Genomic DNA, 69,117 nt, shown 5'->3' on the forward strand with positions numbered 1-69,117 from the left:
CCACCTTCTCTTCAGGGTCATAAACTTGTACAACCTGCCCAATAAGCACCTGGATTGAAACCCTGATTAGCATGACCCACATTGAACCGACATTTAAGTTATCCGTGCTTTTTGATGAGCCTCCTGCACAACCGCACCACCTCTCCCTTTTGTGGATGCTGGCAGGAGCACATCCTAGGCTCCTGCTCTTGAACAGAATCCTCCATCCTTGGCCCCCTTAAATACTTTTACAGCCCCAAGTTCTTGACATCCTTCCTCTAGCCGCTTGCCATGCGGGCCCGACATAGAAGGGAAGAAGCAGCAGCAACCAACCAATTCCTTGTACTGATCCAGGCTGGCTCAGTCTGAGAAAACCTGGTGGAAAAGGGGGAAGCACAAGCACATAGGAGGAGAAGAGTCAATGGGGCAGAACACAGGCTAGGGGGTGCAAAGCAGGTGGAGCTAGGCCTGAACCATGAAATTCCCCTTGCTGAGCAGGGGTGTTTGGCCTGTGGGAGGAAGGGCTCTTGGTTCAGCCCATTTCCGGCTGAGACTAGCTGTGGGTTGGCGGCTGGGGACGTTTATCAATGGCTGCTGGGTAATGTAGTCACCAGGCCACCTGTCCAATAGCAGCACGCGGCATCAGCCTCTCTCCCCCTTTCCCCCCTTCGAGGGATCACGAATGGAAGTGGCTCCCAGATGCCTGCTGGGTAATGTAGTCCTCAGGCCACCAGCCCACGTGGCCTTCACAGCCACCCTGCCAGGCAGTGCTGAAAGGCGGCAGTGCGCGCGGGTCCCCGGGGGGAGGATGCTGTTACATGCCTGAATTACAGCTCCCAGAATGCAATGGGGAAGGGGGGGGGGCTCTAGCCTGAGACTTGCCGGCATCCGCAGCCGCACACAGACAGAAAGCTGAGCTGAGGCGTGGTGGTAGGGGCCATGGGAGGTGGTACATGCAGCGCGAGGGAGGAGGGTTAAAGGGTCAAGTAGGGATACAGCAGGTATTAGCCTAGAGCTGGCGTGGGGGTTAAATTCAGAGAGGCGATGGAAGGGAAAAAGCCAGAAGTGAGCCAACAGCTGGATCGATTCCCCTGCTGGCATTAGGGTATATTAGAGCCTTTAACAACCTGTCCTGCACTGTTCTCTCCCTAGCTTTTCTAGCCTGCTTCTCTGAGAGAATCTGACACACCCAGACGGCAGAGGGCTGCTGGAGGCAGATGGGATCGTGGTGGCAATTCCTTCTCCTCTCCATCCCAGTGTCGCTGCCTGGAGACTTGGATTACCTGGAAGGAAATGGGGGCTGGTAAGTAGACAACCCATGCACACAAATATTTTCTCAGTCTCTTCTGGGATCTAAAGCATCAGATCCGGTCCACATTCCCCCAATGGACCTGCTGCCATGCAGAATGCTATGTTGACTTCTGAGAAGTGGTCAGGGAAACCTTCAGTGCCGAAAGAACAAGGTTCCTGCTTATCACAATGTCAATACTTTGCCACTCTCTCCACTCTGATCTTCACTGTATTCTGCTTGTCTCCTGACAGCTGGAGAGTTATATATTACCTTGAGGTTTATATCCTGAAAGGAGGATGTTGTTGATTGCTTAGCATTTTGTAAGCAGGCCATTGATCACCTTTTCCCCCAGGCATGGTGTTGGCTTGTGTCAGGAGAAGTAGCTCTGCCTAGATGGCTCAGCTAGAGGCAGAGTTACCTAGGGAGTAGAGTGAAGTACTAAGGATCGGGAAACCTGGGCTATGGTCTCGGTTCTGCCACTGATTCGCACTATAACCACTTATCCTTTCCATGCCTCAGTTTCTCAAATTGTTGAGTCATGATAATGGGATTTCCCTGCCTCCTGGGGGTTGTGAGGATCAATTCATGAATGTGAAGTGGCTGGCAGCAAGGCACTGGAGAAACTCAAAGCATTATTGAGTGTATAATGCCGAGTGCTCTTGTGGAGATGCCAAAAGCAGAGAGAAGATTAGATTTAGAAATAAAAGGGGGAAATCTGGCCAGCGCTTAACGAAATGGGGAATGATGGCTTTTTGCAATGGCTTATGTGGGGAAGGATTTCTCCACATCCCCCACCCCACACTCAATGTGCAGCGGCACTAAAGCAAACAGAATGTTGGGAATCATTAGGAAAGGGAGATAATAAGACAGAAAATATCATATTGCTTCTATATAAAGCCATGGTACGCCCACACCTTGAATATTGTGTGCAGATGTCGTTGCCTCAGCTCAAAAAAGATATATTGGAATTGGAAAAGGTACAGAAAAGGGCAACCAAAATGATTAGGGGTATGGAACGGCTTCCGTATGAGGAGAGATTAATAAGACTGGACTTTTCAGCTTGGAAAAGAGCCGACTAAGGGGGGATATGATAGAGGTCTATAAAATCATGACTGGTGTAGAGAAAGTAAGTAAGTGTTATTTACTCCTTCTCATAACACAAGCACTAGGGGCACCAAATGAAATTAATAGGCAGCAGGTTTAAAACGAACACAAAGCATTTCTTTACACAACACAGAGTCAACCTGTGGAACTCCTTGCCAGATGTTGTGAAGGCCAAGACTATAATAGGGTTTACAAAAGAACTAGATAGGTTCATGAAAGATAGGTCCATCAATAGCTATAAGCCAGGACGGACAGGGATGGTGTCCCTAGCCTCTGTTTGCCAGAAGCTGGGAATGGGCAACAGGGGATGGATCACTTGATGATTACCTGTTGTGTTCATTCCCTCTAAAGCACCTGGCATTGGCCAGTGTTGGAAGACAGGATACTGGGCTAGATGGACCATTGGTCTGACCCAGTATGGCCATTCTTATATTCTTGTATATTAGGTGAGGCTCTTGAACTTTCTCCTTCTCCCCGACCATGTAGCTTGGTTTAGTTTGAACAGATCTAAGATTGAAAAGGCCCATAAGAACACAGTCCATCCCTGCACATTGGCAGTATCTAATGCCCTAGACACAGTGTGCATTGGGGTGGAACCGTTGCTACCTCTGTTCTTAGCCTAGTTCTTAGCCAGTTGATTGAAGGAGCAGATGCTTGGAGAGTCAGCAACCTCCCATGAACGGACTCAGACCAGGCATTCCCTGGCAGAGAGCAGACCTAGCTTGGAGTTGCCAGAGAGAGAGAACTGGACTTACTGCCTTGTTACTTATCACAATGGGCCAGTGGGCCAATCAGTGCCCCTCCTGCCATCTGCAAGGGGCTGACTAGAATATTTTGTTCCTCCCTTAAAGTGACAGATTCCCCAGGCTTCTTTCCATTGCTACTGCAACCCTTGGCACTGACCCCGATGTTGGAGTTAGTGTCTCTGGGTTAGAGGGGAAGGGAGCTGGCAGTGACCAGGTCTGATCTCCCCCTGCGTGGGTTGCTGATCCTTCCAGGGCTGATGTCACTTGCTGGGAAATGCTCAGGCTGGCAGTGATTGATGCCGAGGGCTTTGTCCCTTTCCCCATCCCAGGTTTACGAACAAGTACTTGGCTCTGATGGAAGAAGACCACTGCACTGTGGAGAGGAGAAACGCTTCCCTGACCTACTCCCAGTTCATAGACCAGTAGGTGTGCTGCTTGTTTTGCTTTCTGAGGCTCGAGCAGCCCCTTTCCTGTACCCAGCACTGAATGCAACCAGCATGGCTATTACGGGAGGAGGGAGGGGGATTCTCTGGGGTCTTCCCATCGACATGACTCCACAGGGTCCTAGCTATGCACAGGTCATTGTGGAAATCTCATGGCACCCAAAGGGGTGCTGGATACCTTGGGACCAGTTAGGAGATGGAGTTCTCTGTCAGCAGGCAACTTGCAGATCAGTGACCATACAACAGAATCTAATCAGCGCTTTCCGCCTGCTGCTAGGAAGAGAAGTGACTCCCATAGCGAGTCCCACAAGCCCAGCTTCTCCATTAGCCCCCTGCTGACCCAGCAACGTGCCAGCACAGAGCATGCATCCCCACTCTGCCTGCACAGCTCTCTCTCCTCGTCCCTGGAGGTCCCATGACCTAGATCTGCCCTTGAGATGGTCTGTGAATGTGGCTGTCCTCAGCTTGCCCACCCACTGCCACTGACGGTGCAAAGAATTTGAGTCTGAGCACTGAACAGCTCAGCCCATGTATCGGTGACATCAGTCTATTGCAGAGGTGGTAACAGCTGAGTTTCTCTACAGCTAACACTAGTACTGTTAACCAGGGGCTCTGATGGGAGTGAACTGGGTATGTAGAATGTGCCAGGTCCCAAGGAGCCAGGAAAGTGTTAATTTCCCTCTGTGTTTTCCAGATATGCCTTTTCCAGGCCTGTTATTATCCAGGGGATCACGGACAACTCGGTAAGTGCTATATGCTCCCAGCTGTGATGTGCCCCTCCAGCCTGAGCCATCTCATTGTATGTAGGGACACAGCCCCTTGAAGTGTCTCCAGCCTTTCCCCCGGACCAGGCTTAGTAGCCATGTTTGCCCTCCTGGCAGCCAGCCACATGCTCCGTATTCTGGCTGGGAGTAACTTCTGCCAAAAGTGGGGATTGACAATAGGGGATGCCATGATTTTTATTGATACTGACACTCCCTTCTCAGTCGCATGGCTGCAGGGTGATGGGAAGCAATGAGAGAGTTGAGCTGGGGGGTGTTTCTGAGTAGAGACCATCAGAGTAACCTAGGGAATCCATTTGGGAGGGGAGTTCCCCCCACCCCCATGATGGATTCTGGAGCAACCCCCCACCTTCCCCGGATCCATTCTTAAGCAGGAAGCTCCATCCCACGGTGGCAACTGGACCAGCCCCAGGGCATCTCTGCGTTGGTCTGTGTCCAACTGGATTTGGGAACAAGAAGGGCCGTTCTCTTTCGCTGGCAGCTCAAAAGCCAGATCTAGAGAGAGGAGGGCTGTCCTGTCCTGTCGCTGTGCGGGCCTCCCAGCCTGGCCTAGCACCCCAGGCCACGTTCCAAACACCTCTGCCTTCCCAGGGCCCTTGTCACCTCTGCTCTGTGCTTGCAGGAATTCCAGGCGCTCTGCACGAGGAACAAGCTGCTGGCAGAGTTCGGGGACCGCCTGGTGCGTCTCAGCACTGCCAACACCTACTCCTACCATAAAGGTGCGGGGCTGGGCTCCAGGGCACATGCGCTGAGCTGCTCTCTCACGGGGCTGGCTGTACGGTCGGGGGCTGCTCCCGACAGACGTGGGGTGCAAAGAGGGGACAGACAATGCCTGTCTGCTTAGCCTCAACCAATGCCTCCCTGCTGCCATGGCTGGTTGGTGACAGAAGATCTTGCCTGAGGCCCTGGATTTCATTGTCCAGGGAACACAATAAGCCAGCCTTGCTCCTTTGCCTCCTCCCTCTTCCTGGCCAAAACCCCATTCTCTGTTCTTGGGCAAGTCGCTGGCTTTCGCTGTGCCTCTGTTTCTCCAGCTGTGAACTGGACACAATAGCACTTAGTCCCAGAGCTCTAGCATTGCACTTGGCCCAGGGCGGGGAGGGTTTCAACGTTGCTCATTGGCAGGACAACAGGGACTTCCAGGCTGTGGCTCCGCAGGGGGAATGAGCTGGAGGAGGGTGGAGTGTTAGAGCCCCCTCGGCCCTGGCTGGGAAGGTAGGTCACACACCTTGGGGAAGGGCAGCCGTGAACTCTCTCCTCCCTCGCAGTGGACGTGCCATTCCAGGAGTACGTGGAGCACCTGCTGGAGCCTCAGGACCTGGCCTCCCTGGGCAGTGGTGAGTAGAGGGCTCTCCAGGCACCCTCTGTAGTGCTCTGCCTCGGATTCAACTGTGTGGCTGAGAAATCCAGTTCTGGGTGGATTCCTAGGGGCCGCCTCCTGGTCGGGGTTGTGCTTCCCTCCCCAGCCTACATGCCCAGACAGACCAGAGCTCGTGCTCTCCGGGGTTACCGATGGCTCTTTCTCCCCTCACCAGACACACTCTATTTCTTTGGAGACAATAACTTCACCGAGTGGGGCTCCCTCTTCCAGAAATACACGCCGCCTCCGTTCCGCATTCCAGGCACCAGCGGGGCCTACAGCTTTGGGATCGCCGGTCAGTACCACCCTGGGAAGAGATGAGGGCAGGGGGAAGGAATGGGCTGCAGGGGAATCCTTCCCAGGCTTAGGTGGACACATCAGCCAAGAAGCAGTGGCCTAATCAGGCATGGTCCGTCTGATCCCATCTCTGGTCCATTTGCCCACAGGCTCCGGTTCTGGGGTTCCCTTTCACTGGCACGGCCCGGGTTACTCGGAGGTTATCTTCGGCAGGAAGGTGAGAGCTGGGTGGGGAGTGGATTGATTTACGGACCCTGTAAAACCCAGCTGTTTCCTGTCCCCGGCCCCACTGTGGAGCAGAGCACTCTCCTAGCAAAGTGGGGATTTGATCCAGGCAGCGGAGCATAGACTATGCCAGGCCAGAGAGGACCCATGAGCCCCTTGGCCTAGGGTGCTGTCTGCTGCAAGTGGCTTAGTCCTGAGGCTTTGGAGGAATGGGAAATTTCCCCATAATGCACCTGGCCACTTATACACACTGAGGGCCAGCGGAGGAGGTTCCTTGGTGGCCCCTGTGGCAAAAGGGTGTGTACAGTCCTGGACCCCACTGTGCTAGGTACTGTATGTGCACACAATAAGACAACAGCCCATACCCCAGAGACCTTCCACTCAGGCAGTGAGGTTCCTGTTCAGGTGTGACCCTCATGGGGGCATCTGGAAGAGCCCTAGCACTTCCCCTTAGCCAGGCCACCCCCACATCCTTTCCAAGAGGGGAGGGAAGAAGGGGAACTGCTGGGCTTTGGGGGTAGGGAAGAGGGGTGCACCCATGAGTAGGGAGGAAGGGGGAGCCCACCCTGCAGGGAAGTAGAGATTTTTCAAGTCTGCAGTGAAAGGGGACCCCATGCTAGGCAGAGCGGGGTGTTTCTTAAGAGTCCCTCTCTTTGCAGCGCTGGTTTCTGTATCCCCCTGAGAAAACCCCCGAGTTCCACCCCAACAAGACAACTCTAGCCTGGCTGGTGGACACTTACCCATTCCTGCCGCCGGAGGAACGCCCTGTAGAGTGCACCATTCACCCTGGCGAGGTCAGTCCTGCACCCCGGGGCCCAGTGAGCCCACCCCCTGCTGCAGCTGTTCAAGGGACCTGTGGAGTGCATCAGCTTGGAACGCCAGGGGCTTTGTGTCCAGAGAGAGCAGAGTGGAGAGATGCTCTGGTGCTGCACAAGGAGCAGGGACCCTGACACCACAGTGTCTGGGATGGGATCTGGGAACCCCAGTACTGAAGCCAGGGTGTCAGAGGACCAGGAATCCCAACACCGGCACCGCTGCACGGTGACCAGGCATGCACACCAGCATAAGCAGCTGTAAGATTCCTGATATTGCTGCTTTCCAGACAGAAGGCAGGCTGTCACGGGAGCAGGTCCTCGGGCTGGGCTGGAGGGGCACCAGTCCCCTGATGAAGGCATTACCGTGGAGGAGGCAGGCTAGGTGTCACGTATAGGACAGGGGAGAAAACCAATGAGAGTTACAGCCAGGCCAGAAGGGGGAGCAGAGCTCAAAAGCCAGCCGGTAAATGTGCCAAGAGAAGTGTTGGATTAAAGCTCAGCAGAGAGAGGAAGGATGGGCTAGTGGGATGGGCACTAGGCCAGGATTTGGGAGATTGGGGTTTGATTTCCTGTGTGAACCTGGGCAAGTCCTGTAGCCTCTCAGGGCAGGGGAAATACATCAGCGATTGCAAGGCGCTCAGATACTGCGGTGATGGGGGGCCGACATATCCATGTCAGGGCTGGCATCGGTTTCTAGCTGGCTGTCTGCCATTACACAAGTCTCAAGCTCTCCAGGCCTCAGCTGGGCAATGCAGACAGCACTTCCTACCCCCTGGGACCGTGGTAGGGCTCACTTGGCAATGCTGAAGGGCTCCAATACTAGGGAGAGGGGTTCCATAAAGAAACCCTGACTGTTATGCCTCATGACCTTGCATTTTTGCCCTCTTTAGTCTCATCTGTCAGAGGGTCTCAAAACACGTTATCTATCAATACATGTGTGCGCACACACAAAAGAATTCAGCCACATGCCCTAGCTTGGGAGGGAGGTCAGTATCAGTAATTCCCTATCACAGGTAGGAAAATGAAGGCTCAGAGAGGGGGGATGGGCCCTGCCCCCAAAGGAGCTGCCACCATGCTGGTGTGTGTGAACAAGTGACGTAGGAGTGACCTGCTGTGTAGCCTGTTCACCACCCTGGCCCCCTTGTGTTTGTGCAGCTCCAAGCCCTTCAGCAGTGCAGCCATTTGGCGCTGTTTGCAGGAGCAGAAATAGCTGTGTTCTCGCCCACCCTGCCAGCAGCACAGCTGTAATGCCATGCGTGGCAAGGAGAAGAGCTGTGGGCCTCGGGACACCAGCTGTCCCCTCTCTAGAATTGCGGTCACAGTCTACAGCCCTGGGGCAGTATTCCCTCATTAAAACTATTCTCGGCTGCCTTTGCGGGCATGTAGATTAGCTGCACTGTAACACAGGATGCAGTCAGCTGTCAGTGTCTCTCTGCTAGGCCACTGAGGGCACCTGTGGCCCTTTGGGTGAGGTACAGCCATTGGTTGGTGCCCACACAAATCTGTCTAAATAAAATGGGATAAAAGTCCAGCCAGAGCCCATGAAGAGCAGCACATCAGCTGCTGGCTCAGTGCTGAGGCATTAGCAAAGCTGTGTGCCAATGAGCTCTCAGCCGGGGCCCGTTTTCAGGGCAAATCAAATGGGTAGACACACCACAGGGGACCAGCAAGGAGCGGTTGCAGCCACATGGTGGCTGGTTATTAGGGGTACCAACTCAGTGGAGATCCCTCGCTCAGGGTTTCAGGCTGCTGCCCAGCACAATAGTAGCACAGTGTCTTCTGTGCAAACTCTATAGTGAAGTCACTAGCAGCCATCACCCTCCAGGTTGTAATAAGAGGGTAGGGGCCACTAACTGTCTTCCACTGAAGCCAATGGGAGTGACTTCTGGGATGATTTTGGCCTAACCTAGCTGTAGAAGCTCACTTATACATGGGAGCAGGCAGCAGCTTTCTGCAGCACAAGTTCTGATGAGCCTTCTCGCAGGGGAGGGCTGAGGCCTGTGTGAACCACTGCTCCAAAGCCATGGAGCACCAGCAATTGAAAGGGGCTTGGGAGTTCCAAACCCTGTCAACAGAGGGTCCTAGTCTGATGCAGGACAAGTGTGAGTAGCAGCATCTAGACAGCACTGGCTACAGGTTGAATGCCACTCCCAGGAGGAAGGGATGGTCAGAAAGGAGTGGGGTGTAAGTGCACAAGCCAGCTGGTGAATGAATAGGGGGCCTGGGCTCATGGTTAAGGCCCAGCATCTGCTCAGAGAAATGACACCCTGCGCACTGCCCTTGCTTTAACTATGACCCAGGGGAGCTGGAGTCCACCTGGACATACAGCACAGCTCCCTCTGACTCAGCCCACCACTGTCCCACCCTTAATCCTCCCCCAGAAATTTGCTATGGAGTAGATAGAGACATGAAGATGTAGGCAAGTGGCCAGTCAGCCTCAGAGAAGCTCTCACTGAAAGCTCAGATCACAGTTGACAGCCCAGGCTGCCACCCGATTTCAGCAGGTAGAGCCCATGCAAGAGGGCAGCTGTATCAAGGCTGCATAGCCAGTGAAGGACCAGGCAAGCAGCTCCCCTGCTTCTGTCTCCTGTGCAGGTGCTGTATTTCCCCGATCGCTGGTGGCACGCCACCCTCAACTTGGACACGAGTGTCTTCATCTCCACCTTCCTGGGGTAGAAGCTCAGGGCTTTGCCTACCTGCCTGCCATTCCTCAGGAGCTGAATTGTTCACTTCCCTCCCACCAAAGCCCTGGGATTCTGCTGGTGAATACTAGCCATCTCTCTCCACTATAACCCTGCAGGCAGAGCTGGACTCTGGCAGTGGGGCTGATCCAGCTCTAATCCATCTAGGATTTATCCTGGTCTACGTGAGCATCCCCACCATCCTGTGATGCAGCAGCTGCTGAGGTTGGGTTGGAGGGGGGAACCTGTCCTCTTTCTCCCATACTGGGTGGGAGCTTCCAGCAGCTGGTGGCATTTTCTGCTGTACTTACAACTCTGCGCTTTCTGTTCCTCAGCCCCATGGGCAGAGCTCCTCCTCTTGCCTGCCTGCTCACCCCACCCCCTTCCTTCACATCCTCTTTGTGTTTCTAACATCTGAGGAACAGAGTCCACGGCAGCTTCTGGCTCAACCCTGGTCTCTAGGCAGGAGTGACATTACTATGTAGGCTCTTCTTTAAATAGACCATTGGTCAGTAGCACAGAACCAGCCACTCCAGCTCTAGAGCTAAACCACCAGGCATGGGGCATAGTCTAGTCTCAGATGTCCTTGTATCTGCCCTTGGTGACCCTCCCTCAGCAGCTCTGCTGAGAACTCATTTCCTGGTGCTCATTCATGGGTGCAGGGAAAAATTGAAGGACCAGTGTCTGTTACCCAGGAATCCCCTGCGGCTGGGGGTGGTTGGGCTGGCTTTCACTTGAATGTTAATGTTCAAGCAGCAAAGGATACTTGAAATAAGAGTTTGGTTATTTATGGGGATTTCCTATTTCAAATCTGGATTAAAATATAACTGCCTTATCTCTGCACTTGTCATGACTGCCTTAGCACTGAATCCTACCACACCATAGCCAGCCTCTGACCAAAGCAGCTGCTGCTTTTCCTGTCATTTACTCTTGGCCCCCAGGGATGGTGGCAAATTCATCCCTGCTCTGCCATGCCCAGGATTATTCCAGGACTAAATCTGGTTTAGGGGTTATTTTCACAGTTGTTGCCCCTCTCCCCCACGATGCAGAGTTTTAGTGCTTTTCAACCAGCACCTTACACACACAATCTGACTACGCTGCAGCTGGGAGATGCGAGTGCTGCATGTGTAGATGGGAGCTAGCTTTGGTCAAGTAATAGCAGTGAAGCCACACCCACCCTGAACCTCCAATACCTAATCAAGCAGCCACTGCCTATGCTGCCACTATCCTTCCTCAAACTAGATCAAATCTAGCTCAGCTATGTCTACACAATCACCCCTCCTGACTGCAGTGCACAGACCCAAATAGCCTTATCCTGGTTCTGCAAGTGGGGAAACTGAGGCGTGGAGTTACAGCTCCAGGGCAAGACTAGAAATAGATTCCTGCCCCAACTCAGAGTTCCTTCCATTGTAATGAACACAGACCACGCTGCCTCCTATAGGTCTTCTTGAGCTAGTCTGCACTAAAGGACAATTCTGCTAAACTGATGCAAGCTAGGGTGTTGCTCAACAGCCCCAGATAGCTCTGCATGGAATTTGGGTCCGTCAGCCAGTATGTAGGTCACAAGTGCAGCTGTCACCTTGCAGGCAAGGCCTGGCTCCGCCCAGCAGTTCTGAAATGGCATGAGGCCCTTGTCCGACTGACTCTGGAAACAGTCAAGATTGAACACTGGTGCCTTGACAACAAATCAACCAACGGTCTCCATGCAGGGCAAAGCACCTGCTTCCCTTCCTCTCTCAGTAATTGCTCTTGAGTTTGGAGAGGAGTTAGCTGAGAGAGGATGGCAAGAAAGATGAATTGGTTAGTTTGTAAAGTGCTAGGGATGAGCTCCATGAATGATTCATGGGACAGAAGGCCAGGCAGGTGCTGACTCCTCCCCCGAGCCTGATGCAAGAATGAAAGGATACTGGATGGAATTAAAAAGACACCCCACTTACCAATAACAGGCAATTCTCTCCTTTGCAGCCTGTCACTAACCTGGAGCACTCTGCCACAGATATCGGCCAGAGAACTCTTAGTATGACTGAAAAAAATCACTGGGCACTTCAAAAGAAAAAATAGCATCTACAGTTACATTAGCTAGGATAAAATGACAAAGGCCACCAGTCTTTCCACTTCAGAACACAGTACAATGATCACCAACTGAGATCAACAGAACAGCAAGGTACACAGGGTACAGAGGAAACCTTGACTCAAAATAGGACAGCGGACTGGCTAAACAAGTGGTTTGCTGAGACTTTGTTATATTCAAGTATCTTGCTATGTATATCGTCCCCTCGCAACAAAAGCTCTGTCTAATATACGTACCAGTGGCTAAGAGAGCAGAGACTTAGGACCCTGTCTTCATAAAGGCCAGTTTTCTTTCCCTCCTCCAGCTCCCTATAAACATCCTGGCAAATACCTGACCAGGTGGGCTAATGAGTTCATCTATAGATTCCTCCAACTGGCAGCAACACTGCTCAGCCACCTCCTCCTTCCTCGTGGGGAGGGACTGAGGCTACACCTTCACTGCCTTCTCCCGTCCTGGGAAGCACAAGAAGCTACAAGCAGTTCTTCTCTTACGATATGCAATGACCCATCCAACAAACAGGCTTTGCTTTGTATCAGTCTGAAAGCCCCTTCCTGGCCCTGAGATTGCACAACAGAGCAAAGATACTAATGCTAGCAGCTTTGCCCCTTCACAGCTCCTATAGTCTGGAACCCTTTGCAGCCACAGAAACGGGAGGAAACACCCCACAAGACATCCTCTAGTTCAACGGAGTAATTGTATCATGCACCAGAGGGTTTCTCCAAGTATCAAAACACAATCAATGTTCTCCCTAGGAAAAATCTGATCATCTGAAGGGGACAGAACTTCAAGCAGCAGCAGAACAGGTTTAGAAATCAACAAAGCAAAAACCAGAGAATGCTCCCTGATAGAGAACAGCCCTGCCCAGGTGATGCAATTGATGAGACATGGCATAGATAACACCAAAAAGAACACTTAGATCCCCCATGGCTGCCTCGCATGTGAAGATTGCGGCTACCCTCATCTTTAACATGGAGGTACAGCCTCTGGAGACTACAGGCCCAGCATCCCATGCTGCATCTTAATGCGAGCAGCCTACCTGCACTCCTTACTAAGAGAAATATAGAGGTGCGCTCCACTTCCGCTCCCCGGTGCCACTGGGGGCTGCTTCTGCCCAGCCTCCACCAGCCTTTTCAAAGGAAAGATCCCTGTAATCATGAAACATTCAGACTATTTAACACTTATTGCTGAAATATTTATTAACGTTGGCAAACTTCCGGAGAGCGAACTCATGAAGCCAGGCAGTCTGCAGGCCAATCAGACATCAAGACTTTCAACAACCAAAACGCTTTAGGCCGACTTTTTTTTTTTAAGGGTTTAATTAAAACAAATATGAACTTTCATCCAAGTGGTTAGCAGGGAACTACTGTCCCTGGGGGTGGAGTGGCCTCCCATGGGTCACGGCTTCCATCCTACAAGACAGTGGTTTCCCAGTACGAGCCCACACGCCAGTCAACGTCTGTATAATATATATTTCATTTCTCTCCCCCAGCAAGTGGCTATTTACAGGAAAACATGAAGAGAACTACACTAGACAGACAGGAGATGTAGGAAGAAAGAAACACAAACTATGTACAGAGGGAGGGAGGGGGGATGCAGCTCAGCATGGAGAGCAGGAGAGCCCTTACGAGCCAGCTCCTCGCTCGTCACAGCCTGGGCCCTCGCTGTAGCCACAGCTCCCACATCTCCCCAGGCGCAGGGCTTGTGCTGTGAGGAAAGGGAGTAGGCAGCTGTTTTTGTGGAGGACGCTCGTTCTTTACAGCCAAGGATCTGAGGTGGGTTCTGAAAAGCAGTGATGCTGGCTAGTACAGAGTGACACTGCTCTTCCAAAAGTGCTTCTGTGGATTGCATCCAGTGCTGGGTCCTCCCTCTCGGCCTGCCTAAGGCAGTCTTGCTTCTGTCTATCATGTTGGGAGGTTACCAGGAGCCCAGGTGAGCAAGGAGCTGGCCCTGCTTAGTCAGTCTAGCCCAGCTGTGGTTTCTGGGACACGAGATGATAATGCACTCTAGTCCAGCACTGCCAATGGATCTCTGGGCATCCAGAGGGGGGAAGAGAGAGACTGAAAGTGAGTAAGGCATGGTGCCAGCCCAGCATGCTCAGAGAGCAGTCCATAGCAGAGCGTGCCTGTGCTGCCACAGCTGGGGCTGCGGTGAGGATCCAGAGGACTGTGCCCACTCAGCCATCAGTACTCTTCTACCCAGCCATTTTCTGATATGAACGCATCTATCACCTCCTTCATAGCAAGGTTTGGGATCAGCTGGTCTTGGGTTAAAGGACTTCGGGTCACAGGATCAAAGTGACCAACACGCTGAAAGGGAAGAGAGACCATAAGAAGGATGGAAATAGAGCACAAACCTCAGTAACCAGCCCCTTACCCTGTTGCTGCAGCTGCACCCTCTAGGCCTGCCAGAGACCTCCCAGCCACTCAGTCACTCTCGGTTCCCTGGGTGTAGCTAGCTCCATCTGCCCCCTTGCTACCTGAGGGATGCTCCCCACAGAAAGGATGCCACAGCTGGACAGTTTAATCTACGTTGTCTTGTCTCTTCCCCTCCTTTCTCCACTTCTTACTTCAGTATGGTACTTACCCTAGCAGAAACATCTCCAGTCACAACCATTTCCATGGCTGTGGGGGGTTTCAGAAAAAGAACCACCACCCCACAGCCGGGAGCAGGCTGGCAATCCCATGGCACAGAGCGCATGCAAAGGAGAGCGCTGAGGTGTAACTCAGCTTACAATTTAACATTGCTCTAGGTGCACAGACCATCTTTATACTGGCCACTGTTGGAAGATGGTACACTGGGCTAGATGGATCTTTGGTATGACCCAGCATGGCCGTTCTTATGTTATAAATAGTTCCAGTGACAAGTATTCAGGGCCCCATCTAAACATAAGACTCGTCCAAATTCCTCCAAAACTGAAGGGGAGGGATAGCTCAGTGCTTTGAGCATTGGCCTGCTAAACCCAGGGTTGTGAGTTCAATCCTTGAGGGGGCCACTTAGGGATCTGGGACAAAATCAGTACTTGGTCTTGCTAGTGAAGGCAGGGGGCTGGACTCAATGACCTTTCAGGGTCCCTTCCAGCTCTATGAGATAGGTATATCTACATTTTTTTTCCCCACCACAGCCCCTCGAAAAAGCCCGAGAGAACAGAGACTTTACAGCATGGCCAGGAGGCCAGATGGCTCAGTCAGGGCTGGAAAACCCTGGCCGTGAGGTGAGATCCAAAGTGGATGGAGCTTCACTGAGAGTGCCCAGCCAGAAGCCCCGCAATTAAAGCAGGGGCCTGGTAGCTTGAACACTTCAGACATTCTCCAAAGGGAATGGCAGGGTAAGGTAACTGGGACTCAACCCATGGAAAACTTCACAGGATGAAGCATTCAATTCCGTAAGTGTGGCTCTTCTCACTGATGCCCCCTCCTTTAAACAAAGATGGGCTGGGGGACAGAATGAAGCTCAAGCTTTAAAAACAAGATACTGCAGTATTTAATATTTGGGTGGTCTCTGAAACCCCACTGCTTTTTCTGCAGGCCCCACCCCTACCCACAGGTAAATTTCTACATTGTTACCAGGGGCTGGGGCGCACTAACACATCACAGTGCTTGCAAGGGCGGCAGCTGCTCTAGGATGGGGGAGGAAGGAAGCAGCACAGAGAAGCACCTGACCACTTAGAGTTTAGTTTTTGTCGCTGTTCCCCAGTACAGTCAGTTTCCAATCTTTGTGTGGGTTTTTCACCCCCCAAAGGGGGTGCAACCCTACACAATCAGCCAGGGGGCCTCGGGTGCAGGCGCAGCATCTGGAACTACATTAACTCATGTTTGGAGACTGATCTGATTTTAAGTTGCTATCTCCTAAAAATCACCCTGGGTTTCTCTCCCTCACATGCGCGTCCACACTCTTCCTTTCCTCCTGCCCTCCCACTCAGATGCCCAACACTCTGGTTCCCCCATTACCTGAAGATGCTCTTCTATATCTTTCCTGTCATAGGTAATCCCACTGGGTGTGATACAGGGCTCTCGCATCAGTTCAAAACTGATCTTCCCACACAGGTAATCGGGGATGTCTCGCTTCTGACTCGAGAGAACAAAAGTTCAGCATTAGGGAGCCATCATACAACAGGCCTATCTCCAGTCTAATGCAGCAAACCAATGAACAGGTGACCCAGGGACAGGACCTCAGCAAGGGTGCAAGCAGCACAGATTCCATCGCCAAGTCAGGCACACGATGGAGATCCTGCACTGCATATCAGAAAACACAGCTGGAGAATATGTGTATGTATGTATGTATGTATGTATGTATGTATGTATGTATGTGTGTGTGTGTGTGTGTGTGTGTGTGTGTGTGTGTGTGTGTGTGTGTTAGGGGCGCGCCTTGGTTTCCTCTCTCTCTCTCAATACCAAGGCCATATTTGCACTCCAACTAGCCATTAAATCCACCCCCAGCTGGAGCTTCTACTATACGGTTTATATTCCATCCAGATAGATGCCTGGCCTTCTCCATGGCTACCACATCCAGGAGAGCAGCTGACTGACAGTGAACAGTTCTCACCCTTTTCCGCTATGAAATGTCCCGTCTCCACCAGCCATTGCTGCTGGAGTCCCAAGCTCATCCTCAAATCTGGGGCTCCATTCCCTCCCATGTGGCATCTGGCCTTCTGGTCCAGCTCTCATTTGAGAGAGATCTGGTATTCACAAGAGTTTTAAATCAGTCCAACAGCAGGGTGGCGGTAGGGAGAACAGGAAGGATGGGATAAGCCACAGTTCTTTGGGACCCCAAGCTAAAGCACCTTATCAGTCATGTTTGATGCCCTCCCTGTGAGCACTCCTTGTCTGGTCACAGCTGCCACACCTGTTTAAGCCCATCCTCACCTTCCTCTTTTCATCCACCTGGGAGAACAGCTCATCCATATCTGCCAGGTACTTGTCCTGAAAGAGAAATAACCCCTTTAATAGGAGGGGGTCAGAGGGCCCTGCAGGACTTTGTTGCCTCTTCAGCATCTCTCAGGCTGCAGAAACTTTGGTACAAACACTGCAGCCACTGATGGGGAATTCCCTCACCCACCCCAACAGCATGGGAGTCATTCGCAGAACCACTTTTACAGAGAACAAATGGGCTCACAGCAAAAGTTGATAAGGGTCTTGGTCTCTCAGGGATCCTGAGGAACAGGATTTGGTGTCTCCCCTTGCCAGCCTCTATCTGCTGATATCAGAGTGTCAGTCACATACAGACAAGAACCTTCTTACTTTAGGAGGCAAGAACAACACCTGTAAGAACACATCTTCCGAGCTGCCGAGTAGTTACTGCTCTACACTGCTGTACAGGAGACTTGGATTTAATGCTCAGACTCACTACCTAGACAACCGGGGCGGCTATGTGTTGGTAGGAGTGTCAGCCATAACAGAGGGAATGGGAATGGTCTTGCATGTCACATCAGTAGTGGCTCATGTGGTTGATAAAGCAGCGGTGTTGACAGCTTCCAAAAACAGTCAGTCTGATTGGGCCAGAAGAACATGGGGACAGGAATAAAGATCTTCATGGCTGCAAAGTGGGCATACAAAAAACCCACTGTCCACTTAATGCACTGTCTGTGGGTGGGGCACAGACTTTAGACAGTAAAAGCAACAACATTCAACTCATCTTTAACACCTGCTGCAGGGCAGTAAGAGCACCAGTAACAGCATGCACTCTGCTCACACAGAACCCCTCCATCATCCCCCACGGCCACCCCACTGATTCTTCTGACTCATCACAGCACCCCTGAAAGTCAGGAAATTGCTACAGCCATGTCCCCTCTAGACACACTCCAATAGGATGCTCCACAACCCCACAAAACTTCTACTACGGTCTATTCCAACAAGCTGCAGCCCTGTGTGATGCTCTTCCTTGGTGCCTAATCCCTACTCAACCGCAATGAACCCAAAGCAGCACTGACTATGCTATGAAGTAACCCCAGCTGGACTGTGTTCATACCCCGCAGATGTGCTCCACAAGCAGGAGCTGTGGCGTGGTGGCCCTGGAGAAGAACTTCCCCTTGGGCTTGCTGCTCACACCAAGTAGGGACACATGCCCAACGCTACCCAGCAGGCCCAAATCCACACTGAGGGGATGAATTAATGAGGTTGCCTCACATGTTTGGCTTCAACGTTAGCCAGCTGGGCACGGCTCCGGCTCTCATCCACGTTCTCCTCTTGTTGTGTCCTTCGGTATTCATCCAGCTCCCTAGGGGAGAACCAAGGGGACAGCTTTCTAACTATATGGATGGGTAAGCACTGGAAGAGGTTATCTAGGGAGGTTGTGGAATCCCTGTCAGTAGAGGTTTTTAAGAACAGATTAGATAAACACCTGTTAGGGATAGTCTAGGTTTACTTAGTCCTGTCTCAGCACTGGAGGCTGCACTTGATGACCTCTCAAGGTCCTTTCCAGCGCTACATTTCTATGATTACAGTCCAGAACAAATGATCAGCAAAGGAACTTGAAATGTCACAATGGAGGAGAAGTAATGTTCAGCTCAGAATGAACACGCTCTTATTTCCCTTTCTTCACCTTCTTGGTGCAAGGATTCTGGCTTTCCGGGAAAGCCAGATAAGCAGAGACTCTCTACCATTTCAATAGTGTGAGCTTCCTTAGGGCAGTGCCTTCTAAGTGCCAGGGTAAGCTCTGGTAGAAGGCCACTATCTTGTCACCAATTTCACAGTACTGGGAAATGTTTACAAAAGCTTATCTTTTCCCCTCCTCCCTTTGCATACGGGAGGGTCAGCCTGTGGGATTCTGCTCCTTTCTGCCTGAGACCAGTGTTGTCTGGGATACAGTCCCTCCCTCCTGCTTGCACAGGCCCAGTGCTCTTCAAGATTCCCCTCATTCCTCCAGGCTGCGGAGAAGGCTTGTCTACGCTGTGCATTAATCCATTGTAAACGGGTGTAAATTCTAGTGCACGCTAGAGTGTCATGCACTAACTGATCCAAGTGGACCCTGCTAGCACACACTATAACTTTCCTACTGCACAATGGACAAATTGGAGAGCAACAAAAATGGTAAAAGGTTTAGAAAACCTGACCTATGAGTAAAGGTTGAAAAAAGTGGGCATGTTTAGTCTTGAGAAAAGAAGAGTGAGGGGGGATTTGATAACAGTCTTCAAATCTACTAAGGGCTGTTACAAAAAGAGAACTGTGAACAATTGTTCTTTGCATCCACTGTATGTAGGACAAGTAGTAATGAGCTTAATATGTAGCAAGGGAGACTTAGAAAGTTTTTCCTAATATCCAACCTAACTATAAGAGTAGTTAAGCACTGAAACAGGCTTTCCAGGGAGGTTGTAGAATCTCCATCATTGGAGGTTTTTAAGAACAGGTTAGCTAAACACCTGTCAGGGATGAACTAGGTCTACTTGGTCCTGCCTCAGGGCAGGGGGCTGGATTTGATGATGTCTCGAGGTCCCTTCCAGTCCTACTTTTCTATGATTCTATGACTAAGGTGCACTAAGGAACTTTAGTGGGCACTAGCAGGGTCCACACAGGTCAGTTAGTGTGTGACTCCCTAGTGGGCACTAGAATTCACACCCCACAAGCGTAGACTAATGCCCAGTGCAGAAAAGCTCAGAGATTTCTATCTGCATTACCTCTCCTTCTCAGCCATGATGAGTTTGGTTAGATAGGAGTGCAACTCATTTTCCTGATTGATCCGTTTCTCTTCAATGTTGTTCCAGCGCTTCTTCTTGGCAATCCGCAGTGCACTTGGAATATCATCCCCAAAATTCAGTCGCTGTTCCTTGGCTAGGTTATAGGCTGGGGAGACAACAGGTGCTCTCAAGGTTGGGGACAGGGTGGAAGAAGCTGATTCTTTGCTAAATCTACCGTAGTTAGGAGGTATATCTAATTAGAGGTGGGATTTGGGTCAGTGGATTATGGCTCCCACCACCTTTGCTTTGGCCAGGAGAGTCTGGTTTTGCCCCTCTCCCTGAAGGAGGGAACAGTGAGAGACAATACCTGTGCCTCTGAGTGCTACATCACTCCCTCCGTGCAAAGCAGCTAATGGGGAATAAATCCGTGGGCCAAGAGCTGCACACAATGACTTGACCCCACTGGACCATCTCCATATAGAAGTTGGTCAAATCACTGATTTCTACGCAGTTTAAGAAGAAACTGACTCCTGTTTAGGCTTCATTCCCATTCAAATATCAGCCTGTTGTCAAGTGCAGAACCAAGATACAGGGAGTGGCAATTAAACTCCTACAGGTTTCCAAATGCTCTCTCTTCCTACAGAGGAATTGGATATGGGCAGTCTGAAGTGACTACACAGAACTAAACACCAGTCTTTTCTAGCTTAAATTCACATTTTGTATTTTGACAAATGGTGATTTGTGCCATATACTGGTGCCTGTTTTGTAAGAGAGGCCCATTCATTTCTCTGCACTGTGGCCCTCATCATGGTGCCTGTTTTGTATTGCTCAATTCTCTGTATGTTAGCAACAGCCCAAAATAGGCCCTGATATCCTGTTAATATAGGAGATCCGGGCCACCTCTATAGGTTGGTGACCGCTTGTGCCAGGCCTGAACATTTAATAGGAAGACACTGCTCACCTCTCTGCAAGTTAGCGATGGCCTCATCATAGTTCTCCATCTCCATCTGGCACTGCCCCAGAAAGAAATGGGCCTTCACTGACTGGCTGTCTAGTTCCAGGGCATGTTTACAATCTGCCAGGGCCTTATCATGTTGCTGCATCTTCAGGTAACACAAGGCTCGGTTGGTGTAGTATACTGCCACTAAGGGGTTCCGGTTCTGGAAGAAAAGTCAGATACATTAAAGGTCTGCCAAGGATAACACAAAGCATATGAGACTTTCATAACTGCACCTGGACGGGAAGGGACAGAAGGGTTCAAGTCTTTCTCCTGCTCTTAGTATCTGTGAAATCTAAATATTACTGGATTGGTCCTCACTGTTCTGGTTATTTGCTCAACATTATAGTAATGGTCACAAGCAGTGCTGAAGCATGCAAGCTCTGGACTGCTGTGCTCTAGTATTTAACCTGCTTGGCCTACTGCACATTACCCTTTACAATATGGAGCCACAATTTAGGTACTAAGATGGAAATTAGCGTTAAAAGCTGTCTATCTGGGCAGGCTACTGAATCCTGGCTCATGTTTCCAGAGGCAGAATTCTGCTTTTCTCTCTCATTTAAGCCTTAACAAGGCCTACCAAGAGGGAGTGTGCCTTTCCTTCACTGGGCCAGAGGAAAGATACACCGTTGAGAGGCTCCACAGACTCCTCATTATCCAGTAGACAAGGTGAGAGTTCTAAGGCCCACAAAGGATAGTTTTGCTCAGAAATCCTGCAAAGTATAATTGGATCCAGAGGTTTGTTTTGTGGGAGAGGCCCGATCCTTGACCTGAATTATTTTAAAATTACATAAATATTTTGCTCATGAAAGTTAGAACAGCACTGACTAGAGCCATTCAGGCAGGAACTGTATGTGCTTCTCCTGCAGAGCTCTGCCAGTGCAATATAATCCTGACCTTATGCAGCCTCTGCTATCCCAAACCCTGGGCCTCCAAATAAACACCAATGCACTTCTTGATCTGCTGCACCATGGACAGTTCTGGTCCTGCCTAACCTCCTCCCAGTTTTGCCAGTTCACCACATTCCTTAACAAATGAGCCCCATGGTATTGTAGCCCTGGACCTCCGCTTACTCTACCAATGCATGACAGTCCTGACCTGCAGCACCTGCTATTCTACTCCTGGGCCTCTGGCACAGCTCCACTGATGCATCTCAACCCTGACCTGCCCCCTCTCCTAGCTATTCAAGTTTTGGATTTCTCCACTCTGCGGTGATTTGATGATGTGGAAAAACATCCACTGGGGACTCTGAAGAGACTAATACACATTTTCACTTGTGAGTGACTCAAGAAAATTTGAACCCAAGTCTCTAAAGACAAAATGCTCTAGCTCTCAGACTACAGCTTGTTCAGTAAGTGGATACAAGTGATGTTAACCAGCATGTCCTTAGAACGAAGTGATCACTCCTGTCTTTCTAAATAGGAGACAACAATGAAGAGTCTAAAGCTGCATAATCTTGTCCCATCAGCTATTTCCCAAAGGAATATTGTATGTTGTTTACAAGTTCATCATCATGGACCCAGCTAACAGGCTTTAGCAGTTACCATGAACCAGCAGCCAGGTTGATATACAAAAACACACTTAAAGAGCAGTACCATGATAGACAAACTAGGAAAACCATGAATGCTACATTGAAACAGGCTAGATGGTGACAGTCACCTAAATCAAGAGTGTATTACAGACAACACAGAGCAGAGGCAATTTGTTGAGGGTGTGTGAGTAAACACAGAATAGACAGACTACACAAACTGGCTTTTGTAATGCTATCTTCCTAATGAAACAGAGGAAATACTTGACTCAGCTAAATACCAGGCGGGGCACAGAGACTATTCCAGACCCAGGAGAAAAGCATCCCAAACAGTAATCTCCTAACATTAGCAGCCCTGAGTGTTCAAAGAAATTTCCTTCAATCTCAAACTGTGCATCTCAGTCTGCAGAGTCAGAGAGAGAAAAAATCCCCTTGTGACAGGCATGATACAAGCAAAAGGGTTTTATTTCCAAGAGGACATATGCTTAGGAACACAAATCCCCAAGAGCCATGGTATGAGCCCTAGATTATGGTTCTGATGGCACACCTGGAATCTGGACCAAATCAAAGGTTCAAGTGCTGCACTAGACAGAGCTCACAAGCACTGCAGTGCAGTGTTATGTAGAATGGGTCCTTTGGACAACATTTTAAACTAAGATCCTTTCTGCCCATAACTAGTAGATACTTAGTAGAAACTAAGGCACTATCAATAAATACTTCAACTATAGGGCTAAAGATCCCATATAGTACTTTGTGGAGAGACTAGGAGATAAACCGTGTCCTGTCCAAACCCTTTCAGCATCATAAATTCCAACATCCCCAGCTGTCTGCCTTTACTGCCATTGCCACTAACAATTCTCAACTCGACTTTTTGTAAAAGATTGATATCCCAAGTCTGAGCAGCCAAGATCAGCACCCCAAGCTGAGCAATAACTGGAATGCTGAAAACATTGTCTGGGCCTAAATCCATAGGGTGACCTGAGTGTGAAATGTTTTTCCAGGCCTCCTGTTCCCAAGGGACTCTTGTTACCAACACAGCACTGAAGGAGGGACCAGGCCTCCAAGGAAGCAGGGACCTTAGCCTGGATTCTTCCCAAAGCAGGGTGGGGTGTGTGTGTATGTTTGTTTTCAAGCAGGAACTGAGTCCTGCAGTATCGCTTTTCCAGGGACACACAATGGATACTGGCCTCAGCTTCAAACAGCTCAGCCCCCAATGTACAAACTGGCCCTCACCCTACACAGCTCAGCTCTACCTCCCCCAGATAGCTCAGTTGTGTCCCCCGCAGTGGGTACGAGCCCCTACCCCAGATAGCTCAGCTCTATGGCTGCCCACCCCCCACAGTGTGTGCCAGCCTCTCCCCCAGATAGCTCTGCTGTCCCCCCTGTAGTGAGTGCCAGACTCTCCCCCCAAACAGCTCAGCTCTGTACCCCCCGCAGTGGGTGCCAGCCTCTCCCCCAGATAGCTCAGCTCTATGTCCCCCCACAGTGGGTGCCAGCCTCTCCCCCCAAACAGTTCAGCTCTGTGTCCCCCCGCCCGCAGTGGGTGCCAGCCTCTCCCCCAGATAGCTCAGCTCTGTACCCCCCGCAGTGGGTGCCAGCCTCTCCCACCAGATAGCTCAGCTCTGTGTCCCCCCACAGTGGGTGCCAGCCTCTCCCCCAGATAGCTCAGCACTGTGTCCCCCCACAGTGGGTGCCAGCCTCTCCCCCAGATAGCTCAGCACTGTGTCCCCCCACAGTGGGTCCCAGCCCCTCCCCCAGATAGCTCAGCACTGTGTCCAGACAGCTCAGCTCTGTGTCCCCGCAGTGGGGGCCTGCCTCTCCCCCAGATAGCTCAGCTCTATGTCCCCCCACAGTGGGTGCCAGCCTCTCCCCCCAACCAGTTCAGCTCTGTGTCCCCCCGCCCGCAGTGGGTGCCAGCCTCTCCCCCAGATAGCTCAGCTCTGTAAGTGGGTGCCAGCCCCGCAGTGGGTGCCAGCCTCTCCCCCAGATAGCTCAGCTCTGTGTCCCCCCACAGTGGGTGCCAGCCTCTCCCCCAGATAGCTCAGCACTGTGTCCCCCCACAGTGGGTGCCAGCCTCTCCCCCAGATAGCTCAGCTCTGTGTCCCCCCACAGTGGGTGCCAGCCTCTCCCCCAGATAGCTCAGCTCTGTGTCCCCCCCAGTGGTGCCCAGCCTCCCTCCCCCCCACAGTGGGTGCCAGCCTCTCCCCCAGATAGCTCAGCACTGTGTCCCCCCACAGTGGGTTCTGGCCTCTCCCCCCAAAAACCTCAGCTCAGCCCCTGCAGTGGGTGCCAGCCCCTCCCCCCAGACAGCTCAGCCCCCGCAGTGGGTGCCAGCCCCTCCCCGCAGACAGCTCAGTTCTATCCCCCTGCCCCCTAGGCCTCAGCTTGGTCCTGTAGGCCGCACGGCTCCCCGGTCCCTCCAGCCCAGCCCACGTTAGGCCGCTAGACCCCCCGCCCCGCGACAGGCCCAGCGCCCCCAGCCCGCACTCACGATGGCCCGGCCGTAGCAGGCGGCCGCCTCGGGGTACTTGCGGCTGACGAAGAGCCGGTTGCCCTGCTCCTTGTGCTCCTGGGCGCTGTGGCTCTTCTCGGGGCTGCCCCCGCCCGGGCCGCCCCCGAGCCCGGCCGCCGCGCTGCCGCGGGGCCCCACACGGCCCCCGCCGCCGGAGCCGCCCCCAGCCCCAGGCCGCCGCTCTCCTTCTCCTCCTTCCCCTTCATGCCGCAGCGCAGCGCAGCGCTCCCGTGCGGGGCCCGGCCGGATCCCTGCGGCCTCGCACTGCGACAGCCCGGCCGGCCCTGCCCGAGCCCGCCTCCGCCCCGCCCGCAGCCAGCGGGACTTCCGGCAGGGCCGGGCCTGGGCCTGCGGGGAGGGCAGGTGAGACGGAGACGGAGACGGAGTCGGCGCTGAGGAGTCCGGTGGGGCTGGGAGAGTGAGGGAGGTCAGGGCTGAGGGGGGTGGAGTGGGAGAGTCAGGAGGATGGAGTGGGGGGAGGTGAGGGCTGAGGGGAATAGAGTGGGGCACGGCGGGCTGAAGGGGGGCTAGGAGGGTCAGGGCTGAGGGGGAAGGAAGGGGGGGCTGAAGGGGTTGGAGTGGGAGACGGGTGGGAGGGTCAGGAGGATGGAGTTGGGGGAGGTCAGGGCTGGGAGAGTTAGGGAGCAGAGGAGGATGGGGTGAGGGGATAGAGTGGGGGTCAGGAGGCTGAAGGGTGGGGCTAGGAGTGTCAGGGCTGAGGGGTCTGTGAGGGTTCAGGGGGCTGGAGTGGGGGCCTGGGAGGGTCAGGGAGCTGAGGGGATTGGAGCTGGGGAGCGAGGAAGCTGAGGAGCTGGGTGGCAGGAGCAGGCCCAGGGTCACTGCAGGGCAGGGGCGGCTCCAGGCCCCAGCACACCAAGCGTGTGCTTGGGGCGGCATGCCGCGGGGGGCGCTCTGCCGGTGGACCTCCTGCAGGCATCCCTGCGGAGGGTCCACTGGTCCCGCGGCTTCGGTGGAGCATCCGCAGGCACGCCTGCGGGAGGTCCACCGGAGCCGCAGGACCGGCGACCGGCAGCGTGCCCCCCACGGCGTGCCACCGTGCTTGGGGCACCAAAATGGCTAGAGCCGCCCCTGCTGCAGGGAAATAAAGATGAGTGCAGCAAGGGGCTACATCGAGCAAGGAGAGCTGCAGCTTCCTGGAGTGCAGGGAGAGCCAGGCTTAGAGGCAGTGACTTGAGGGGGGCCGTAAGGACCAAAGGTGCTAAGAGGTGGAGAGGCCTGCTGGAGAGCATGGTGGGGTGAAGGACAGGGGGTAGGGAGAGAAAAGAGAGAATGTTGACAGGGCAAGTAGAAGGTGAATGAAGCAAGGGTGGGTTTGGAGGTTGTAGGGAGGGGAGATAAGGATCAGCATTTTCTTCCCATAAGGTCTGTGCTCTGTAGTTCCATTAGCATCAAGTCTGTTTGTCCTTCTCTTTTAGATGTTCTTCGTCCTTAGTGTCCTGGAACCCTGAAACATGCCCTTAAGTGGAGGCCTGTATGGTTGTGAAGACCCCACCTACTGGAGGACAGTGTTTGATATCTACTGGGATGTACTCAAAGCCAAAGGAGGCAGGCAGAAAAAACTTGCTGAGCTGGATAAATGGTAAACCCTTAAGCATTTAAGGTGGTTTCTTTTCTGCTGCATTATTCTCTCTAGGAGCACCACCTCATCATCTCTTGAGGAAGCATACAGCTATGAGTCCTATCCATAGCAGCCTCTTTCAGTGTGAAATCCCTGCCAACCGTTCTCCATCAGTAGCAGCTGGGTCTTCAATAGCATGAGCTTCCTCCCAGCCAGTCAGTACCAGCTGCAACTCCAGCAACATGAACATGTAGGTTCAAGAATATATTTTGACTCCTTGTCTGCCAACGGGTCTGTGTTTCAGGTATCAGGAGGAGCTGCCAGTTGCTATTGCAGGAAGGAGAGAAAAATATCTGACACAGGCTGAAGTGGTGAAACTGATGGAATGGAAACTTGCTGTAAGTAGCTTTCCCAAATGAATTGCCATATGTAACATCTCAGCCATATAATCAAAGTGTTTGTGTAGTGGCAGGAGGGGTCTAAGGCTACAGCTACAGCTTAAGTCGACATAAATCATGTTGCTCAAGTGTGTGAATTAGCCATCCCCTTGAACGACATAATTTATGCCAATTTAAGTGCCAGTGTGGAGAGTGCTGTGTCAGTGAGAAAGCTGCTACTGCTACTTGCAGGGGCTGGGTAATTAGACTCATGATCCATAGAATGACTATATTAGAGAGCTTACAGTAGCACAGCTGCATCAGTGCTGCTATAAACTCTAGTGTAGCCATAAGCTTAGAGCCTTGGGGTCTATAACATCATTTTCAATTGCTGGTGGTTTGGAGCTCTGCTGATTATATTGACTTTTTTTTAAACCTGTGTGAAAGAGTTTAATGCTGCCAGCCTTAAGGCCTCTGTAGTTAGCATCTATTTAATGCTGTTATTCATATTTTAAAGGTACTGCAGTCAAGGAAAACAATCCAGCCAACTATTCTGGTCTGTCTGAACCATGCTTGATGCACGACTGGGGGAGGAGCAATAGTGTCTTTATGCTACCTTTGTGGCTCCTTAATTGCGGGGTTATTGTAGCCCTCTCCTGCCCCCCAACACAACTGATAGAAGCCTCAGGCTTGCTGTAAGTTGCAGTCAGCTGCCATAGGCCCAAGGGATTGTCCCAGGTGCAGTTAGGGATCTTAGGGGCATATGGCTTTTCTGCCACATGCAGTTGCCCAGGTTATATCCCTTAAACAGGATCCTACAATGGGATGGCAGAGCCACTACGCCAGGTAGCAGCCTCCTCGCTTTCTGAGGCTGAGGATTTGGCCCTTTATTTAAAAGTTATCCTCTGTTTGCATTTGTAACAACACATTAGAATGTCAGAGCAGGACTATTTTTAAATCCAAGGGATGCTATTTGCATTTCACACAGCTTGGTAGGTTTCCTCTGACTAGCACCACAGAGCTGTGTGTGGGTTTCCACTACAATAGGGGAATTATTATTCAGTCACTTGTTTATGAAACATTAATATTGTACACAACAACTCTTTACAAACATAATCAAATTATCATGGGCTGTTGACTCACAGGAAGAGGGTGGTTAGTCCAAGTGTAATGGACAGGGTGGAAAAGTCAAAGGGAGTACTTAGGAGAGAGGAGGAGTGTAGGGGACAAGGTGCGGGAAGATGTTGGAAACAAAGGTAAGAAACTAATGGCATTGTAATGGAACAGGAGCTTGAAAATGTGGTCAGAGGAGCACATGTTTAGGCTTTGTCTATACTAGGAAAGAGGACAAGAAGATGAAGCCCCTGAAGTGATGTGAGGAGTTGGGGTGATGTGCTCAGAGTGTGGGTGAGGAAGCTTTAAATCCCACCCTCCAGCAAAACAAAAATGTTGCAGGAAATCTTGTGTTTCATAAAATCGTGCACACCCTAGGGTTTTAAAAACAACACCTTTCCCCCCCCTCAAACAGAGCCTCAATTCTGAGCTTCAGCTCACTTGGCATTTTCCTTTTAGAATGTCACATAGCTTTTTCATTTTCTGGACCATGCTTAAGGATAAAGATCCCCACATGGGATGTTTTCTTTCCAATCACAAGACATCTCAACTTGGAGAAGGCCAGGAAGGGCTCTCCCTCTGGATCACTAGTGGCCCACAGACCATAGCTTGCGAAACTCCACTAAAAAGAAATATCCCTGGAAGGACTCATACTTTTCCCATGTGTTGGAAAGGAACTCATGGCCCCACAGTATTGAAGCCCTTATTATAAAGGCCACTTTTAATTGCTGGTCCCCGTAAAGTATAGACCAGAGGTAGGCAACCTATGGCACACTTGCCAAAGGCAGCACACAAGCTGATTTTCAGTGGCACTCACACTGGCTGGGTCTTGGCCACTGGTCCAGGGGGGCTCTGCATTTTAATTTAATTTTAAATGAAGCTTCTTAAACATTTTAAAAACCTTATTTACTTTACATACAACAATAATTTAGTTATATATTTATAGACATAGAAAGAGACCTTCTAAAAACGTTAAAATGTATTACTGGCACACGAAACCTTAAATTAGAGTGAATAAATGAAGACTCTGCACACCACTTCTGAAAGGTTCCCGACCCCTGGTATAGACTTTTTCCTGTAGCAATGAGCTGTACTCACTTGTAGAGAGAAGAAGCTGAGCTCCTCAGGTTGGGATGTCCTTACCATGCTCTCTTCTCTCCTCCTATCTAGCGGGGAAAGTTTCGTCCTCGTCTGCAGCAGCTGGTGGCCACTAACTCCAGTGAAACTGTGGAGAGCTGTACAAGGAAAGCTTTCCAGCTCCTTCCAGACATGGCAGCTGCCATTACTGAGCTGAGCCAGCTAAAGGCTGTGGGACCAGCCACAGCTTCAGGTAAGAAGTTGTGGGAGGGAGGGGATAAATCCAAGAGGGCCAGGGCCTGCCTATACCATTAGGTAAGAAATGGGAAGATTGTTCAGATTTTCCACAGCACTATGTAAATAGCACCACCCAAATGGTGCTAGTTAGAGTGGGATCTGAAATGCTGATCTTTCCTGGATGATAAACACGTCTGGGAGACAGTATTGGCCCTGGAACTGAGCACTGGGGAAAAGAAAGGGGAAGCACCCACATCTGCAACCTGCTCTCAGTTTTTCTCAATCCAGCAAGTAGCCAAACTTGTTTCCAATGGCCAGTTCTTAGAGAGAAGACCTTTGCATATGCTTAGTGCTGTGGCTGGCAAAGGCAGCAAATCAAAGGCATCTGGGCTTGTACGCAATGGTGCCTGCATATGAAGTTGTGGCTAGATCTCTGGCTCAGTGCGTTTCCCCATGTGTTTGTGTAAAGCAGGGGCACATTCACATGTGGGGGGAATTAGAGACTGGCTCAAACTGCAAAATTGTAATCCTTATTTCAGTCCCCCTCCTCCCAAATTCAAGACTGTTAAGACACCCAGGGTTTTGGTTCAATCACATCTCTGCTAGAATACAGGTGCACATACATTTTTGGGTTCAGTTTCCATGATGTGTCCTGGAAGGTGGGATCAGGAGTCTGATTCCAGGTGTTCTGAGAGCCTGAACAGGGTGGGAGAAGCTGCATGTTTCTCCAAGACACAGGGCCGTCACTGTCATGCAGGCTGCCCCGTGTCTCCTCTTCCTGCTCCCAACCTCTTCCTTTTCTCTGCTCAGCACCTTCCACTCTTTCCACTTAGCAATTCTAGCTGCAGGAGCCCCAGACGCTGCGGCATTTATGGCAGATGAAGCAATGGAGTCCATCCCCGGCCTCACCCCAATTCAGTATACCCTCAAGCATTACATCCTCTACCTGGACAAGATCCAGCTCTGTGTCAAGAAACTAAACAAAGGTAAGGGTAGGTGGGGTCACTGCCCAGACCTCTTACGGGGTAGGGGAAGGAGGATTGCATCTCTCTGCTTTAGTTAAGTGTTTATGGTCTGAATTTTAGAAATTATTTGAACTGCAATGAACCCTTTAGTGCTTACAGTAAGGTTGTCATTATGATACAAGAAAACAGTGGTTAGCACAAATGACTGGGAGTCAGGACCCTGGATTCTATTCTTGTCTCTGCCACTGATTGCATGGCCTTGGCTAAATTACATAGGCCCAGAGCCTCAAAGGCATTTAAGCACTTTAAGAGCCTAACTCCCATTGATGGGAGTTGGGCTCTTAAATACCTTTGCTGATCTGGGCCCTAATTTCTCTGTGCTTCAGCTTCCCCCACCTGTAAAATGAAAGTAACGTTTACTCACCTCTGCCCAGTGCATTGAGATCCTCAGATGAAAATTGCCAAAAGTACAACATTGTTGATATCTGGCATTTTTGCATCAAGTGATTAATTGAAAAGCAAATTAACAATTTCCTGGTTTCTTAGACCTGAACCTTGCAGTCACTGTAGAGCCATTCTCAGCAGCACCTGTATTGAAACAGCTGCTCTGCAAGATTTCCCTTATTAACCTTTCCTTGCCTTCTGTGCCCACCATGAATTTGGATTGCCTTTTCATTCTCCCTTTAATTTTTGCTTGAAGTTGTGGCCAGCTCCATCTCCCTTCCCTGCTCCCCTGGTCTGTGTCTTCCTTCTGGGTTTCCAAAGGTCTCAGTGTGGCAATGATTTTGTCCACTAAGTTTGCTTGCCCTGCTGTACTGTAGAACCATAGCAGCAGTAGGGCAATTGTAGACCAGGATTGCAGAGATGTTCTCCTGCCCCAGCCTACGTGCACATCCACAAAACAGCAGCAGCTTTTGATCTTCCCCTCCCTCCTAGTCTGGTATGACTGACATTCTCCACTCAGAGGCTCAGAACTGGAATAGCAGGAGGGATGTTTGCAAGGCCAAAGTGAGGTGTATTGCCAAAGTTGTGTGGGAGCCTAGGAGAGATGCTGCAGATCTGGATCAATGTGCATTGCCAGAGCTGTGTGAAGAAAGTCTGTCTCATTCTAATCTGTACTATCAGCCTTTCACTTTACTGGGCCACATATCTTACCAAAAATTCATTTGGGAGATGTAGATTGATTCCTACCCTGTCTCTCCTTCATCTGGTTCTTCTACTGATGCAGAGTTTAATTGCTCCCTTCTGATCTTTTCTAGTGGATACAGAGAAAGCATGGACTCCTCATCGTGTGGAGATGTGTCTCTGGGCCTGGGCTGTGGCACAGAAATTGTGTCCTTCACTGCTGCAGACTCTGAGTGCAGGGGGAGAGAAGGCAGATGATGAGGCGGATGAGGATGTTAGACCCACAAAAAAATGGAAAGCCAGGTGAAAACATCATCGGCCAGGAACCTAACAAGCATCACACAGTGTTTGCCTCCTGTTATCTGATGCACAGTTTGACTAAATACTAAAGCTGGACTCCTTGGGGAATCTAAATATTACCCTTTTTGGGGAGTCATTCAGGGAATGGGTCAAATTGATCAGGTGTGGGAAGAAATAAAGGGGAGCTCTTCTGTTTGAATCACTCCCCCTTTGGAACCAAAGCTGATCTTTCAAAAGGAGCCCTCTGCTTGGTGTGTGCAGTGATTTTTACAATAATTCCTTAATAAACTTTTGATGGTTTTCATAGTACCACATAGTTGGGGTTTGCTTGGTTGCCAATAGGATAATGATGTGACAACAGGAAGTGCCCGCTCTCATACTGTATCTGTTGTCCCATCTCACCTACCTCCTAAACATGAATGGATCTTCCAGGATGCCATCCTGGCCCCAGATCTGGCTTCCTGGACCATTTACCTCCATCTCCAGTAATCCCATTGATTGAAGATTCCTCCAACTGGAATTGTATCATCAGAGTTCTTCCATCACAATAGCTGCATGTCATGATCATTAAAAGAGCTGGTGATCTGCTCAGCCCTGTACATTAGTCAGAGATCATGAAAGTGTCTGCTCTGGAGAGCTTATGCTCTGTGTGACCGACAAAATGCATTGAGACATCCAGAGAGGAAGTCTCCATGGGTTTTATTTCCCCCTTCCTTCTATTCCTCTCCCTAGTCTATTCAATTTTTCCATGGGTACACCCTACAAAAGAAGGGTGTCTTTAGTAGGGACTTGAAAGGGGACTGGAGACCTGACAGATGGGGATCAGGAGATCATTCCAGGCATAGGAGGCATCACAAAAGAAGGCAAAAAAGAAAGGAGCAGAAAAAGGAAATGGATGAGGCTAGCACTGTTGGCGTAATTGGCATGACTGCACTTTCCAGGCGCTGAAGTGTATTGGCAGTGTACTGGAATAAAGATGCTACAGTTCAGGCCCTTGGTACATTGGCAAAGCTGTGGGGACTCCAGGATTGGGAAAGCCCAGAGGAAGGGGGGTGGTGCAGTGCAAGCGTGAGGGGTGGGGAAGGGAGTCCCCAAGACTAGGATATGAAGGGTTGCTGCTGCAGATAAGGAGTGAGGTGCAATATCCGGTTTATGTGCATCTCCCCCTTCCTGGCACATCTGTGGACGACTCTTGGGGCGATCCATGTCTTGTACCCCATTCAAGTGGATGAAACAAAGATGAAGGTTGTATGTGGTCAAACTACCTTTCAGTGGCTCAAGAGAGCATGAATACCAACCTCAGGGAAGCCTGTTAAGAACCAGGGCACAAACCCAAAATTGGTTGAGAGTTCTATTTAGATTTCACCACCAATCATCAAGTGTAAATTCATCATGCATTGTAACTACCTTGTCACAGAGAGTCCCGTTGGGTACTCCAATCTGTCAGCCAGGTAAGCCCACCTTTGTGATAGATGCTCCCTTACACCAAGGATCACAGCAATATTCAGGTTACTTCAAGTCCCAAAGGACAAGTCACTTACTCCCAGGTCAATTGCACTGTAGATCTCACACTAAAGACAATGCTTGTAGCAAGTCCTATAATAAACTACCTAAATTTATATAGGAAACATAAATAAGAATTATTTACAAGTTTAAAGCAAATGAACATACACACACAAATAAGTTCCAATCTTACGTTTCAAAATGTAATAGATGCTTCTGTAATAAACAAGCTCTATATGCCCATTCGGGCTAACCCTGGCTAAGTACTGGGGTTCTCTTACTGATGCCTAGAAAACCTTGCCTTCAAAGTCCAAGCAGCATAGAGATAGAGTTCCTTCTTGTTAGGGGGGTTTCTTCCCACTCCTCCTTGCACTTTGAGGGGAACTCAGCTGATGGTGGGAATTCACTTGCATGATTCATCTTCATGGGGCAGGGAGGAGGGGGAGAAGAGAGCAGGCAACAGAGTCTTTTGTCCTCTACTGTTCCACAATAATTTGTTTGGTGTTGATGGGTCTTCTCTTTTGGGCAGGACATTTGGTTAGAGACCAGCATTTCACACTAGTTAATGTCTCACACCTGACTGGTGATTTACACAGAGGCACTCACAATGCAAACTTTCAAATATTATCTTACAATAAGTGACAGCTGTTATAAGGAGATTGATGCCTGCAGCAGCTCACAAGCATTCCATAAAGTTTAAACACAGTCTTTGAAGTCTAATACCTATTTTAACAATACTAACATACAGGTGAGCCAGACTGATTCCAGCTATGTGTTTATAATGTTTAGTTGAGACATAGGGACCTTGGCATGAGCTGGCACCTGATCTCCCAGCATCCCATGTGCAACCTATTCCATCAGCTATTTGGTGTATCCTTTGGGTTACTAAATAATATCACTAAAGTTACAGCCCTTTATATTTTCAAATTACTACCAATATTAAATTCATTCTGGGATGGCCCTGTGTATTATGAGGTACTATGGACTTAGACTATGCAGTAAGGCACTGATGACTTGCATGTCTGAGCAGCATGGAATTTGGAGGCAGACTAGTAATTATTTTGTGATCTGCCATCACTGGCACATCATTCAGCAGTTTTACTGGGTCGTTTAAAAATAAGTGTACAACAAATTGAAAATATCTGAGGGCTATTTGCATTGTAAGAGAAACACCCCAACCCATGGCTCTGCAGGAGCCTTCTTGGACTGTGTAGTTAGCCAGCTGGAACTAGATACTTGGTGTGACAGAACCCAGATAAAGCTGTTGAAGCCTCTTTGAGAGAGGAACAGAGGCTTGGAGAAGGAAGGTGCTACCATCTGTGCCTCTTAAGCTGCACAGGAACAGGGATCTACAGTTGCAGAGTTGAGAGCTGTGCCGTGGCAGCTCCTTGGATACACAGGCATGGAAAAGGCAGACAGTGGCAGGCAGAGAGGTGGAGCTGGAGTACTGCAGGAAAACAGGAATGCAACATCAATAGATTGGGGTGACATCTCAGTAAAAAGGGAAATCATGCAGCCCCTCGCACAACTGCATGGCTGAATTATACGCAGGGCTCAGTTTAGCCTTCCTGGGATGCAGCTTAAGTTATTACTCTTTTAGAGATGGAAAAACTGAGGCACAGAAAGGTGACGTGAGTTGTCCAAAGCAGCTGGGGTTAGAACACAGGATTTCCTATTACCTGAGCCTTGCTCAGTCTAGACAGTGCCTATACATTTCCCCTAAGATGTTTTTTGCTGCTGGAGCCCAAGTTACGGAAACTGTGTAATCAAGGGACCTGTCTCCTGCTGCCAGAGGACAGCTGCTGCATTAGCAGACTCTGCAGAATCCAAACTGCCTCACATCCAATAATGAATGAGTTTATTAGACAGTCAGCGACACTAGCTGACCTGCCCTGGAGTGGGAAGGGAATAGAGGCAAATGGGAAATAGTTATTTTGGATTTGGAGGGTCAAAGAGCAGAGTCAGGAACCAAAAGTCATCAAGAAAGCAAAGCTCAAGATAGAAAATAAGACTGTGTCCCCAGCCAAGCAGTGATGAGGCAGCCTTGAGGGCAACAGATAGCACTCAGTCCAGCTCCTTGTCAGCTCCCAGAGGCTAATGGCTGCAATGTGCATGGCATGGAATCCTTTGTATCTCTGGAGACGAAAGTGCCTTTCTGAGAAGTGCCTGGCATGCATGGCATGGTTCAGAAAACTTGCTGCAGTGATCAGGATTTGCTATCAGTCAGGATCATTTCAGCTGCCTGGAATTTTCTGCTCTAGCAATTTTCCTTTGGGCTTTTGCCCCTCCCACTTGTTTCCACATTTCCTTTTTTTCTGGCAGCTCAACTGGGTCTAGATTCCTTTCATTCAAGATGCAAAGTGACTGGCTGGATAGCTGGGAGGATCTTCTTGGCCCAGTGAGAGCCTGAGCTTCCTCCTTTTAAAGTCAATTGCTGCAAACCTTCCATTGACTTGGTGTTTAAAAATCAAAGTATAAAAGAGTATGGCTACATTATGGTGACTAAACCAGCATAGCTATGGTGCCATAGCTATGGATAACCCTGTAGTGTAGACACAGCCTACACTGGCGGAAGGGGTTTTCCTTTACTGTAGGAACACTTCCTCCCTGACTGATGGCTACTAGGTTGACAGAAGAATGCTAGACAGACACCTCGCTATGTCTACACAGGGTTAAGTTGGCATATCGACATCATTCCGACCTGTGGATTTTTCACACCCGTGAGCGTTGTAGGTATGTACCTATATTTTTAAGTGTAGACCAGGAATAAGCGATGGTCAAAGACCTCTAGGTCTGTTGTATAGAACATAGACAGGGACTCAGAGTCCTCAGCACAAGGGGGCCAAGTGCAGCCTGACATGAATGTGTGCATATCCCATAAGCCTTCAGGCCAGTTGTTCAATAATTGGGTACGAGCCAGTGCTAACAGGTAATTTACATCAACTGGTATCTCACATCTGAATTTGGCCCACTGAGCCTGAGTGTATGAGAGTGGTAGGCCTGGTCTACGCTTAAAAATTAGATTGACCTAGGTATGTCACTCAAGACTGAAAAATTTCACACCTTGGCCATCATCGTTAGGTCGATCTAGCCATGGTGTAGCCATGGCTAGGTCAGAGGAATTCTTCCGTTGACCTAGCTACCACCTCTTGTCGAGATGGATTAACTACATCAATGGAAAAAACCTGTCCGTCGATGTATGAAGGGTCTACACTATAATTGCAACACTGCAGTGCTGCTGTGCCACTATACAGGCTGTAGTGTAAGCATGCCCTTAAGTTACTCACTAGAGTATGCCTACATTACAGTCACACAGCTGCAGCCCAGCAGCTATGCTGCTGTCGTGTAGATGCTTCCTGCATAGATGAGTTTTTCTATTGGTGTAGGTAATCCACTTCTCCCAGAGGCTGTGGCTAGGTCTGTGGAAGAGTTCTTCTGTTGACCTGGCTGCCACTACACCAGAGTTTAGGTCGCCCTAACTATGTTGCATGAAATTTTTCACAGCCCTGAGCGATGTAGCTAGGTCAACCTAAGTTTAAGGGGACAGAGATGCATGGTGGAAGAAAAGCATCTGGGGGCGGGAGGGAGAGAAAATAAGGTGGTGTAGGTTAAAGATAATTTACACTTTCTCATGACTCCTCAGACAATAATTCATACTGACAGACTGCCGTACACATAAGTAAGTGGGTCTAAGGAAGTTCTTTTCCATCTTTCCCATTTTATCTGCATTTGGCTCAAGTGTATCCAAAAATGCAATGACCCAGGTCTAGCCATCAAAGTTTTATAGTAAAACCTGTTGTGCTAGCGACCTACAGATACTCATTTGGTGAATTACCGTAGAAAGCTTTCAGCACTGTTTATGACTTCCTGTCCTTGTCTATCTGTATCCTTGTTATCCGTCTCTATGGGTAGGTTTACACTAACCTTCTGGGTCGACGCGGTGAGTTCGACTTCTCGGAGTTCGAACTATTGTGTCTGATCTAGACGCGATAGTTCGAACTCCGGAAGCGCTGCGGTCGACTCTGGTACTCCACCACTGCAAACGGCGGTGGCGGAGTCGACGGGGGAGCTGCGGAGTTCGACCCCGCCACGTCTGGACGGGTGAGTAGGTCGAACTAGGGTACTTCGAATTCAGCTACGCTATTCACGTAGCTGAATTTGCGTACCCTAGTTCGACCCCCCCCCTTCTTGGTGTAGACCAGGCCTAACTCATCCACAAAGCCAGTGCTAAAGAGATGTCTATAGTAGTAATTTAAGGCTAGATTGCACAATCTTTACTTACACTGGGCTAATGTAACTATTTGTTTAAGTGTTCACCAACATGAGTAAGGGTTACACAATCTCACCCTTGATATTTGGCAACCATTTCCCCCACAGATTCCCACTGATCTTTAAAGGTAAGATCTTTTGCAGGGGAGCTCAGAAACACCTAAGAGATCGATCTTCAGATGGTATAAATTGAAGATATCTAACTAATGGCAGTTATTCCTTTGCACCACAGCAGAAGAATCCCAATCTGTGGGGTTTAGGATCTCCAGGAGGTCCTGATACAATAGGTCTCTGAACTGGTGATCCTAATAAAAGTCTTAGCAAGTCAATAGAGCGTTACACCAGCTGAGGATCTGCCCTATCAAATGTCAGAGTGAGCATTCTCCAATTTCTGATCAGCAAAATCAAACCCTCTTACTCAGAAGAATAAATGGCCGCATGCGAACTCATACCAAAAAACAACAAAAAGAGGTGAATTCAAGCCAATTCTGTTATTTCGATGCAAGTTTGTGTTTGGATGAGGCCAGAGATGTGGACTGAAACAACAAGGGGGGCTGATTCCTAAAATGAAGAGCCTTTTCTCTGAAGTGTTTTAGCCAAACAGATGTTCAAACAATTCAGCACTGCCAGCTCTCAGGATAGTTGAAGTTTTTTCTCTAAGCCTCAGCTTCTGACGATTGCATGAGAACGTTGGCTTTCATTTGAACAAAAAACAACACACACTTCTAGCCTTCCTGGTATGGTTTCAGAGGAAAAAACCCTCTGAAATACAAACCCTCGTGGCTCAGATAGCAAAAGATGAACACAGTGAACCCAACATGTATTATTTTCGAAGTCTCAGCTATGTTAAACCAGTCTCAGGATCTTTGATTGCTTGGGCTCAGCAAGTTTACCAACATTAATGCCTAACATCAGGCACCTCCTGAAAAGTGCCCTGATTTTCAGAGCTGCTGAGCAGCTGCAAAGTCCAGTGAAGTCAATGGGAATGGCAGGTGCACTAAACAGGATCTCATTTAGGTGCCTAAATGCACATTAAGAAGGCAAAAAGGGCCACAGTGCCATTAAAAATCTCATGCACACAGCACCTAACTTTGAAAATTTTGACTAGAGGGGTAAACAGCCTGAATAAAAATCACTTCCCTTCTCAGTCAGGTTTGACCTTTTCATTTCTCAAGTATAAACCTACTAGTTCCCTAGTCATCCATATAATCTCCTTTCCCCTGGAGGACTAAGATCTAATTAAAAAAAAACAAGGCCTGAAAAACAAGACGCTCTCCGGTCAACTTCCCTCACTCTTCTCAGAGAGCTGGAGTGCTCTGCCACTACCATCTTTGAGATCTTTATATATCAAAAAAATGAGGGCAAGAAACATACCCGTCCCTTTGCACTTTGCAAGTCACCTTTGGAGGCCATATGAAAATGAACTAACTTTAAAGAGCTGAGCATCACTGCTTTTATACTCCTCCCCCACCCCGCCCATGTTAGTGGATCTCTGTTTATTTCCCCACTGTGGGGTAGGACTTAACATTTATTAATAGTGACTATCCCCTCCTTGCCTGAGGCCTCTGCTGCTCTAGTCTTTCCAGGTCACTTGGCAGGTTGTTTCTGTCCTGCGTGTTGGCCATGATGGGAATCTGCTGAAGGCCACACAGATTGGAAGAAAAGGAGAGTGAAAAATCTTTGCCTGACTTTTGGGGAGTTGGGAACCACAGGATCATCTGCTCCTGAAGGATCAACTAACCAGACACTGGTGGAGCGATATGCCTGGCAAATCGAAGGCATTCCTAAAGTTACATCTACACTAGTCTGTTTTCTGAAATGTGTCCCACTCTAACCAACAGTAGTGCACTTCCACCAGTGATAGAAATGGTGGGACTCCAGGCACTCCCCATTGTGCTAGACACCCCATCATCCAACCCTGCTTGGAGATGAGCATGAGACAGTCTGAGCTTTGAGTGGCCAATACAGATCATAATTATTATAGAATGATGACATATTTAAGCTTTTGTCTAGGAGATATCTGAGAAAGCAGCCACTGAGCAAAGAAATAATTGACAGAGATGAGGCTGCTATTAATAGGCCTTGGTTTTTAAAGAACGGAGAGGAGATGTTTATTCATAACTAGGACACCAGGGAGTGGCTATCTTTTGGGGAAACGCCAAGCAACACATAGGAAACACTTGAGAAATTCTTATTAAGTCCTTGTAGAAGATGAAAAAAACTTCTGGATGCAGATATGTCAATTACATGCACAAACACTAACTGGGGAGCAGCTCCCTCAGTTTGGGGGGGAATCAGAAACCATTAATCACGTTGTAATTAATTGAGGGTATTAGCGGCACAGTGCATGTCAGTCAAGATATCCAACCCTTAAATCACAAAGGCTCTGAGATCTATTGAACTGACAAGTCAAAGGAGATACCTACTGAACCTGTGGAAGGAAGAGATGTGAATTGATTGGCTCACTCAGTCCATCACTGAGATGTGAGACTTCTGCTGTAATTAAAATACACAATCTATTGACTAAGCAGGAGTAGAACAGGCTAGTCTGTTGCTCAGTCTTGAAACTCATTTATTTGGATTTTCTCTCTAGTTTCTTGATCAAGCCAACCTTGGTTTATTTAAGCTAATGGGAATTGTAGAACATCATGGGGAGCAGATACAGCTGGCCATTTCCAGAGGAAGGAAGCTCAGAGGAGGCAGAATGGGGATAGAAGCGCCAGCGTTTTGGATCTGTCACCAGAGCCTCAGTTTGCTACTCCTGCTGGCATTTCTTGTTGTCGGTGATTGGGTGGGTGCCTATGAGTTCTCCCAGCTCAGGAGCACACTCCTAAACAACATACTGTCCTCAAGAACCAGAGAGCCAGTGTCCTCGCTTTGCTTGGAGGTTTTCTGTCACTTCTGAAGGACCAACCCTCAAAAGACAGCTATGCCAACCAATCATCTTGGGGCAGAGTTATTACTGTATCTGAAATCTTACCACTCCTTCCCACTTATTATGGGCCCAACTGTTTGGCATGCCGGTAGTACTGCTTCTCTTCCAATTTCCTGGCACTTAGTTATTTGCAACTATTACATCCACAGAGGAAGGAAGGTCCACTCACGAGGGCACTTGCCTGGGACTCCAGAGACCAAGGTTTAATTACCTGCTCTGCCACAGACCTTGGGTAAGTCACTTAGGCCCAGACTTTTAAAGGTACTGAAATCTGTGGGAGCTAGGTGCCTAAACAACTTTACAAATCCAGCCCTTAGTCTCTCCGTGTTTCAGTTCCCTGTAAAATAAATGTCAAAGTTCAGGGCACACTGCACTCATGTTCTTGCTCCATGGTTCCTCAATGGCTCCCACTCTAGGCTTCTGGCTCCTCAGACATCACCTCTATTGGGCAGAGACCCAAGACTTTTTCCCTCCTGAACAGGGGTTTTCCAGGCTGCACAGTTCCCCGCTTACCACTTTTATATCCCCAGCAAGACAGACTGCCTAGACAGGGCAGTGTCTGCACTTTGCTATCTCCCTTAAGAGACTATAAGCACCATTGCTCATAGTTACAAAGAGCTGGGTGGAATTTATAAGCAAGCACATTTATTCTTAAGGTAAAATCATTACTGAGAAAACATTAAAACCACAGTAATTGTATGCATGCTAAAAAGCTTACCAGACCCAGTCACCCCAACTCCAACCTCAAACTCTGTCATGTGTCAGTCCTTCCAATCCTTCCCCAAGGATTGGGGCCCCTTTTGGACAGAAGGTTCTGTCTATTTGTCAGATCAGAAAGAAGGCCCCAAGTCAGTTAAAAACTCAGGCTATTTACCTACAAGTCCTTTCTTTGTTTGTCTCTGAAGAATGTAGTCTGAACTAGGATATGAAGCCTCCCAGATGGTGGTACCTCTTGGGGGGGGCGGGGCAGGGAAGCAGAGTTAGTTTACAACCAGTCCAATTTGCCTTAATCAATTCACCACCCAATGTTTTTAGTTCCCAGAGGAGCTGTGGTAGCCTCCTGCATGGAGTAGAACACAACCATACATAAACTATTCATTTAAAACAATGGACCCCAAAGATACTGCGTGAGGCTGCAATCTTTGTCACATCTCCTCCATAAAGAAGTTACATTTATGTATTATTGTGGGCTGGGATTGTATGTGATACCATAAGGCCATTCCAGGAAATTGCCATACCTGTCACAAGTCTTCTAGTTCTCTATCTTACAGTAATATTGGGAGGTTATACACATTAGAGAGGGTAAGCTATTGGATAATGGAAGCCAGATAAATTCCTTGGTTGGAAAAGCTAGACAGATATTGTTTCTCTACCCATAAGTCTCTGAACTGGACTCTAGTAAAGCATAGAGAGTTGTGCTGCAATATTCTAAGAATGCTAAATATTGATCTCTTTAATCCAAAGATTAAAATACATAAATCAAGTTATTTGCTGTTTGTACAGCCTTTTCTACTAGCCCCATGCTCCCCTTGACTGGGCGGAGTTAGGAACTTGAATGGATCTGTCCAAGAGAACTGCTGAAATGAGCCACTTGTGAATCATTATCCATTGTGAGCTCATCAGCCATCCCCTGGTGTGAACGCTGTGATTTGCAGTGTGTTATTACACTGTTGCTTGATGGGTCACGTAACAGCTCAGTTTCAAAGACTTTGGGTGCACTTCTCCCCACATCTTTTCATTTACACATTCCCTGTCCATGAACATGAGGACGGCCATACCGGGTCAGACCAAAGGTTCATCCAGCCCAGTGTCCTGTCTGCCGACAATGACCAATGCCAGGTGCCCCAGAGGGAGTGAACCTAACAGGCAATGATCAAGTGATCTCTCTCCTGCCATCCATCTCCACCTTCTGACAAACAGAGGCTAGGGATGCCATTCCTTACCCATCCATGGTCCCAGAAAGTCCTGAGACCTCCTCCTCAGTCTCCTCCTGCCACTGGCCAAGATGACCATCCAGCAGTCCCAGAGGAAGAAGCTGGATGGGCTGGTTCTTTAGAACCCTGGGGGCCCAATTTGTAGCCCTTCAACTGTTCACACATCTCCATGGAGTTCCTTTTGGGCAGCATCCACTAACTCTTGGGACACTTTCTCATGTTGTGAGTGTTGTCTCAGGTTCTCGGCTTGGTATCACCCTCTGGATCCCTTCTTTTAGCCCACTCTGTATTCTTTGCTCCCCCTCATCCCCCATTTCATTGATTTCTGGGCTCTGCAGTCTCTCCTCTCAGGTGAGGGGAGGGGCCTTGTTTTCCTTGTCAGCTTTGCTCACATAGGCTGATTGTAGCTCTGTTGGGTTTTAGAAGCATATGCCACCAGGCAATCATCTTGCAGAACAACTCCCAACCCATATGAACATGCATTAACTGAGATCCTCAATTCTTAATCCTGAAGTATTTCAATACCAGTGCTTCTGTGACAGCTTGTTTCTAAATAGCTGGCTTTTACTAGCCATCCCTGCTATCCTGTACCATGCACAACCAGAATTCTGAGGAGACTTAAGTAACAAATGACGGGTGAATTTGTTTAGATAAGTTAATGAACTCATTCATCTCCATAATAACTTTTCATTTTAGGTCCTTTTCAACTATGCAGTTGCTTCCACCTTTCTAGAGCTGGGTCAGACTCCTTTGTCACCAAGTATGTGTCTTACATAACTAATCTCAACCTAGTTTGGCAGCTGTTGCTGTTCAATTTAAGGCTTTACAATTTTTCATGCTGGAGAACACTGCAGTTTCTTATTGTGCTCTTAATCATTTTCACGCCATGTGAGGAGATTGAGGATCTGGATCGGGTAGAATTGACAAAGATCCAGGACATGATGTTTTTGTACACCTTTGGCGGGGGGGGTCCCATGGGAAAGTTGCTTAAAAATATCTACTTAGAGGGGAGTTGAAGGTGTTGAGTCAAACTTGCCAAAAACCCTTGGCTTGTACCCAAAACCAAAAACACTCTTGTATTTCAACATCTAGTCATGACCTCCTCAAGTGTTCTTGCGGGGGTGGGGGGGTAGACTCACATTAGATACCCATACTTGGATCTGTACCAATCCTGAGCTTGTTTGATTTTATTATAGTGACCATACTATTAATCAGAGCTGGTCTCTACCCTTGGTTTATCATTGTATTCTCTCTAAGGCTAGACTTTGCATTCTAGAAAAGCAGTCAGAAGGTTTGCAGTGTCACACCTTCATTTGAGAAGTGCAGTTTTCATTAGCCCTGCAAATAACCACTGTTCTTTACAATGCAGAGTCCATGTTTCTCAATAACCTTGACCTGGCCATCAGATATACTATCAGTGCCTTGGGTTCCACTTTGTCCATCTGCCCAAATCCACATAACAGCTTTAACACATAGGACTGCAACATGACAATCAATGGTCTCACCTGGTAGCTGGATTCTTGCAAAGAGAACATGATTTTCCCAGGTAACACTCTTGCCAGGATTAGAGTAATCTTGGAATTCATGAATGATCCTATCTAGCTGTTTGCAATCCCCTTCATGTTGCTACTAACACATGCAATAGCTCTTCAAACCTGCTGCATGCAGCAGAGAAACTTCACTCCCTCCAGTGTCTCTGCAACTCCCTTGCTTCCAGAAAAACTTGTAAGCACTGCAACTACCTCCTCCAGTTTCCTGATCCCAGTCACCTGACATAAGGCTGGGTTAGAAAAAGACAATGATCAGAGGCGACTCTGTTATATTCCCTGTTTGTTTGGGGGCTTCACTTTATAGCCTCTTGTGAGTACCCACCATGTTGATTAAGGAGCCAGAAGATGAAGCCAAATACAATTTCCCCAGATGGGGTTTGCAATTAGGGAATTAGTCTCGGCTGAGTTTTCACCCTCCACAATCATTGTGATATTCCTGTGCCTTTGAACAATAATAAACGGCAAGGCCCCTATAGGATAACAAGACTGAACAATAAACAGCTTATTTTAGGACAACCAGCTGCTGGCCCCATCTTTGACTTGCTGATTAGTGACCTTGCCCAACTCACTTGCTCTCTTTCTGACCCCACATTTCCCCATCAGTAAAATGAGGGTAATTAGCCACACCTTTATAATGTGCTTGAAATTGAGGGCAGGAAATGCCATGAGGGTTGGATGTATTCCATAATGATTAGCAGTATAAAGAACTAATTATAAGGCAAGTTCAGTATCTTTTTATTTTTTCCCTCTTCCCAAAGGAAGGGCATGCAGCTGACATGCTGTATAACACTGGCTGGATGTAAAGCATTTGATACAATAAAAAAAATTGGAGATATACCAATCTCCTAGAACTGGAACAGACCTTGAAAGGTCATTGAGTCCAGCTCCCTGCCTTTACTAGCAGGACCAATTTTTGCCCCAGATCCCTAAGTGTCCCCCTCAAGGATTGAACTCACAACATGGGGTTTAGCAAGCCAATGCTCAAACCACTGAGCTATCCCTCCACCCATGACTCATAAAAATCTTATGAGAAAAATCAGTTCAAAGTGGCTGGGATATAAGTGTTGTCACATGCAGGCTGAAAGTCTGTGAACAAAAGGCATGACAAATGGCAATGTGTTGAGTTGAGGGGGGGCGGGAGAAATCAGTAGCTGCAGGGAGCAGGGTAGGCCTGATTTCATTGTTAACGCTCTGGCTGCAGAAGTAAACAGCATGCTAATTAATTTAACAGCTGACAGAATTAGCAGGCGTCACAATGCAAACAGACTGAGAAGTGGGGATGATCATTCAATGGAAGAGGTGCTAGAAATTACAGAATGAGATTCTGGAAAAAGGGGACAGAATCCATTACGGGGAAAAGATAGGAAAGTTGATCAAGGGGAGTGAGACTTTGTGTGCGTGGTGCATTATACCTGTGTGTGGGTGTGGGACACACACATTTACACTGCTGTGAGTTTGGGTGGGTGGATGGACAGCATACTGCTGCAAGTATGTAGGCTGTAGAGCTGGTGCCTACATTGTGTACGCTTCAAAATACATCCTGACAGACAATAACACAGCTAGAGAAGGTGCCTGAGACACCGGAACTCCATCAAACTTCCCAGCAGGCACAGAACACCGGCTCAGAGAGAGCCTTCGGGAAAGATTCTCCAGGGACTCGGAGTCACAGTTCAGGGCAACTTGTGGTTCACTGAGGGCACCTGCACTAGGTTCCGAGCTCCCAGGCATCAACCTCTGGGTAGAGACCTGTATCTCTGTCCCTCCTAACGGAGGGTTTTCCAGGCTGCAGTGTCTTGCCTACACTGATATCCCCAGCAAGCCAGACTACCTAGCCAGACCAATGTCTGCACTTTGCTTTTTCTATGAAGACTACAAACAAGGTAATTGGCAGCAGTTAGGAGTTACTGCACAACTCTCTCCAAGCAGGCACACTTATTCTTCCGGTGAAAGCATTCCCAAGAACACATATAAAAACAACAAAAGTTCTTAAGAAGCAGCAAAGAATCCTGTGGCACCTTATAGACTAACAGACGTTTTGCAGCATGAGCTTTCGTGGGTGAATACCCACTTCTTCGGATGCAAGCAGTGGAAATTTCCAGGGGCAGGTGTATATATAAGCAAGCAAGAAGCAAGCTAGAGATAACGAGGTTAGATCAATCAGGGAGGATGAGGCCCTGTTCCAGCAGCTGAGGTGTGAAAACCAAGGGAGGAGAAACTGGTTCTGTAATTGGCAAGCCATTCACAGTCTTTGTTTAGTCCTGAGCTGATGGTGTTAAATTTGCAGATGAACTGGAGCTCAGCAGTTTCTCTTTGAAGTCTGGTCCTAAAGTTTTTTTGCTGTAGGATGGCCACCTTAAAATCTGCTATTGTGTGGCCAGGAAGGTTGAAGTGTTCTCCTACAGGTTTTTGTATATTGCCATTCCTAATGTCTGACTTGTGTCCATTTATCCTTTTCCTTAGAGACTGTCCAGTTTGGCCGATGTACATAGCAGAAGGGCATTGCTGGCATATGATGGCATATATTACATTGGTGGATGTGCAGGTGAATGAACCGGTGATGGTGTGGCTGATCTGGTTAGGTCCTGTGATGGTGTTGCTGGTGTAGATATGTGGGCAGAGTTGGCATCGAGGTTTGTTGCATGGATTGGTTCCTGAGCTAGAGTTACTATGGTGCGGTGTGCAGTTACTGGTGAGAATATGCTTCAGGTTGGCAGGTTGTCTGTGGGCGAGGACTGGCCTGCCACCCAAGGCCTGTGAAAGTGTGGGATCATTGTCCAGGATGGGTTGTAGATCCCTGATGATGCGTTGGAGGGGCTTTAGCTGGGGACTGTATGTGATGGCCAGTGGAGTCCTGTTGGTTTCTTTCTTGGGTTTGTCTTGCAGTAGGAGGCTTCTGGGTACACGCCTGGCTCTGTTGATCTGTTTCCTTATTTCCTCGTGCGGGTACTGTCGTTTTGAGAATGCTTGGTGGAGATTTTCTAGGTGTTGGTCTTTGTCTGCGGGGTTAGAGCAGATACGGTTGTACCTCAGTGCTTGGCTGTAGACAATGGATCTTGTGGTGTGTCCGGGATGGAAGCTGGAGGCATGAAGGTAGGCATAGCGGTCGGTAGGTTTTCGGTATAGGGTGGTGTTAATGTGACCATCACTTATTAGCACCATGGTGTCTAGGAAGTGGACCTCCCATGTAGATTGGTCCAGGCTGAGGTTGATGGAGGGGTGGAAGCTGTTGAAATCGTGGTGGAATTTTTCCAGAGTCTCCTTCCCATGGGTCCAGATGATGAAGATGTCATCAATGTAGCGTAGGTAGAGAAGGGGTATGAGTGGATGGGAGCTGAGGAAGCGTTGTTCCAGGTCGGCCATAAAAATATTGGCATATTGTGGGGCCATGCGGGTGCCCATAGCGGTGCCACTGATCTGGAGATATATATTGTCATCAAATTTGAAATAGTTGTGTGTGAGGATAAAGGCACAGAGCTCAGCAACCAGTTGTGCTGTGGCATCATCAGGGAAACTGTTCCTGACAGCTTGTATTCCATCAGTGTGTGGGATGTTTGTGTAGAGAGCCTCTACATCCATGGTGGCTAGGATGGTGTTTTCTGGAAGGTCACCAATGCATTGTAGTTTCCTCAGGAAATCAGTAGTGTCACGGAGATAGCTGGGAATGCTGGTGGCGTAGGGTCTGAGCAGAGAGTCCACATAGCCAGACAGTCCTTCAGTGAGAGTTCCAATGCCCGAGATGATCTTCCCTGATTGATCTAACCTCGTTATCTCTAGCTTGCTTCTTGCTTGCTTATATTTACCTGTCCCTGGAAATTTCCACTCTTGCATCCGACGAAGTGGGCATTCACCCACGAAAGCTCATGCTGCAAAAGTTCTTATATGCATGTGAACTCTTTCAGAGGTCACCCATTAGTCATATGGGGCCACAGTAGGCCAAAGTCCTTCCAACACTTCCCAGGCAGGATTGGGGACACCCTGGACAGAAGATTCTGTCCATTTAGTCAGTGGATCAGAAAGAAGGCCCCGAGTCAGCTTAAACTCAGGCTATTTATACAAAAGTCCATTCTTTGCCTTTGGTCTCTGGAGAATCCAGTTTGACCCAGTACAGGGGAGCCTCTCTGGAGTATTACAACCTGAGTTAATTTGTCTAGTTACCCCTCCCCGTTCTTAGTTCCTGGAGGGCTGTGGTTCCCTCCACCCCCAATGGAATCGTATACAAACCTGGCCCACAATGATACATACATTAATACAGTGAGGTCACCCAAAGAGATTGTAGGAACTTGTCATCTCTGTCACCTCTCCCCACTAAAGGAATGGATGTAACTAAGGTGCTTGACCTGCATCCTAGGAGAACCCACAGGTTTATTCCTGGACGGCATGTCATAATTCTGCCATGGACTGGGCAATGCACCACAGCTGCTTCAGTGTCCCTACTTTTGGCTGGAGACACTGCCATCCCCATGCTCTGTGCTGCCTCTGAGTCCCTGGTAAGGGTAGGCAGAGACAGGGGCGGCGAGTTATATGGGCCCAGGCCCCACCAATAATCCAGGAGCTGGGCTCAGCCCCACAAATGTTTGGGCCCCAGGCCGTGTGCTGGGGGTCCCCCCTTTGCAACACCCGGGGCTCTCACTCACCGCAGCGGCTGCAGCAGCTCCCGGGAGGGGCCTCAGGAGCGACTGGACTCCCAGCCCATTGGCTGGGAGCCCCAGCCAATGGGAGCTGCCGGGGGCGGTGCCGGAGCTGCCTGGCCACGCCTCCACAGCAGGGAGGGGGAGCGAGCCACAGGCAGCGGCTGAGCCCTGGGCAGCCATTGTGAGCAGCAGCCAGACACAGACGGTGAGCTGTGGGGGCGGGCAGGCAGGCACACACACGTTGGTGGGGACAAACACACACAGCCAGGGGGTTGGGGGACAGACACACACGGGGGGGGACGGACAGACAGACACAGCCTGTGAGCTGTGGGGGCAGCCAGACACACACACACACAGCCGGGGGGGGTTGGTGGGGACAAACACACACAGCTTGGGGGTTGTGGGACAGACACACACAGCGGGGAGCAGACAGACAGACACAGCCGGGGTGGGGGGGTTGGTGGGGACAAACAGACGGACACAGCCGGGGAGATGTGGGACAGACAGATGGAGTCGTGGGTGGGGAAAGGAGCAGCAATGGGCACCCGGGCTGGTATAAAATACACAGGATGGGGGCTTCCTGAGGACTATAGCAACACCCCGCAGAGCAGACCCAGGTTGCAGCTGGCTCTGCCCATCACAGCCCCCTGCCCCACAGAGACCCACACAACCCTCTGCCCCCTCGAGAGACTCCCAATGACCCCTGTGCCCCTATCACTCCTCTCCAAAGAGCCCTCCCCTTTGTGCCAGCCCACTCCCCTCCCCCACTGCCTCCCCTCCTCCAAAGCTCCCTACAATCTCCCCCTTTGCCTTCCGCCCCCCAGCCCAGCCCATTCCATTGGCCGGGAGGCTCCCAGTCTAGTAGCTAGCAGGGCCCATGGGAGCTGCACCTGAGGCAGGGGCAGCCCCATCCCCAGTGAGGCTATGGTGAGGGGTGGCAGCAGGGGAGGCCATACGTGATGGCAACCTCCCCCCTCGGTACCCACCATAGGGGAGCCAAGTGGGCCTTCTGGACCTGAGAGGGACCCTAGGAGCATGTGCAGTGAACTGCGGGGGAGAGGAGGGGTCCCTCCCCTGGAGCTTGCTGCTGCCAGGGAGGGTGGAGGGGAGTCCTCTTTGGCCCTAGCCCTGGGGCAGCCTGTCTGCACCCCAAGTTCCTTATCCCTAGCCCTGCCCCAGAGTCCTCACCTGACCGGAAAAACGCAACTTAAATTTGGTGGTCAGTTTAGAGTATCATAGAATATCAGGGTTGGAAGGGGCCTCAGGAGGTCATAAGGTCCAACCCCCTGCTCAAAGCAGGACCAATTCCCAACTAAATCATCCCAGCCAGGACTTTGTCAAGCCGGGCCTTAAAACCTCTAAGGAAGGAGATTCCACCACCTCCTAGGTAACCCATTCCAGTGTTTCACCACCCTCCTAGTGAAAAAGTTTCTCTTAATATCCAACCTAAACCTCCCCCACTGCAACTTGAGATCATTACTCCTTGTTCTGTCCTCTGCTACCACTGAGAACAGTCTAGATCCATCCTCTTTGTAACCCCCTATCAGGTAGTTGAAAGCAGCTATCAAATCCTCCCTTATTCTTCTCTTCTGCAGACTAAATCATCCCAGTTCCCTCAGCCTCTCCTCAGAAGTCATGTGCTCCAGCCCCCTAATCATTTTTGTTGCCCTCCACTGGATTTTCCAATTTTTCCACATCCTTCTTGCAATGTGGGGCCCAAAACTGCACGTAGTACTCTAGATGAGGCCTCACCAATGTTGAATAGAGGAGAATGATCATGTCCTCGATCTGCTGGCAATGCCCCTACTTATACAGCCCAAAATGATGTTAGCCTTCTTGACAAAGGCCAGAGGAGGGAGTGTTAGTGCCTGTGTGGACTTCTGAGAAGTGCATGGGGTGGAAGGAGATGCTGGGATGCTCTGGAACCACTCCTTCAAAGCCAGTCAGGACTCTGGGGGAGCCTCCTCTCTGAGCAGACTGTCTCCAGGGCAAGAAGCTTACACCTTCCTGGGTCTGACCTCAGAGCATTCAGCATGCCCTTCCACACCATGCACTTTCCGCAGTGAGTCCGCCCAGGGGGGGTCCTGGGGCAGCCAGAGGTCCCTGCACCCCAACTCGGCAGTCAGATGTGACTCTCAGCCAGACTGTAAAACAGAAGGTTTATTAGATGATGGGAACACAGTTTAAACAGAGCTTGTTGGTACAGAAAAGAGAACCCTCGGTCAGGTCCATCTTATGGGTGGGGAGCCCAGAACCAAGTTCTGAGTCTCTCCCCATTTCCCCAGCCAGCTCCAAACTGACACTCCCTCCTCTGGCCTCTGTCTCTCTTCCGGACAAGGAGGCCACCTGATCTCTTTGTCCCCAACACCTTCAGTTGGCATCTTGCAGGGGAAACTGAGGCACCCACACAGTATTCAGAGAAAATATTAAGAACATTCCCACTTCATCACAACAGGTACAACAAAATATAATACTGTATATTGAAGTAGGCAAGTGCTGCTTCTGACTTTCCACTTTTAATTGACCCTTGTAATCTTGTGGCGCTGACGCGTTGTAGCTTCATTTTATATCGGCTTACAGGGCGGGAGCGGGGGGGGCACCACCATTTTGGGCCCCACCAAAAATTATACAAACCTGCCGCCTATGGGCAGAGAGCTTATTTCCCTGGCTTGGGCTTCAGGATTCAGAGAATTTCCCTTCAAGTCAGTTGGTCTCATCCCTCCCCTGGAGCAGGCGGCTCTCTCACCCCCTCTCTCCTCAGGTATTTGTTTGCATACACTGGGAATGGAACCTGATTCCTCTTGGATACTGGGGGGGGGGGCGGGAGGAGGGGGGAGCCACCGCCCTCCTCCTTGTCAGCTAGCCTGTTTGCATTTTGTCTGATAGTCCCTTGCCTGTCAGGAGCTCACTGAGGGTCTGCCCTCCTGCTTTTAAAGCCTTAACATCATTCCCCAAAAGCAAGGAATATGGAATATCTACACCCAGCCACCTGACCCTTCCTGGGTCTGCACAGAAATCTGTTCTGTAGGTGGAGCACTGCGAAGGCGTCTACACCAGGGACTTTAACCCAAATTTCACCCCCTGGGAGCATTTGATGTGGTTTCACAACATAGAGCTTAACTCTAGTCTTAGCAGCCCCAAAGTCTCTCCATTCAGTCACTCCCACTGGTGACTCGAGGCAGGTGCAGCCGCACATGTGGGTGGTGCTTCGGGGAGTGGTTGGCTCAGCGTGAGCATTAGATGCCATCAGGGGACTGGCTGTGCAACTCCTTCCCTCCAGAGATTCAGTCACACAGTTAACTCTGTGAGGCTGGGGTACAACTGGCCTTTCCAGCAGTGCACTGGGCAACCCCTGGCAAAGTGACCCCACTGGCCGAATACGAGTCACTGCTTTTCCCCACTCATTCTGGGGCTTCTCAGAGGTGGCTTCCCTCTGCTTGGACCCAATCCCTGTCTTCTGAGCTCATTCCATTCCTATTAGGTTTTCTATCAAATCCAGGCTGACTAGCCACATAATGGTCTTCCTATTTCCCAGCTATGGTTACATCTCTGGATTATTGTCCATTAGCCATGATTTCAGGTCAGGGCGGCAGAGTTTATAGAAACATTCTATACCCATTAATTTGTAGGCCTCATCAATTGTGGTTTTTTCCCCCACCCCCACTGTGACGTTATTGACATGAACTATCACCTTATAGATCATTCTTGCAACCAACGTCCTATAGTTGCACCAAATCTTGTACGAAGGAGGTCATGCAAGGTGTCTATGGAAAGGTTGTAATTTGCTGGTTATGATTATGCTGTCTGTATGTGTGTATCATTTTTGTATTTGAAGTTATGAATATTGGCTATGTACTTGTATCTCAATGTGTTTGATTCTAAGTAGCATCAGTGAAGCCTTTGGTCAGCTTCTTGAGAAAGGACTATTCTCAGTAAGTGCCCAATCAAGAAACACTTAACTGACAATGGACTTTGGGAGATGCCAATCCACATCTGAGCTTTCCTGGGAATGTTCAAACTAATATGTAAACAATGGTGTTGGTCTGCAAAAAGCTGAATCTTCATGGAGATGTGACTTGCCCAGGTGACTACAAACTCCATCTTGTTGCTGTGATTTTTGCACAGAAGAACAAAGGTGTTTCCACCCACAGGAGAGAGAATATAAAAGGCCCTGGAAGCTTCTCCATTTTGTCTTCAACTGGCTCAAGAGATGGCCTCTCCATCTCAAAGTGATGCCTGAAAGAAACTGAAACAAAGGACAGTAACTACAGGGATGTGAGTGATTGCTGGACCCAGGCCATAAACTACAATGTTGGTCTGAAACGATTGGGCCCAGACTAGGAAGGAGTCTAGTATGTGAAAGAAGTTTATCGGAACATCTCTGAGTCTGAGATTTACCTGTATTCAGTCTCCTACTGTATTAGGCTTAGACTTGCGTGTTTTGTTTTATTTTGCTTGGTAACTTACTTTGTTCAGTCTGTTATTACTTGGAACCACTTAAATCCTACTTTTTATATTTAATAACATAACTTTTGCTTATTAATTAACCCAGAGTAAGTAAGTAATACCGGGGGGGTTGGGGGGGGGACGAACAGCTGTGCATATCTCAGTGTTCTAGCGGGCAGACAATTTATGAGTTTACCCTGTATAAGTTTTATACAGAGTAAAATGGATTTATTTGGGGTTTGGATCCTACTGGGAGCTGGGTGTCCAGGTGCTAGAGACAGGAGCACTTGCTAAGCTGTTTTCAATTAAGTCTGCAACCTTGGGGGTGTGGGTCAGACCCGGGGTCTGTATTGCAGCAGATTAATGTATCTGGCTTAACAAGACAGGGTTCTGGAGGCCCAAACTGGCAGAGAAAATGGGCTCAGAGGTAGTCTCAGCACATCAAGTGACAGTCCCAAGGGGGTCCCTGTGACCGAACCCATCACACCCGCCAGTTCCCCTTTTTCTTACATAACCCCTAACTCAAGTTGAAGCCTCAGCAGAGATCATGTCCCCTTTTTCTGACTCCACCCCCAAAACCTCCTCCTATATGCTTAAGGGGTCACTTAAACTTGTGCAACAAAGCTTGTTTGCATGACTCATAGTATTGTCCTCTCTGCCAATAAGGGTGGAAATGTCCTCCAGCCCCACCTTGTTCAACTGACACCCCCTTTCAAAAACATCTAGAAACACAACCAGGTCACCCCCTCCCTAAAGTCATATGGAGTCTGGGCCACTCACTGGGACAGGCACATTGGGCACACTGGGCCTGGCTCCACATACCAGACTATGGTTTTGCTGGCACAGTCTCTCCATCTCAAGGTGATGTTGTTGAAGCTGGTCCTGCTGGTGCAGTGTCTCTATCTTGAGCTGCTATTGATGCTCCTTGTCTTTCTCTCATTCCTCATGCTGGTGCTAGTTCTCCTTGTGCTGGCGCTCCTTGTCCGCAAGCAGCTGGGTTTCCATCTGCAGTCAGTCCCACTCCAGTTGTATCATCCCTTGGTCCACCTGCGCACCTGACCATGATCCCACTTGCAGTGATGCAGTCAGTCTGTTAGCCTCCTCCCTGCCTCACGCCATGGAGTCAGCTCCAAGATTGTCCCTGCCTGCTGGACTCTCTGCCAGTGGGCCAGATGTTCCCCGTGAACCTGGACTATCATTCCTCTTCTGGTCATGAGACTACAGCAAGTCAACTAGCTTTGTCTTTCTTTGCTCCTTAGTGCAGAGCTGCCTTTCTCTACATAGCTCAACCAGCTGACCTTTCTTCAGCCATCCATAACTCACTTTGACCACGCTATATATCACAGTTCAGGACAACTGTACCTGTATTTCCTCCTCATAGGCCACCAAGTGCACCCAATTTAGGTTCCTTGGCCCTCAGCTGCTACCTGTCTTGGGCAGGGACATGCGTCTTGTTCCCTCCTGGCTGGGGGTTTTCCAGGCTGCACGGTTCCCTGCCTACACTGTGATAGCCCCAGCAAGTCAGACTGTCTAGACAGGCCAGTGTCTACACTTTGCTCTCACTCGTCAAAGGCTATAAGCAGCATAACTGCTCACAGTTATAAGTTACCTCCCAGCTCTTTCTAAGCAAGCACATTTATTCCTAAGGTGAAAGCATTGCCGAGAAAACATAAAAACAATAAACGTTCCTACAAGCAGGCTAGAAGCTCACCAGGGGCCACCCATCAGTCTCATGGGGCCCCAGTAGGTCTAGTTCTTCCAGCCCTTCCACATTGATTGCCCTCCACCCCGCTCCCCCGGACAGAAAGTTCTGTCCATTTGCTGAATCAGAAAGAAGGTTCCCCCCGAGTCAGTTCAAACCCAGTCGATGAATCCAAAAGGCCTTTCTTTGTCTGTTGGTTTCTGGATAATCCATTTTGAATCAATATACACCAGCCTGCCCAGCAGGTGGCACTGCTCTGGTATCTTAGGACCTGAGTGAATTTGCCTACTCACCCTCCACTGTTCTTAGTTCTTGAAGGAGCTGTGGGTCCCCCTCCCCCATGGACTATCATCCAATCCCTGGCCCACAATGACACATGACCTGAATATGAGAAGCTCTCCCAAAGAGAGTGCAGACATTGCCATCTCGGTCACACCCAGGTGAACTGTGCCACTTTCGGCCCGATGGAGGCACTGGATGAGGAGCTACTGATGAATGCCAAAGTGCATGAGTGGTGGGAGAAGGGATCTGATGTGATGTAAAATTCATAATGCATGGTAATATTTTGCCCTCCCCGCTGAGGCTACATGTACATAGGGGGTGTGATTTTTCCCTGCTTGTGAACACGTACTGGCATTAGCGGGGCAGATGTAGCAGCAGAGAAGGCACAGCTTTGCCATGCTGAGAACATATCCACTAGCTAAGTCGTGTCTCCTCTGCTTCCTATGGGTGCTACTGGTGCTACAGTGCTATTTATACTCAGGTGCTGAGCCCTAGCCCGAGTATGTGTCTGCGAGCAATGGCATCACACCCCTAGTTTGCAGTGTAGATGTAGCCTGAGGAGCTCAAATCCTTTACAGGTGTTACTAAATTAACCCTTGAAGCACCCCACAGAAGCAGGTCAGGAGAAGCTTCATCCTCATGCTACAGCTGGGTAAACCAAGGCACAGAAAGGCTAAGCACTTGCCCAATATCCTCCAGGAAGTCAGCAGCACAGCCAGGGATGGAGCCCAGATCTCTGACTTCATAGTCTCACTGGCCCAGAGCCTCAAAGACACTTCCCATGGATTTTGATGTACATTTGATACCTACATCCCTTTGAGAAGCTGGGTGCCTTCACCAGACAACCTCCCAAACAAATGACATGCAGGCGTCAGGAATCTCTGCACACTGTCTTCTCCCCACAGAGAAATAGCCCTTTGGGGAACCCCAGAGGGGCAGTGTGGAGAAGCATGCACTGGTGCTACCCAAACTGTACCTGTTCTGGGCATGAAGATGGCCTCAGTGTCTCTAGGCCTGGCCGTTGGGCCCCTTTCCCTGGTGCTAAAGTCACAAACACTCACAAGACTGTGGTATGACGATCCATCAGAGAGCCAAGCAGCTGCCCGGCAGCCCCTTAGGAGAGCTGGATGGACTTGGGGCATTAGATACTGCTTTGACCATAGCACTGGTGAGAGCTGAGGGCTGCAGGCCCCGGTTCACCACAGAGCAGGCAGCAACAGGGCAAACTCCTTTCCCCCACTGTGGCTCACCTGCAGGAATTCAGTCTCTACAGTTCATTACTAGGACTGCCAATCAAGGGGCTCACTTTGATGTGGACAGCTGCCTGCTGAGGGCCCCCTTGCATTCCACACAGCCTCACAACCAGCCATGAGATGGTAGCAGCTCCAATGCTGGGCTGGATTCAAGCTGGCATCTTGCGGTGGTGCCATGCATCTCATTCCCAGCCCCCACCCCCAAGACAGCCACTCTGGCCTCCCACCTCTCTACTCCTACCTGTTTAATTAGCAGCTTTCTCCAGTTAGAAACCAGAATAGCCACCAATGGTGTAAAGAGGCAACACAGTCGACCTGCGGTTCTGGGGCCGGATTTTCAGAGGGGCCGGGTGCTTGCAGCTCTAGTGGAAGTTAATGGGCAGACACAACAGGGGTGGCCAGCAGAGACTGGGCTGGGACGGGAAGCAAGCCTGATGCACTTCGGAATGGGGTGTGGTACTGCCAAGTTAAAGACCCAGGCCCAGCTCCTCAGCAACTGTGAACAACCATCACCCTACTAAAGTCAGAGCTATGGTGATTTACTGCAGCTGAGGAGCTGGCCCTATACTCGGCTGGTGCAAATCATCTGGAACGCCTTAGGGCTTGTCTACACGTGACTGTTAAACCAGAATAAAGTAGGGTGTGACTGGAAAGCAGATGAACTATTCTTGATTTACTTCCTGTGGTGATGCTCTTATGCCAGAATCAGAGTGCCTGCTTGCAGATTAGCTTAATCTACATCCAAAATGGATTTCGTTGGAATAGAACACTCTTAATCCAGAATAAGAGTGTCCACACAGGGAGTGAATCAGGAATAACTCCTCTTGTAGCCACACCCCCAGAATCTTGGCATGTGAGACAAACTACAGCAGCACCCAATGTATGGGCCATTGGTGGAAGGCAGCCCCACTTCAAATACCCAGTCCTTTACCAGTCCTCCCTCATCAGCAGCCACAAGCCGGGATGTCACAAATGGCTGCAAGTGGCTCTGTGTGGACGAGTGATTTCCATTTGGGCCGCAGCAGATGAGGACTGTGTCCCAGATTCAGCAGTGAATAGCAAGCCTGGCTTCTGGTTCTTTGCCCAAGCCAGGGGGAAATCTAGTCCTCTCTAGGAGGAGCCAGGGAATGGATGCAACACTGCAGCGGAGACTCAGACAGAGAGCAGAGCCACGTGGTGTGCAAAATATTTATTTATACTCCAAAAAGGGTCAGACTTCAAATGCGGGTCCTGCCTCTTTCACTCAGCCATCCCTGCCCCTCTCAGCACAAGGCACCAACCCACTGCTCGGGAAAGCCCCCAGCAATGCCAGCTGCCGTGGAGCAACTCCGGGAGGTGTTTCACACCAGCTATCGAAAGGCCTGGGGACCTGGAAAGCCAAACTCGGGGTCACGGCTGAAATGAGTCTGGCTGGTCTCAGCTCTGATTTGGTGCAGAAAAAATCTTGTTGGCACCAGAGTCCGTCATGTAAAAGAGCAATTTGTGTTGGGAGTGGGGGCTGAGAGGCGGCCCTGGCCCCCGCACGGTGGGTGGGTGCTCAGACTAACCCTGAACTGGGTGCCAAGTGAGCTCTAAAGGGTTAAATGAGCCAGGGAGCACTGTAACTGCCTTGCTACAGAGACCAGAGCTCGACATGGCTCTTTCCCAGGGATACAGGAAAGATGGGCTCCCTCCTGACTTGTGGCTACACTGAGCTGCCATCAGTCCCTGAACCCAGCTGCATTGGCCGTCCTCTGCAGAGTCAGGGGGCAGCCATGGCTGCTGCTGTCTGCCCTGGCTCTGCAGGCCATGGGCAAATGGAGTCCCCTCACTACTCTCTCCTGGGCCTGGAAGCAAGAAGCAAAGATTTCATGCAGGGAGCTTTTCCCTCCTTACCGTGCTGCCCCCCCAGGGCTCTGCCGTAAGGGACTGCATGGAGAACGGGGTGCAGGGATGGGGAGAAGCAGGAAAGGGGAAACAAAGGGCACAAGAGTGAGGGAGTGAATCATCTTTACATGGGAGCAGTATTTTACTGGGGTCCCTGCGGTGCTGGTGCTGCCCACAGCAGGGTAGCTGGGCTGCCCCGCTCCCAGGAGAGCGAGGGAGGGGCGAGGGAGAGGTAGGAGCAGGAAAACTGTACATTCATGAGGGAGCATTGGCATACCCAGCCTGGCACGGGGGGCAGGTCTGCCGGTTCACTCCCGCCCACCCTCGTCCAGGGAGCACACTCATTCGCTCCAACGCACCAGGGCAGAACTGCTTTCCGGTCGAGCTCGGAAGGGGGGCTGTATCGGGATTTGCAGCGGGCAGTTTTCCTTGTTTCTGTGTCACGCGTCTGTTGCCTCCCAGCCTCAGGCAGGGGCCGAGGAAGATCCAGTCCGGCATCCGGCTGAAATAACACACTGATAGAAAAAGTGTGTGGCTGGTACCGGGCAGGGCTCCAGCCGGGAGGTTGGCACCCACATCGTCTGGGTTTTGGCACTTTCAGGGTGGGTGTTGAGGGCCCGAGGGGGGGGGGGAAACACGCTACGGCGGAGGAGGGATCTGTGTCCCCAGCAGGTCATAGGCGAATATGTTCCAGAAGACAGCGAAGACGAGGAAGGTGGCGTAGGAGAGCAGCACCACCCACCAGACGCACTGGTCCTGCAGGTTCTCCTCATAGCTGCGCAGGATGGTCAGCCCCATGCTGATGCCCACGATGGCGCCTGCCAGATGGGCCATGAAGCTGGGCTGGGGGCCAGAGGCTGCCAGGGGCGGAGAGAAACGGAGCCAAACGGCACGGCCCACCTCAGAGCTCACTGCAAGAGGGAGGACGAAGGGTGAGAATGTTCGCCACAACTCTGCTGAGGAGGCTATTGGCCAAGAGCTACCGCTGCCCTAGAGAGTCTCCCCTTCTCACGCCCCAGTCACCTCCCCTGCAAGTCAGACCCTGCCGAGCCCCAGCAATCCTGCCCACTGTGCCAGGCCTCCCTTCTCCCAGACACAGGCCAGGGGTTCCCGGTGGAAGGCTGTGCAATTTCTTACCATCAGCATCTGCTATCGGTGGGGGTGACAAGCCATGGGAAGTGGTGGGCTCTCCATGCCTGTGAGTCCCTACACTGAGCCCGGATGCCTCTCTCAAAGAAATGCTCTAACTCATCCCACCCCTTAGTGGGGGTCACAGAGGTCTATGGGGGTAACAACCACCTGCCCTTCCTTTTGGCACATGGGAAGAGGGTAACATGGGGTCCTGGCATGGAAGAGGGTGAGAGCTAGCTCAATCACAACACACTGCACTTGGGAATAGTCGCTTACAGAGTAGGGAGGATAATTCCCCCCAGAGCAGGAAGCCCTGGGTGGTAGGGTTGCCAGGCGTCCGGTTTTGACCAGAACGCCCAGCTGAAAAGAGATCCTGGCAGTTCCGGTCAGCACCACAGACCAGGCCGCTAAAAGTCTGGTCGGCGACACAGTGGGGCTAAGGCAGCATCCCTGCCTGCCCTGGCTCCGCGCAGCTCCCTAGGTCCGTGTGGCTCCCGGGAACTGCAGCCAATGGGAGCTGTAGGGGTGGTGTTTGTGGGCATAGACAGCATGCAGAGCTCCCTGGCCCCTCCACCTAGGGGCCACAGGGACATGCCACCACTTCCAGGAGCTGCGCAGAGGCAGGGAGCCAGCCTTAGCCCCACTGTGCCGCCAACTGGGAGCTGCTGGAGGTAAGCACCGATCGGCTGGCGCCTGTGCCCCAGTCCCCCTCCTGCACCCCAACCGCCTGCCCCAGCCCTGCACTCCCTCCCGCAGCCTAACACCATCCAAGAGCTCGCACCCCTGACCCAGTCTTGAACTGCCTCCTGGAGCCTGCATCCCACACCCTCTCCTGCAACCCAACCCCCTGTCTGAGCCCCCTCCTGCACCCCAAACCCCTCATCCCCGGCCCCACCCCATAGCCTGCACCCCCCAGCCAGAGCCCTCCTGCACCTCAACTCCCTGCCCCAACCCAGAGGCCCCTCTTACATCCTGAACCCCTCATTTCTGGCCCCACCCTGGAGCCCACACCCCCAGCCAGAGCCCTCACCCCCTCCTACACCCTAAGCCCCTGCCCCAGCCCAGTGAAAGTGAGTGAGGGTGGGGGAGAGCAAGCGATGGCAGGAGGGGGGATGGAGTGAGTGGGGGCGGGGCCTCTGATAAGGGGTGGGGCAAGTTGTTCCATTTTGTGGGATTAGAAAGTTGGCAACCCTATTGGGTGAGGTTCTCTGGCTTGCATGATACCGGCGACTGCACTAGGTGATCAGATTGGTCCCTTCTGCCCTTAAAATCTCAAGACACCACAGTGCCGCCAGCAGCCTCACCCAGCTAGGTTCCCACAGGCCCTGCTCTCCATTGTCTGACCACATCCGACACGTACTTACTGCACACCAGAGCCAGGACCATCCGGAGCAGCTTGTACGGGCAACGCATCCCCGCCCAGTTCTGCGGACAGAGACCCCAAGTTATGGGGGCACGAGAGCTGTGGCCTGGGATCCCCTTTGGACCATTTCAAAGTGGGGATGGACCTGAGGGCAGCCGGTCGGCCTGTTGCTCACCATTTGAAATGGCAGCAGGAGCGAGTGGCGCTCCCTGTGCATAGGGAGCCCACTGCCTGCCCACAGCCGCATCCCATGGAACAAGACATGGTGGCCAGAGCCGGCTTACAGGACCTGGAAAGCCGGGGGCCTGTGCTGGGCCCATCAATGGGCATAAGCACAGAGATAGGACAGCCTGGGGGAGGCCAAACCACACTGAGCCTACCAGAGCTTGGTAATGGCAGAGGCAAAGGCTTCTCCATGTACCTATCAGACCTCCCCGACTCGGCACTGCCCCCCATGCCAATGCAGTGCCCCCAGCTGGTGCTGGACAGGGGTCAGGAATGAACCGGTCCCTCCTGCAGTGCTAGTCCCCCGGCTGGTTATGTATCAAAAGACATGGACCAAAGCTGTGAGCAGAAGGGTGACTGACAGTGACTCTGCAGGCCCAGACACACCCCTGACCCGCCATGCTGCTCTCCCCAGTGCCTGGTCACATCCTCTTTAGCCTCATCTCACCGGGGGCTCCTGGCCAAGGGACGTCCTCTCTGCTGTCCTCTGACCCTAAGGGACACCAGATCTCCAGTGCCGGGGAGGAGAAGCAGATCAGCCATCTCCCAGTCTGTCCTTCCCCAGGGGTGGCCTGGCTGCAGAACCAGGTACCTACCATGACAACGTTGGCCAGGTGAGCGGAGCAGAGGGCATAGACACCTCCCGAGCCTCCGACCAGAGGGGCCCTCATGTCTGTGATGGAGACAGTCAGGGAGCCTGCGGACAAGAGAGGAAAGGGGGTTATAAAGTGGGGGAGAGAGGATCACCCTGGGCAGGACTAGACCCCTCTCCTGGGAAGGACGGGGTGGGGGATGCAGGACAAACAGGTGCTCCAGGGCATCAGTCGTTCACTCGTTCAGGATCCAATTTGAATGGGAGGTTTCCATGCTCGGGCTTTTCCTCTCCATCTGCCCGCATGACAAACTCAGTTACACCCGCTCTACCTATCTCCCACACCCCCAAGCCCAGCCCAGCATGGTAACTCTTGGCACAGCCAGCACACACCCCCAACCTCCCCCATTGCAACTTGAGACCACTGCTCCTTGTTCTGTCTGTCATCTGCCACCACTGAGAACAGCTGAGCTCCATCCTCTTTGGAACCACTTCTCAAGTAGTTGAAGGCTGCTATCAAATCCCCCCTCACTCTTCTCTTCTGCAAACTAAATAAGCCCAGTTCCCTCAGCCTCTCCTTGTAAGCCATGTGCTCCAGTCCCCTAATCATTTTCATTGCCCTCCGCTGGACTCTCTCCAGTTTGTCCACATCCTTTCTGTGGTGGGGGGCCCAAAACTGGACACAATACTCCAGATGTGGCCTCACCAGTGCCGAATAGAGAGCAATAATCACTTCCTTCGATCTGCTGGCAATGTTCTTACTAATGCAGCCCAATATGCCATTAGCCTTCTTGGCAACAAGGGCACACTGCTGACTCATATCCAGCTTCTCATCCACTGTAATCCCCAGGTCCTTTTCTGCAGAACTGCTGCCTAGCCAGTTGGTCCCCAGCCTGCAGCAATGCATGGGATTCTTCCATCCTAAGTGCAGGACTCCGCACTTGTCCTTGTTGAACCTCATAAGATTTCTCTTGGCCCAATCCTCCAATTTGTCTAGGTCACTCTGTACTCTATCCCTACCCTCCAGCGTATCTACCTCTCCCCCCAGCTTAGTGTCATCCATGAACTTGCTGAGGGTGCAATCCATCCCATCATCCAGATCATTAATGAAGATGTTGAACAAAATCAGCCCCAGAACCAATCGCTGGGGCACTCCACTTGATACCAGCTGCCAACTAGACATCGAGCTGTTGATCACTACCCGATGAGCCCGACGAGCTAGCCAGCTTTCTATCCACCTTATAGTCCATTCATCCAGCCCATACTACTTTAACTTGCTGGCACGAATATTATGGGAGACCGTATCAAAAGCTTTGCTAAAGTCAAGGAACACCCAGGTGATTTGACACCTCAGAATACATGCAGTGCACACACACATATTGGGCTGAATTCATCCCGGCTTGATCCCTGAAACCAACAGGGTTACACCAGCGATGGACTTGGCCCATTAGGATGGCTCGTGGGCGACAGCCCCACAGGGCTCTTCCTGGCTTTTTGTGCCGCTCTGGAAGGAATGGAGGTTCAGAGCAGAGGATGGACACAGCTCCCTGCACACCCCACCCACGGCTGCCCTGGACAGCTGTGCTCGAGCTGACTCCCCAGAGCAATTTGATCTAAGGCCACTGGGCTTGACAACAGCAGGATCTGGGCCTGCATCCTGCCAGGTGGGAGACCAGAGCTGTCTAGGGAAGGGAGCCGTGCCCCACACTGCGCTGTGTGCTGCCTCTCCCAGCTACGCCACCATGGCTTTGGGGAAATCAGACAGTGCTCCTCATGCTGCTCCCAATAAATGACAACTACGGAACCGGGGAATGCCCATCACCATAGTATCTAGGCATCAGTTCTGGGGAATCAGGCTGGGCCCCACTTCGGTCTCCATCTGATGCCACTTCCAGCATTGGCACCATGACTCTGGAGAGCAGGAAGGGTTGATTTTAGCTGCCCTCAGTCCCAGACAGTCCTCTGCTGAGGCAGCAGTTTCAGGGAGCAGAGGAGGCGATTTGATGGGAATTAGTAACCCTGATTTCTAATCCCAATCTCATTCCAACAACATCCATGGATGAGTAATTTCAGCTGCTGTGCTAATCGCCCAACGGCTTTGCAAACAGCTCTCCGTGCAATCGGCAGCATATAAAAGCACTCTAGCTTGGAGGCAGCCTTCCCCAGCTGCCTTGCTGGTGCACGGAGATTTGCAGTCATGCTGCGTTTGAAAATGCCCAGTGTTACAGCCCAGGGCGCAGCACCACCCTTGGAGACCAGCCGTGCAGCAGGACATTGTGAAAAAGGAAACAGGATCAAATGAACCCAGGTAACCTCCAACGCTGAGAACACTCTTCACCGTTACAGTGCCACGTGTGTGCATGGTGCTTTAAAGACCCAGCCCCTTTAGTGATAATGGTCTTACACTTATATAGATCCTTGCAGCCCAGAGGATCCCAAAGCCCTTTACAAATGTCACCAGCTGAGGTGCAAACTATTTACAAGAGTCACTTCCCCACCTGGCTCTGGGGAGGTGCTCAGCAGCTGTGTAACAGAGCTCTGTGACACTGGACAACTATTTAGGGCAGGACGTGAGGAAGAGCCAGGTAACCAAGCGGAACTGCACAGGGAGTAAGGCAGAAGGAATGCAATTACCAGAGTTAGAATCCCACTGATGCCCTCTACTCTTGTGCAAAGTGCCAAGGGATCATTACTGCCTCCCAAGGGTCAGGGCCTCCCTTTTAGATTTCACCCAAAAGACTCTCCAGCAGCACAGTGCCCTCTGCAGCATTGATCTGGTACTGACTCAGGCAGTCCGAGCCACCACCACCACTTCCTGCATCTCTGGGTGGGCTTTCCCATCCATGATGAAGTCTATTGAGATCACAACCCAAGGTGTTAGGGGGGTAGTGACAGTGGGGTGGGGAAAAAGTCTGGTTCCAATACTTCCCCCAGGGCTCCCCCAGTTTCCATGGATGCAGGATAGGCCACGGCAGAAACTATGGTGCAGAACTGCAAGAGAAACAGAGATCCCTGAAATGAGGATGACGGGGTGGCTGGGGATTCTACCCTCCACCCTGATGCCAGCTAGTTCCCACCTCACGACCACACAAATCCCACTGGTTTGAAACAAAGCTATTGCAAGAGGCTGGCACAGGCCTCAACTCTAGGTCACTGGTTCAAACCCAACTCAGCCATGAGCGAAAGTGAGAGTCATTTGACAGCTACTTTGGAGTCTCAGAGCTGCTCCCGGGGGGGCACAAACCCATCATGCCTGGCTCTGATTTGCTCCCATTTTTGGCAGCAGAGGGGCCTTGCACTGAATATTCAGCGGAGACTGGCCTTCCCTCCAGCCTCAGGTCCCTCCAGGTCAGGCTGGGCAGACTAGGGGAGCTGGCACTGCTCCTGCCACCTCTTCTGCAGCTGCAGAGTGGAGTTGGCTTACAAGGACATGGACAATTTCCACCAGCTGAATATAAAACCCAAAGCTGGAGACCCTCCTGCATGTAATTCCCAGGGTAGCTAGAGGAGACTCTCCATTCGCTGTGGGGCATGTGATGAGAGCTAGAAGTTCCCCTTCCATCCAATAGAGGGCAGTGGTACCACACACACAGCCACTTTACTACATGCTGTCCTGGGCAGATGAGATGGGATCACAGCCCTTCCTCAGTGTCCCAGGGCTGGCTGCAGCTGAGTTCCCCCGCAGCAGGGTTACAGTATGGGGCTCCACTCTCCCCATGCACTCCAGATATCACAGGGACAATATCGAGACCCACAGGAGGGGCTCTGAACCCCTGTTAAAGGGAGCCAACCCACTGCAATCACTATCTGTGTCTGTGGAACCCAGATCCAGTTTACAGGAGAAGGGAATGGATCCATAGGAAGGGGACCTCTGGGAGCAGGTCAGTAACCAACCGAAGCTCAGCAGAGATCTGGGTTGCCATCTCTGCAAGCCCGACAAAGCCCAGCTCTCCTGGAAATTGCCCATGAAGGGCAATCTTTCCCCCAGCCTGCTGTCCTCAGCCATTTCAGTGGGGCCCCGCCTGACCTAAGGACGGGTAATGTATCACAACAGCTCTAATTCTTTATTGATTTCAGCTGGAGGCACTGACCCGCCTCCTTGGAATAATGGAGACAGAAATGCAGAGCTCTGACAGCTTAGCGGGTGGGTGTGAGGAGAGCCCAGGAGTGGCTTGCACCAGCAGGGGAAGAGGGGAAGGCAGGGGAGAACATGGGAAGGGAAGGGAAGGGAAGGGAGAAGGAAAGGAAAGGACAGGCCAAGAGAGAGGAGGGAAGGAGAAAAGAAGCTTGGCAGGAGAAGACAGCTGTGAGCTCTCAGGCTGACTGCCATAGCGTAGGCACACGCCTGGGCCTTTCCAGCTGTCTCAGGAGGGGCCCAGGGTTCAGCTGAGGACTCAGTTGTAGCGGGATCAGTCACTGTGGGAATAGGGGGGAGCAAACAGCCGGGCTGGCAGCAGGAGGGGGTCTGGAATGAGCCTTCGCCGCCAGTGCAGGGGAAGAGAATACCTGCAGGAGCAGCCTCCAGCCAGGCGCTCCCCACCCACCTGCCAGCACTCCCGCCAGGTAGAGAAAGCTGATGCGTAAGATGCCATGGACCATCTCCAGGGGGACCCCAATCATGAGCTGAAGGAGGGCATTGAATCCCAGCTGTTCCAGCCTAGACAGAGAGACAAGGAAACACGTTCATCCAGCAGCAAGTCGGCACTGACCAGGCAAGCAGAGGGCCCCGGCACAGGGCAGGGGTGGGATGGTACACGGTGCCCGGTGCAGGAAGGCAGCAGGTTAAACCCAGGGCCCAGGATGGATCAGGAGGTTTCTGGGAATAACAATGCAAATTGTGACTCTGGCCCAACCCTCCCCTTCTGAGGGTTTTAGGATCCCGTGCCGGCCTCAGCACAGAGCAACTAGGCCCAACCCTGGGAGATGCTGGTGAGCACCTTAAATTCCCACTAGCTTCAGTGGGAGGTGGATACCCGCTTCCTCACAAGAGCCTCCCCGCCAGCCCAGACAGTGTGCCCATCCCTGAGCAGGGAGGGCCTCCGTGTGAGGGGAAGGGAAGGCCACTCTTCATGGCCCAGCTCTGCACATCTGCAGCACCTCGTCTCTCAGCACTTTATACACACCAATGAGTCCTTCCAGTACCCCTGTTTTACTGAGCAGGAGCCGAAACACAGAGGGGCAGTGACTTGCCCCAGAGCACAGGCTAAGTTAGTCGCAAATAGAAGCTCCTGCCTCCCATGCTCCCTTGTGTAGCCCAGACCCCTCTCCTGCAAGCCTCGCTCTGATGGCTGCTGTCAGCCACGCCTGTGGATATCCACCCAGGAGGGAACTGAATTGAGCCCACCTAACCTGGGCAGGATTGGAAATGGAGACCAAAAAGCTCCCTCTTCGAGGACCTGCCCCCTGAGCCATCCCATCCCATTGCTGCTTGTGTAAACAACACTTCCAGATTAATCTGTTTTCACTTGCAGCCTTGGGAGCCAGTGGCCACATTCACCCACTGAGCTGAGACCTCCGGGGGCCGAGGGTGGAAATTCTGGGATAGGAAGATCTGGCTGCAGCCTCCTGCCAAGGGGCCTGTTCCCGGGAATGCCCTGGGTACACAGCAATGAGTCCTGGACGAGCCCTGAAATGCCAGGCAGTCTCTAGGGTCCTACTGACATTGGCATTGGGGATCTATTTCAAGGCAACACCACCCCAGTGCCAAATGGGCGATGTTTCACCAAACAGCCTCCAATCAGAGGGCGGTTTGTTGTTAATCCCACCAATCAAGAGGCCATGATAAGTGTCAACTGCAGCTAATCCCACCAAGCGGGGGAACGGGCTGCGCTCCCGTGATCAGGCCTTTGTCGTTCCTTTCAGTGATAATTATTTGTATCGTCCCTAATTGACATTCTGTGCTGTTACTGTGCTGGTGAGCCCCACAAACCCGTGGCCTCTGCACTGAGAGCGTCTATGGGGGCGGGAGATGGCTATCGTTCCCCTTAGACACTAGCTTGGGAAGGAGTCGAAGCCATGCCTTTCCTGCGCTGGGGCATGGAGCTGCATAACTGAACAGCCTGCTTTGCTGCTGCTATCCGTGGCCATTGCTGGCCGATGGCCCCTTTGTGTGATCCCTCTTCCCTCTTATTCTGCATTGAGCACCAGTGCGTGTGTGGGTCTGGAGCTGTTCCCCAGAGAGGGCTGGGAGAGGGCTGCAGCGGAGAAAAGCAGCCATAGGTGGGGCCACACCCCAATCAGGCCACAGCTGGCTCTATAAGAGGGCTGAGGGCCAGAGGCAAAGAAACTCTCTTTCTAGCTTCTGGAAAGAGAAGGACCTGACTGCAGGGGAGCTGAGAAGGGTACCTGAGGTGGAGCAGTGCTGGGGAGCTCCAGCCAGGAAAACCCCCAGGCTGCAGGTCTTGCAAAAAAGAGCCAGATAGGTACTGGGGCTGCAGAGAGACAGCCCAGAGATAGGCAAAGGCAGCAGGTCCTGACCCCCTTGCCGCTGATGAGTGGTTTACAGACTGCAGTTGGCCCCAGTGAGCGGGGGCTAGATGATGACTGGCAGTAGCCACTGAGGCAAGGTGGGTTTAGGGGGTTGGGGGTTCCCCTGGGAGGGGAGACCCAGAGTGAGGGGGTACTGCAGTGGGCAGAACCCCTGGGTAAAGGGCACCAAGGTCTGGGAAGGACATGGGGCCAGTGGCAGGCAAGACACCAGCCTGCAGAGGGTGCTCCAGAGGCTGGAGAGCTAATTCCCTGGACAACCAGCAGGAGGCGCCACACCAGTGAGTTGTTGCCCCGCCACAAGGTGGAAGGGCCTGGACTGTCAGTAATGCTGGGCCACCAGTGACGTTAGCCCTTTCTCCTGTTGGGGAACTGTCTGCTCCACAAATCTGACCCTCTTCAATACAGTTCGATCAGCGTTGTGTGCAAATGAATTTCAGATGGGCTGCTCACCCAGTGTCCCAGCAGCCATTTGATGCTAAAACTCTGCATATTTATAGGCTTTTCAGTGGGACTCATTTCCATCCCAGCGGGTGTGCTTACAAGTGTTAATGACTGAAGCCTCACAACTGTGATGCATCCTCTTTTACAGGTGGGGAAACTGAGGCACGGAGCGACACACTGAGCAATTTGCCCCAAGGTCATAGTAGAGCCAGGACTAGAACCCAGTCTTCTGACTCCAAGTCTTATCCACAACTGCATCCTTACTTGCTCTTTAGTCACTGAAGTCACCTGGTATTGCTTTTGCTTCCTGATTGGACGATCTCCCCTTTATTATCTGTCTGCCCAAAAGGAATGTCACTTCATCGCAAGATAAATGTGTGGAGTCAAGTTTTGGCCACTGGCCCAAATTTGCTTTCTGTGAAATTTGACTGTCTGGATATTCAAACAGCAAATCAGATCATTCTCCCAGCCTATTGCTTTGACCCTTCCACCCCATTGTCCAGGGCTACCGGGGGGGGGCAAGTGGGATAATTTGCCCCGGGCCCCACTGGTGCCCTGTGAGCCCTGTCCGAGAATCCCTAGAGGCACCTTTTAAATTTTTACTCACCCGGTGGCGGTCCAGGTCTTCAGCGGCCCTTCAGCGGCAGGCCCTTCACTCGCTCTGGGTCTTCGGCGGCACTTCAGCGGCGGGTCCTTCAGTGCTGCCGAAGACACGGAGCGAGTGAAGGACCCTCCGCCACCACAGACTCGGAGCGCCGCCCGGTAAGTACAAGCGCCGCACCGGGTGGCGCCTTTTTTTATGTCTGCTCCCCCGCTTTGCCCCAGGCCCCCTGAATCCTCTGGGCGGGCCTGCCTCTCTCTGCGTCCCTCCACTGGTTTCCCCTTCTCTACTGCCTCCAACGTACGTTTCTTGTCTTCATTTTCTAGATCCTTCGTGTCCTAGCCCCACCCAACCTGTCCTCTCTCATTCTGCATCAAAAGGTCGACTCCTGCCCCGGCTCGGCCCAGGAACCCAGCCTCCATCGCCCACCTGTTACGTTTTCAAATGAGCACTTTTGTGCTTTCTCCCCTCGCACCTGGGAGAAGCTCCCTGTGCACAGGTGCAAAACCACTTCATTGTCCTCCTTCCAACTCTCCCTACAAAAACTGGACAATGGTTGGGGTGCAGGTGCACTGAGATCACTGCCTACCATGGAGACTAGTTTTGTCTCACTGTTCCACCTCCATTTCTCTGTCCGTATCTGTCTGCCATCCCTTGTCTTCTACTTAGATTGCAAGCTGTCTGACATTTT

At 50.9% G+C, this 69,117-nt stretch overlaps 4 protein-coding genes and 1 long non-coding RNA gene across 13 annotated transcripts in view; 2 read left to right on the forward strand and 3 right to left on the reverse strand.

The window, feature by feature from the left end:
- Nucleotides 1-575: 575 nt before the first annotated feature.
- Nucleotides 576-10,134, forward strand: JMJD8 (jumonji domain containing 8). Of its 7 annotated transcripts, none has more exons than XM_039491560.1 (10): nt 576-689; nt 1,132-1,282; nt 3,450-3,542; nt 4,258-4,306; nt 4,968-5,064; nt 5,614-5,682; nt 5,881-6,000; nt 6,152-6,219; nt 6,887-7,021; nt 9,638-10,134. In XM_039491560.1, the coding sequence occupies exons 2-10, from the start codon at nt 1,197-1,199 to the stop codon at nt 9,716-9,718; spliced, it is 798 nt and encodes a 265-aa protein (XP_039347494.1). In that variant the 5' UTR covers nt 576-689; nt 1,132-1,196; the 3' UTR covers nt 9,719-10,134. The 7 variants fall into 7 exon arrangements, with proteins under 7 accessions (XP_039347494.1, XP_039347497.1, XP_039347492.1 ...); XM_039491563.1 differs by lacking the exon at nt 576-689 and adding an exon at nt 699-762; XM_039491558.1 differs by lacking the exon at nt 576-689 and adding an exon at nt 836-909.
- A 2,957-nt stretch (nt 10,135-13,091) lies between these two features.
- On the reverse strand, nt 13,092-43,671 carry STUB1 (STIP1 homology and U-box containing protein 1). Of its 2 annotated transcripts, none has more exons than XM_039491556.1 (7): nt 43,360-43,671; nt 20,365-20,563; nt 19,404-19,569; nt 17,917-18,007; nt 16,657-16,713; nt 15,742-15,858; nt 13,092-14,100 (listed from the first exon to the last, which is right to left on the reverse strand). In XM_039491556.1, exons 1-7 carry the CDS (start codon nt 43,438-43,440, stop codon nt 13,975-13,977), a joined length of 837 nt encoding a protein of 278 aa, XP_039347490.1. In that variant the 5' UTR covers nt 43,441-43,671; the 3' UTR covers nt 13,092-13,974. The 2 variants fall into 2 exon arrangements, with proteins under 2 accessions (XP_039347490.1, XP_039347491.1); XM_039491557.1 differs by lacking the exon at nt 43,360-43,671 and adding an exon at nt 24,420-24,575.
- LOC120373301 lies at nt 25,883-31,522 on the forward strand. Its single transcript, XM_039491566.1, has 5 exons — nt 25,883-26,040; nt 26,324-26,417; nt 28,680-28,839; nt 29,657-29,809; nt 31,048-31,522. Exons 1-5 carry the CDS (start codon nt 25,913-25,915, stop codon nt 31,218-31,220), a joined length of 708 nt encoding a protein of 235 aa, XP_039347500.1. The 5' UTR covers nt 25,883-25,912; the 3' UTR covers nt 31,221-31,522.
- LOC120373302 lies at nt 25,991-29,658 on the reverse strand. The gene is made up of 2 exons (XR_005585480.1): nt 29,447-29,658; nt 25,991-26,346 (listed from the first exon to the last, which is right to left on the reverse strand). It is a non-coding gene; the product is annotated as an uncharacterized LOC120373302 (long non-coding RNA).
- A 12,688-nt stretch (nt 43,672-56,359) lies between the features above and the next one.
- RHBDL1 (rhomboid like 1) overlaps nt 56,360-69,117 on the reverse strand; it is a 22,346-nt gene continuing 9,588 nt past the window's right edge. For both annotated transcript variants that reach the window (XM_039490262.1, XM_039490263.1), the window contains exons 5-8: nt 65,440-65,552; nt 60,900-61,000; nt 60,080-60,140; nt 56,360-58,495 (exon numbers count right to left, since the gene is read on the reverse strand). In XM_039490262.1, the coding sequence (XP_039346196.1) occupies nt 58,224-58,495; nt 60,080-60,140; nt 60,900-61,000; nt 65,440-65,552 (547 nt within the window). In that variant the 3' untranslated portion in view covers nt 56,360-58,223. The remainder of the gene's footprint in view (nt 58,496-60,079; nt 60,141-60,899; nt 61,001-65,439; nt 65,553-69,117) is intronic.

The sequence above is a fragment of the Mauremys reevesii genome, linkage group 10, assembly GCF_016161935.1.
Source record: "Mauremys reevesii isolate NIE-2019 linkage group 10, ASM1616193v1, whole genome shotgun sequence".
NCBI lineage: Eukaryota > Metazoa > Chordata > Testudines > Geoemydidae > Mauremys > Mauremys reevesii.

Coding starts and splice junctions, on each gene's coding strand:
- JMJD8 (XM_039491560.1), top strand. CDS start 1,197: ATGGGATCGTGGTGGCAATTCCTTCTCCTCTCCATCCCAGTGTCGCTG. Junction 3,543..4,257: donor TACTCCCAGTTCATAGACCA/GTAGGTGTGCTG, acceptor TGTGTTTTCCAG/ATATGCCTTTTCCAGGCCTG. Junction 6,001..6,151: donor CTACAGCTTTGGGATCGCCG/GTCAGTACCACC, acceptor ATTTGCCCACAG/GCTCCGGTTCTGGGGTTCCC.
- LOC120373301 (XM_039491566.1), top strand. CDS start 25,913: ATGCCCTTAAGTGGAGGCCTGTATGGTTGTGAAGACCCCACCTACTGG. Junction 26,418..28,679: donor TGATGGAATGGAAACTTGCT/GTAAGTAGCTTT, acceptor CCTCCTATCTAG/CGGGGAAAGTTTCGTCCTCG. Junction 28,840..29,656: donor GGGACCAGCCACAGCTTCAG/GTAAGAAGTTGT, acceptor CTTTCCACTTAG/CAATTCTAGCTGCAGGAGCC.
- STUB1 (XM_039491556.1), bottom strand. CDS start 43,440: ATGAATTCCAAGATTACTCTAATCCTGGCAAGAGTGTTACCTGGGAAA. Junction 16,714..17,916: donor CTAACGTTGAAGCCAAACAT/GTGAGGCAACCT, acceptor TTTCTCTTTCAG/GACAAGTACCTGGCAGATAT. Junction 14,101..15,741: donor ATATAGAAGAGCATCTTCAG/GTAATGGGGGAA, acceptor CTTCCCTTTCAG/CGTGTTGGTCACTTTGATCC.